This window comes from Vitis riparia, chromosome 5, assembly GCF_004353265.1.
Source record: "Vitis riparia cultivar Riparia Gloire de Montpellier isolate 1030 chromosome 5, EGFV_Vit.rip_1.0, whole genome shotgun sequence".
Taxonomy (NCBI): Eukaryota; Viridiplantae; Streptophyta; class Magnoliopsida; order Vitales; family Vitaceae; genus Vitis; species Vitis riparia.
Genome location: NC_048435.1, coordinates 19,709,869 through 19,781,957, shown reverse-complemented (window position 1 = coordinate 19,781,957; position 72,089 = coordinate 19,709,869). Strand labels below are relative to the sequence as shown.

The following is a 72,089-nucleotide window of genomic DNA, read 5'->3' as shown; positions in this document are numbered from 1 at the left end:
TAAATAATGAATTCCAATTTTATTACATCATGTCATGTTTTTAAGGACTCTATCCTAACAACAATATAATGTGGTAGTTTAGTGAAGTCATGACTACCTAATAACCTTATGTCATTACTCACCATAGGTCACATCCAATGTGTAATCAGATACACTAGTGTACTCACCATGGGAACCCCATCTTGGTAGCCAAGACCAACCACCCTTCTGTTAGGATAGAGCCCTTAAAAACATGACATGATGTAATAGATTTGGAATTCGTTATTTATTTAATGATGTTACAATTTCACTTTTATCTATTCTTATTCCATGTATTGTACTCTATGAGCATTCTTGTCTAACATATTTTGTATTGTACTTGATTTGGGTGCATTAGGAGTTGTATAGAAAATCCAAGTCATAGGTTCCTTGCAAATAGATTTCTTGTTCATAGTTGATTTGTGGGTTTAAGCAACTCATTAGATAATATAGTGTGCCACCACATAATTGGAACGATATCTGGTCTTTGCTATCGGGATGAGTTTCTTATGGTGAGTGCACTAGTGTGATGGTTATAATTGGATATGACCTATGGTAAGTCATGACTTAAGGTTATCAAGTAGTCATGACCTCACTAAGCTGCTTCGTTATGTTGTCTCTCAACCTTGAAAAAATATTGAGCTTATACTAAAGTTATCAGTGACTTTAACCTACAGTGGGATCGTAAGCTAATCATATATTCCTTATAAATTGGGTCATTGTTGATAGAAATTGATAGCAATAAGTATTCTTAATAGAGACACCATGATATCTCATGGGATTGAGACAAAGTATTCCCTTAGGTGATCTTAAGGAGGTATGTTCATGGAAACTATGGTCATAGTAATTCCTTTAGTGGAACTTGACATAGGCTCTTTGAGAGCTAAGACATGTCAGTTAGAACACACAACACTATATCCATATGTAACTAATACTATGTCTATATTATAACTAAGTTTAACTCAACAAATACAAAAAGTTCCATGCATTAATAAAGTAAACTGAGCATTCAAGGCATGTTGGTAATTAATTTAGCAAAAAATGTAGTGCACTCAAACTATATGTCATTTTGTAAGGTATTCTAGTATCATAAAGATTAAGCCTACTTTAGGTAGGTCATGATTCTTATTACTAGGGTAAAGACCCTCTCTAATTAATCAACTTGCTTTAAACCTTAAAAAGTTATCCTAAGACGATGATTAACACACCTTTTAATTTAGTCCTTAGCCAATGCAAGTGGGACTACTTTAGGTGATTCTACCATTTCATGTTGAAGTTAAGTGTATAACCAAGATCCTTGACATCAATGTTACCAAGTGAAGAGTTCTATATTCAAAATTGACCACCCCTACTACAAGCATATATAGTCTTGTTCATAGTCCATATCCCTTTATTCATTGGGCCACCTTATATTTAGAATAGTGATGTGTCCAAAATCAAGATGAGTTCGATCTTGGAGGCTATTTTAGACCCGTGTTTTTCACGTGCATTCCCACTCAAACAGTGAGACTCGCTTTTTATTTGTGAAAAAAATGATTTTGTAAAAATTGAAGTTGTCACTTACTTTTATTTTTATTTAAAAGAGGAAATTAAGTAGGAACTAAACCCTTGAAATGACTCCTGACTTTTGGAAAAGTTGTCTAGGAAAAACTCGAGTCTAGGTTTGGAGATCAGAAAGGTATTTCAAAGAGGTAGCACCCCTCTAAGTCCTAAAATGGTCTCTACTAGCTAAGTTGAGGGACATATGGTAATTAATAAATTGATTATGGATACCTAGATAAGTTAAGGTGATTTCAAAACTCTACTAACTTTATCATTGTTGAACAAAGATTCAAACCACAATCATAAAGAAAGGATAATATGTGTACCTGAACCACAACTTAAATGCTTTACAAGACATCAAAGTTAATTCAAACAATAATATATATATTTACAGAACTAAAAGGATAACAAAAGGGGGGAGAGGTGTACTTAGATAGTGAGCCAAGCACTCTCATGAAAAAATTGGGTCAATTCACAAATAATAAATAATAAACTTAAAATCAAGGGCTAACTCGACAATATATAAAGCACATATCAAGAAACAAAGAATGATAAAAAATAAATACAAAGAAATAAGGTAAAAAAACTCATAAGGTATATAATATATCAAAATAAGAATTTTTATCTAAAGGATGTTCAAATAAAGTGTATAATATATCTACAACATGAATAATCTCCAGAAAAACTCACAAGTATGCACTAAGGTGATTGAATTATTAAATTGACTGGAAAAGTAGTTTGACTTCCACAATATGACACATTATCGAAAGATTTCACAAGTGTTTATTTATGTAAAAAAAGTCGATTTCCAATTCAATAGTTTTAATGAATTTTATTTATAAAAGAAAGTTTCAATTAATTTAAATAAAAAATGATTTAATTTCATTTACAAAAAATGCTTTAAAAAAGTTTATTTACAAGAAAATAATTTGTTACTTTTATTAGAAAACAAATGATTCAATACAATTCTATTCAAGGAAATGTTCCACTTTGACTTTATTAACAAGTGAATAATTTTTATAATTATAATTATAATAATTATTATTATTATTATTATTATTATTATTATTGAAATTGGTTTTTCATTCTTTAGTTTCAAAAAACTTGGTTTCATAATTATCCACTACACAAACTCCTCATGGCTGCCACATTTCCACACACTCATTTCACAAAAAGGTTTCCTCATAGTCAAAACTAGGTTTCTAACTATAACCTTTAACTATAAACTTAGCCTTATATGTCTCAATCTTTCCATCTACTCTTCTCTTTCTCTTATAGATCTACTTACACTATATGAGTTTTATTCCTTTAAGTGCCTCTACAAGATCTTAGACTTTGTTAGAATATATAGATTCTAATCTTGTCTCTACTATAGATGAACTTCAACATTACTCATAACTTTATCGTAATTTGTGGGATTCGTCTGATGTTCCTCTAGAATTGCCTCAAAAGACTCTCCTAAATGCATGAACCTACTTGATTATATAATAACCCTCCCACTATCACAAGGCTCTTATAACTAGAAGCATTGGGAATGAATGATGTTTGGACCTTTAGATCCATGTTTTTCATGTTGTTGTATTATTACTTATCATTTAGTCTTCTTCTAGAAATCTAATATTTGTGCTAACAAATACCTTTTGGTTTACTTGATCCAAGGCTTATAGTGTAGTATTATCCCTAGGATTATAGTAGTATGCTCCCCAACAATCTAAGACTTGGAATGGAGTAATCCAAATATTCCAAAAATTGGTATTAGAGTCCTAGCTTAGGGAAAAAAAAATCTTAGATGCTTTCAAGGATGTGCTAAAGTTAAATCATTCACTAATCTATTTACATGAGATACTTGAAACCTATTAAAGAGATTATTGTAAGATTTACTATGCTCGTGTCTGACCTATTTCAAAGAGTGTAGAAGAAAGTAGCACTTGAGGATGCCTCCATAGATAGAGCAACCTCCTTGGCATTTACAAAGGTTGTTTTCCTACTAATGGGAGTCTTAACCTTACTTATATAGCTAAGTCCACACTTATTATTGTCTAATTTCCCTTTGCTAATAATTTCTTTAAAGATCTTTAACCCCAAATGAAGTCTTTTGCTAGTTCTAGCCATATCCTTTCTCGTCTCGTCCATTTCAAGTGATAAAGACTTATTTTTATCAAGAATGATATTATGTTCAATCTATGAACTATCACTTTACCAAGCAAGTAGTTTTTATTAGATTCTAGAGTGTCAATTTTATTAAGTAGGGCAACATTTTCAAAATTTAAAATATCATAAAGTTCTTTAGTTTTTAATGATTTCCTACTCATTTTGACACTTTTAGTGTTAATTTTCAATCTTTCTTCATAAAAGGCATCGTAGACAACATGTGTATCATCAAAATCAATTTTGATTGATTTTCACTTAGAGGATCATATTCTTAATCAGTTAGGGAAGTAAAACTGCAACTGAGTTAAGAGTCATCTTGATTTTCATTTTAGTCATCTGACTTACAATCTTCAGATTTGGTGTCACTCCAAATCATTTGTATCGTTTTTTAATACATTTTTTAGGACTTAATTGGGTAATCAAATGCCATATGCTCTATTCCAATACAGTTAAATATTCAATTTTTTGATTCTTAGATGGACGTTTTTCTTTTTCTTTGCTTACTTTTAATCATTTTCCCTTCTTTGAGGCTAATTTTTCAAGATATTCTTGTGAGCTTTTATTATTTGCTTAAATTTCTTAGTAAATAAGGAAAGATGATTAAAAAAAAAAGTCAAAACATTATTTATTTGGTTATTTAGACTCATTACTATCATTTGTAGAAACTTTTAGAGTTGCTTCCTTAGGCTTCTTTGAATTAGGTTCTCATAGGTTTGAAGAGACCTACGAAGTTCTTCAACTCTCAGAGTTAATGTCTTTGGTTAATATGATAGTCACCTTAAGTCTAAATCTCTAAGGAATGGATTTATGGATTTTTCTACCCACCTTAAATTCAGGGATCTTCTTGCCTAGAGGTGCACTTTCCTCACTTAGCTAGGTTCTTCATGCTTTGTGAATTGTTGGAACTACATTAAAAATACCTTACACATCAAAATAATTTTCGTAAGACACTAGCATCAAAGAGTAACACTGGGATTATTGAGTACCTCAAACACACTAAAATAGACTTTTTAAAGTACCGAGTTTGAGTTCTCATCAACCATATTGAAATTTGATTTGACTATATTACTTAATTTAACATATAAATGAGAAAAGTTAATTCTCATCTACTTACATTCTTATAAACTTAGTAGTTAGTATTTGGATACAATTGAAGTACTCTCGTGCATAACAAATTGAATATTCTAAGTCTCTTTGGCACATTTAAATGTTGCTATCATGTGAAATTCATGGGGACTCACACCATTAAAAATGTTAAAAAGAGTTCTAACATTTGCTTCACTATATTTCTTATCAAGTTTGTCCCATTCATATTTGGAATTAAATTCACCAATTGATGTCTCAACAACATCCATCTTTAATGGAATTAAATTCACCAAGAAAGGCAAAAAATCCATATAGGCTTCCTAATGAGGATAATTGTTTCCATCAAAGGAGGGAATATTATTAATAGATGATCTCATTTGTTGTAGTTTCATGAATGAAGAAAATAAATAAGAATAAAAGAGAATTATTTTTGAATTTAACATACTCTAATACCAATGAAAGTTTGTTGTTCTTGACTTCTAAGAGTAGGATGCGGGGGGTGGGGGGTAATTATTGATATTCTTAACAATTTAAGTTTTTCAAGAATAAGAATTATTAATTAATCACACCAAGAGATGCATAATGTATGTGAAAAACCACTTATAGAGTCTCACAAAAACCCTACAATATTTGTAAAAATCATGGGTTTAGTCAATCATAGATCAAGTCTATTAATTATAAAAAACAAATATATAGTTTTGCCTAGACCCAAATGCTACATTCTCCCTATAGACTTGCTTTAGTTAGCAACTACACTCAGCTTTCACACTCACCTCATTCTCCTTATTAGACACCTCAACTCTTTAATGGAAATGTAGTCAACTATAAGCTCTTCTTGATTAAGAAATTGACTTTAATAGTTTGGGAATGTTTTGATAGGATAATGATCATGTGAAATTATAAATGTGTGAGAATTTTGAACACAAATAGGCATATTTATAGAGTAAAAAGCTTAGTAGCTTGGTCTAAGTAATGCATACACAAAATAGATTTCTATAATTTTCAAAATTACCAAAAAAACAAAAAACAAATTTTCACAGTGAATGCTTGAGCCCTCTTATTATTGTGTAGTTTTTTTTCTTTTCTTTTTTTTTTTTGCTTAATTTACTACTCATCTTTCAAAAATTAATGTTTGCATGCCTATGTACTTTTTATATTGCTAAGCTAAGTTGTCTTAACCTGAATCTTCAAAGCCCAAAAGTCCAATGGAAGCACATAGCTAGTTCTGGACCATTAATGTTTAGAACAAGATTGCCAACCTATATCCAGCTAATCTAACTTACTGGCAAATTATTTCTCTAAAATCCACCACAATATAATTATTCAAGTTGAAGAAAATAATTATATTGAAAATGGTTAATGAAATTGAGGACAATGAGGAAGAAGAATATGTTAGCAATAATATAATCTCATGAGATGTTAAGGATGATATCAATATATATATAGATCTTGATTATTGAGGATGATTAATAAGAATATCATGTCTTTGTCGCTAACTAGTTTTGAAAATAGTTTCATGTTCTCTTGAAACAAAAAACCCAAAAAACATATTTGACAATTAGAAAACATAAGAAATGGTATTTTTTTGAGAATATATTGAGTTGCTTTCATTTTTTTTAAGGTTGTTTTAAAAAATAATTATATAAAGATGAAGAATGGTAGAAAATAAAAATTATTTTTTAAAAAATATTTAAAATAAATAAAACAAGTTAAGAACATTTTAAATTTGCAAATAGGCTTTTGTTTTATAAAACATTAGAAAATAATTTTAAAAAACAACTCTAATAATTTTTAAAATTGTTTTCGAAAACACTTCCTAAGAGAGCCTTTAACTTTTTCAATTTTATTTTATTTTTGTTTTGTTTTGTTTTGTTTATCTATGATCTACGTTGATACAAATATGTAATTATGGTTGCACATGCAAATTGATCTAATAGTTTTTTTTGTTCATTTTATTGGTTAGATACTTAGAAATTTGGAACTTGGTTTGTTAATTAACTTTGGTAGAAGTAAAAACTAGGAATTTTGGTATATTGAATGTATAGATAAATAATATTAGACACTTTGATAGTTTATTAATGTCCCATGTATAGTTTAACCCTAGCTGAACTGCACCATCTTTCTCATCCCTTTCACTTCACCTGGTGCCGCCACCGCCACCATGCACAACCACCGGTACCACTGCCACTGCTGCCACCCTTCCACCCTGCTTCCATCGGTACCGCCATGCATGCATATTCCAAGTGCGTGAGCAGTACGTTGGAAATAATATCTGACTGAGCAAAATGAATATTGTTTCTGTCCCTCCAATCAACCATGCATGCAGAGCAGGTCTCAATGATACCTGAAGTCATTTATCATTTTTCTTAACGAATTTAAACCTCTCTGGAGCATGAAATTAATAACTGTGAAGTTATAACACTCAGAATTTATTTACAAATTTAACACCCTCGCAATCAATACCAAATTCAAGAACCATGCAGGTAACGATTCAGAACAAACTTCAGGTCATCAAAGAAACTGAAACTGATCCACTGGCCATGGGCACTCAGAGAAAGCATTGATTTTTCAAGATATTAATTCAATTCAAAATCGATCTCTACTATATTTCACTTGTCATGTTTCTTTTAATCAATGGACAGTTTCTTTGGTTTCTTTTTTTTTTTTTTTCGTTTATCTAATTTGTTTGTTTGTTTCCTGAGATCCAAACATATCCTAATGGATATCAAGTCTTAGAAAGGCAAAGAAGAGGATATAATATGTTAACTAATATGTCGAATGACTCCAAAGCAAAAAGGGAAAAGATTTCAAATTCCCTTTTTTTCCTACAAAAAAAAATCCAGAGAATCTCCTTTTTTCCTTATTAAAAGAGAAAATCTAAGAAAACAAATTACTCTTCTTTATAGTAATAAAGTGATCTTCTTCTTTCTCTGCAGACCATATTGAATGCAGGGTAATCACCATGTAAGAAAATTTCTTTAGTTTCTCTTTCTTCTTTTCTCTGTCGTCTTTATTTAGATTTTCTATAATTCTATTGTTTTTTCTTTTTCTTTTCATCAGACCCATCTGCTATATTAACGAGGCTCATCTGCCATTGCAAGAGTCAATTCAAAGCCAAACACAAAGGTTAGTTTTATGTTTTCCATATAGCCCAAAGATCCTATTGATATAACATTGTTTTTCTATGTGGCATGATCACTTATTCTCAACCTTATATGGGTTTCTAAGGTCATGATGTATCTTCAGTTTTTGCAATTGAAGGTTTCTCAGAAACAACATTGACTCTTCTTCCTCTCTCTCTCTCTCTCTCTCTCTCTCTCTCTCTCTCTTTTCTTTGCTAGTTTGTTGAGAAAAAAAGATGACATTAACTTTGGGGAGATCAAATCTCTCTCTCTCTCTCTCTCTCTGCTAGTTTGTTGAGAAAAAAAGATGACAATAACTTTGGGGAGATCTGCATATGCTTGGTTATTCTAAGAATTTATAGCAAAATCTTGGAAATACTAATAAGTTGCTCCTTTTGGAAATTACTTGAGATATCCTTCTTTTTTGTCTCAAATTTTTATCACCCTCTCTCTAGAATTTTTCTGTACTTGATTTTGTCGTTTCAATTATTTTTCCAACTTCTCCCTCATATTTTTGAAATAATTTAATTTGTCTCTTCACCAGCTTCTTTAATAGATGTTGTAGCATGACATATAATTCACATAATGCAATAGTTGAAATCTGCCTTTTCCACTTAATTCAATTTCAAGGAAAGAATTTTTTTGTACAAACCTTTTTACTATTAGAAATTTTTTATTTTTCAAATATTAAAAAAATTAAAAATATTTTTTAAAATTATTATCAAATAGACTGTTAATAACATATTTTTATAATTTATTAATGGAAGTTGATATGTACAATTCTATTCCTCTTAACCAAGTTTGATATTTATACCATCTGTTTGGTTATATCATGGTGTGATGATTTTATTGCAGGGATTAATGGATTCTCTTACAACCTGGCATTCAAATCTTGAATGCTTTCTTAATGGAGTAACTCCAATTGTTCCTTCACAATCCCTTTCTCAGGTAACCTAAAATATTAAGGTCTACAATCATGATCATAAGAAATGAGAGTTTGATAGTGTTTTTACTCAAAGTATAATAAAAGTGTTTTCTCTAAAAATATTCTTAGAAAAATTACTTATCAAATATTTATGTAAAAAAACACTATAAATAATTTTTATTTTTATTTTTAAAAGTGTTTTTTAAATTTTATCAAATACTTAACTTTTTTTTTTTCAAAAGCATTTTTTAAACTAAAAGTGCTTTATAGAATCACCGTCCAACGGACTCAAAATGTAATTAATCTATGTACATGAAAAAGAAAAAATATATATAAGCTATGTTTGGTTCTTAGAAAAGTTAAGGAAGGAAAGAAAACAAAAAGGAACGTAGAAGGAAAGAAATAAGAAAAATAAAAGATGGATTGAAAATCAGTAAATTATTTTACATGCTAATTTAAACTCATTTCACATGTTTCTTTTCTTATACATAAAAATTAAATAATTTGAAAATATATAAATTTTAAATTAGTTTTAATTATATTTAATTTTTTTTAATTTTTTTTTAGAGAAATCAAATATGAGGAAATTATTTTTCTTAATATTTTTTTTTTCTTTTCTTAGTACGAACAAATATATCCATAGTATTTTTTGTGTATTCCTTCTTGCATTTGTAATACTTGTACCTTGTTCCAATGTTTAACAGTCTTAAGTCCAATTACTTTTCTTTCTTGCTTTGCTCAAGGGAAAAAGAAATATCCATTTATGCAGGAATGTGTTCAAGATTTAAACAACAGATGGAGACTACCTGGCCAGGATAAAATTGAATACTTCACTTTGGCAGATCTTTGGGATTGCTATGATGAATGGAGTGCATATGGGATTGGAATCCCACTCAAGTTGGATGGTGGAGAAAACATTATGCAATACTATGTTCCTTATCTATCTGCTATTCATATTTACACCAGCAAATCTCTGGCCACTCCCAGGTCTATAAGATATTAATCATGTTCTTGATCTCCATGTTCCATTACCCTTTTTGATGAATCCGTGGTAAAAATGGCAATTTTTTTTTTGTTTTTTGACTGTTTTGATGTAGGACTCCAAAGGAGGACAGTGACACTGCAGATCCTGAGAGTGATTGTTGGAGTGATGATAGTGAGAATGATAAATTGTCAAGATCTCTAAGCAACAACTCAAGCAAAACTTGGGACACCATTTCTGATGATTTGAGTTCTGACCCTGAGGGTTCCTTGTCTATGAAAAATCACCTTGGCTACCTTTACTTGCAGCATAATGAGATGTCCTCTCCTTACTGGAGGATCCCACTCATGGACAAGGTGGTTATTATGTGTTTAAGTTCCTTAATTCATTCTATTTTTAAGTAAATAAAAATGTAGGTCTGGATATGGTATTTATTTTTGAGTTGTGAGAAGAATGTGATGTTGACCCAATGTGTTTGGTTTCAGATAGTTGAACTAAGTAAGAATTATCCTGCATTGATGACATTGAAGAGTGTGGATCTCTCTCCAGCTAGTTGGATGGCTGTTGCTTGGTAAGGATACACATAGTAGAAGCGTTCTTAGTAAAAATATTTTCTTTAAGAATATTTTTGGGAGAAATATCTATCAAATGCTTATTTAGGAACATTATAAATGATTTTTTTTCAAATTTTTAAAAGTGATTTTTCAATTTTGTCAAATGTCTAGTTGTTCTTCAAAAGTACTTTTACTAGAAGTGTTCTCTTAAAATATTGTCAAACACACTTATAATCATGTTATTAATATAATCAAATTTTTAGAAAATTAGTAGAATTTTGTGATGATATCGGTGTTTTTGTTTGGTGAAGAGAAACCTTGAAATAAAGAGTTAAAATCAAGGGTTAATACCCATGTAAAGCGATTTAATCAAATAAGAGAATTTAAAAATTATTTATATTATGTTTGGTTCTGGAAAGTTCGAGGAAAAGAAAATGAAAAAAAAAAAAATAGAAGAAAAAAATAAAGAAAATAAAAAATAGATTTAAAGTCAATAAATTATTTTTATATTTTACTTCAAATTCATTTTACTTATGTAACTCTGATATATATATATAGTAAATAATGTAAAAGTCTATAAATTTCTTGTTTATTTTAATTATATTTGACTTTCTTTTGTATTTTTCACAATAAAACCAAACATAAGAATTTTTATTTATTTATTTATTTTTTTGTATTTTTTTCTCTATCAATAGTACTTTCACCCAAGCAAGCATGGCCCTATGAAAATTTGTGAGTGACCTACTATATGAGATGTCAAAGGCATGTCTTTAGTTGAGTGAATTTATTCTTTTACTTATAACTGGTATTGTTGAAACGTTTATCTTTGAAGTTATTAACAACATGAAGGCATTATCTTTCTGGGTTGAATATTCATTAGGTATCCTATTTATCATATTCCACTGGGGAGAAATGTGAAGGACTTGTCCACATGCTTCCTCACATACCATACATTGTCTTCATCTTTCCAAGGTATTTGCATAATCAATTCAAGGATAATTAATACTAATTGTCTATTCAGGAAAGATTAAGGTGGTGTTTGTTTTTTTGGTTTTTTGTTGAAAACAATTTGTTTTCAGAATTTAGGTTGTTTGTTTTTCTACTTTTTCATGACTTATTATAAACTTTTTACTAAATAAAAAAAACCAAAATATATAATTTTTTTTTAAATAGAAAAAATAACATATTGGTTTTTCTATACTTTTTAATATTTAATAGAAATAAAATACTACAAAAACAAACAATCTAATATTTAACACTATTAAGCATTAAGACTCTATTTAGAATTAAGTAAAAAAATAAACACCATCTAAGAATATGAATTGGGTAAGTATATGACACATGTTATAAACTATAACTATAATTATTTGATCCCATAGATGTAGTGGATGTGGATGATGATGGCGACAAAAGGAAAAGCAGTTTTTGCAAAGAAGGGGAATCTAAGGGAGAGAGGAGTAGCAGGGTTTCCCTTCATCCCTTTGGCTTGGCTACTTACAAGATGCAAGGCAACCTTTGGATAAAGCCACAGACTTCTGATCATGAGAAGATGGTTTACCTTCATTGTGCTGCAGATTCCTGGCTGAAGCAACTCAGAGCTGATCACCATGACTATTACTTCTTCACTTCCCATTCTACCATGTGAATGGACTTGTAATTTTTCTTCTCTCTTCTTCTCTGTGCTTGCAGATAATGGAGCAAGATGTAAAGACATCACCATTAATTCATCGAATTAATACTTTAACACTTGTAATAATGTGCTCGCCAACATGCATTTCTCTTGGTCATTAATCTTCCTTTCCTTCTTTCATGGCAGGTGTTTCTTTAGTGATAGTTATATCAAAGTGTGTTTGATAGTGTTTCTTCATAAAATATTTGTAGTGTAAGTGTTTTATCATAAAGTGGTTTTTGGAAAATCATCCATCAAGTGTTTACAAATATATATATATATACATCAAAGCGATTTTTCAAAATTTTAAAAGTGTTTCCTAAATTTCACCAAACATCTATTATTTTTTATAAATATTTTTTAAACTAAAAACACTTCCTAAAATTATTCCCAACGAACTCTTAAGAGTGTGTTTGAGAACGTTTCTATTCGAAGTGTTTTCTCAAGAAATGTTTTAAAGTGAATCATTTATGAAGTGTTTCTTTAGAAAACACTATAAGTGATTTTTCAACATTACAACTGATTTTTCAAAATCACTTTTGAAGTTCAAAGCACTTCCTAGAATCACTATCAAGTGGAGTGTTAGGAAGTGATTTTGGGATGGGTAGAATGCATCGCTCCTAATACTTTGAAACAGTTTCCTTACTAAAGTTTGGTAAACATTTTATAGTTTTCATTTTTTTTATAAACAATTTTTATTTCTTTTAAATTCGTCTGTCTTAAAAAAGCAAAAAAATGCTTTTAGAAAGTGAAATTTGTAAAATCTTGTTTGGTTGAGTTTTCATTAACATAAAAAAAAATGGTGGAAAGAAATTTGAGTAAAATTTTATATAACTACAACTGCAACTTAAGGTGCTCAATCGGAATTCAATCCAATCTCTCTCTTTCGAGTTGGTTGGATTATATTTTTTTTCTATATATTCATATCAATATTTAAATAATAAATGAAATAAAATTTTAAAATAATTGAAAAAGAGTAAAATTAAATTATATATCTTTTAAGAAAAAAGAAAAAGTATATGATATAGTTATAATATGATATTTTCTTAAAATTATAAAAAACATAAATAAATTGAAAATGATTATATAGGTGAATATAAATTACAAATATCACAACATACTAAAGAAGGTTTGGGTTATGTTTGGGTTCTCCTAACCTTGGTCCAAGTTTAATCTAAATTGAGTTAGGGTTGTAAAAACCTAATCAAACCCAATCCAACTATTAATAATAATTGCCCAATATCTTTTATTTTAAAATGGTTTATTAACCTATTCTAATATATTTAATAATTATCAAATAAATTATTCTAATATAACAATGTATCCCCTTATAATCCATAGTTTAATAAAGAAACACAATATCTATAAGATATTTGAAGATAATATTTGATTATATATATTAGATAATATGAGGTAAATATTACCAACATATTAAATCCGATTTGGGTTATGTTCAATTGTCCAAACTAGGTCTAAGTCTAATACAAATTAAGTTGGAGTTGGAAAAAACTTAATACAAATTCAATTAAGATATTAAAAATGATTACCCAACCTTGTCTAATAGTCAAGTTTGATTTGGGTTAGTTCCCACCCAAGTTGCACCCCTGTATTTAACACGGATTTAATTAACCAACTCCAATAAATACTTAAGCCATATTTGGTTAGTTCGATATAATATGAGATAGGATAAGAGAGAGGATATTAAATTCTATTTCATGCTTAGTTGGTGATGGGATAAGATAAATTATGTAATCATTTATCTTATCCAATGTTTAACCAATTATGAGATAGAATAAGTGGTGGGATATGTTATCTACCTTTTTTATATATTATCTACATTTTATTTTATCCCTTTCAACATAAGATATGTTAATCTCATGGTAAGATATGTGATATACATATCCCATATGTCACAAATTTATTTATTTTTATCATTTTTTTATGTACTCATTTTGTAAAATAATTTATTTTATTTTAAATTAAATTTATGGTTAAAAAAGAAAATTTAAAAATATTTATAAAATAATATTAATAGATGATATATAAATTATTTTTATATATTGAATAATACAATATAAAAAATTTTATTTATAAAGTTTAAATATGTTAATCATAAATATTGTTAAATATAAGAGAAATTTCATTGTTTTAAATAAAAAATATTAGAAAGTGATATAATTTTATTTTAAACATTAAAAAGAATACATATTTTATATTATTTTTTTTTTCATTTCATAAATTAAATATAAACGTAATTTAACATAACATATCTCATTGGATATATTACCTTATAATATTATGTTCATAGGATACATATATCAAATGATATATAATATAATTAGAAATCATATCCTAAAATATATATTTCATATCCAATGAGATATAATATCTTAAAATATACATATCCTATCATATTTTATCATGTTAACCAAACATAGCCTTATAATTTTTCTCTATAGATGTCTCACTCTTGAAGTTCCCAAGTGATACCTTATACTTGACAAATCATAAGTGATAACTTACATAAATTTTTTCCTTTTAAGTGATACCCCACATTTAAAATTTTTAAAGTAATATCTTAGTGATACACCACACTTGAGCTCACCTTCATATGGTTTATAATTTTGATTTTACAAAGATAAACTCTTAGTTTACAAATTTGGCACAAATGAATGCATAGAAACTAGGATTAAAAGATGTACCAAAATGAAATGCAAGTTTTAAACTCAATGCACTCGGAATATTTTCCTAAGGCTTAAGAGATGATTGAATAGTACTTTGAAAATATTATATCTTTTATAAATTAAGTATAGGGTCTTATTGTGGACCCGCATTTTCACGTGCGCCCCCACTCAATTGCGAGACTCGCTTTTATTTGGTAAAAAAAATTAGTTTTTGAAAAGTTGGAATCGCCACTTATTTTATTTTTTTAAAGGGAAAATAAAACAAGAAAGAAAACCTTAAAGAAGTGACTCCATGATTTTTGGAAAAACGTGTCTTTGAAAAACCTGAGTCTAGATCCGGAGATCAGGTTACCTATTGGGAAGGTACTTCTAAAAGGTAGCACTTTTCTAAGCCCTACAAAGCTCTCTACTAACTAAGTTGAAGGAAATAGGGTAATTAATTGGTTAATTATAGATACCTAGGTTGACTAGGTGATTTCAAAAAATAACATGTCAAACAAGAAAATCAATCACAAATTATAAAGAAGATTTAAGGTGTGTACCTGGACTGCTTCTTAAGTGTTATCACAAAAACATCAAAGTTAGTTCAAATAGTATATCATTCAACAAGCACTTTATAAAAAATAATCAAACAATGAAACAAATATCAAGACATCTAAGTGCTATCAAACATAGATGTAGTTCACAGTGGCAAACATATTCACAAAATTTAGAAAGTGGGTGATAGAAGGCGTACCTGGTTAGCAAGTTAAGCGCTAAAATGAGGAACAAGGTTGGCTCAATGACAGGTGTAAAATCATCTCATGTACCACAAAGAGGAAGCACAATCAAAGATATCAAACAAATAATATTGAAGAGAATATCATGAATGTCGAGCTCCCTCCAAAGCCCTAATTAATTTTGCATGAGTTGATTCTATGAATTCCATTGTTTGGAAACATGAAGTTTGTTCATGCTAGTTAAAAATCAACAAAATCATGAAAAAAGAAAGGAAAAAAAAAATGCATGTGGGAAAGAAATTTGACAGCAAAAAATTTATTGAAAATGAGGATTCTTATTGCTTAGAAGAAATCTAGAGATGGATTTTTAAAGTTAGAATTATTCAATTGAAAAGGATTTGAAAATTCAATTCAAAACCGTAAATTCTCAATCAAAGAAACAAATAGAGGAAGAGGTATGCACCAATGTGGCCAAAGGAGTGGAGCCGGCTACGTCTATATGCAATGCCATGGTGCGGCTGCACCTTTTTGGAATCAAATCTGCAGCCCCACTTTCCCCAATGCGTGGCTTATTTCTTAAGGATACATCCCATTTTTTCATGGGATTGACAGTGGGCTGCCCGATCCTGTATTAAGCAGAATTCAATTTGAATCAACATTTCTTCAGCGGCTGCATCTGCCATTCTGTCCTTTTCTACACACTGGAAAGCTGGAGTTCTGATCTTCTTTTCACTTTCTTATGGACTGGTTTCCAATGATGAAGATGGAGTCATGGAGAGCCAAAACTCTGCAGTCTTTTCTAATCTAAAGACGTGCTCCATGCATCTCAGTTTCAATGAGTCACCAAATGGTCGATGATCCGCCGGATTGCTTTCCTCTTGTTCTTATATTACCAGACTAAATCCTATACAAACCTTAACCACATGTTTTGAAACTCCTGAATGTAAGCTCCAGATCATCCATATCAGATTCTGTATCGTTCAAAATCTTCTGTTGGAAAACAGCTTCCAAACCAGATTCAATGTCTACTGAAAGGATTGTGTCCAAGTGTTGCTCAATAATTGTCAGGAACTCAAGGATGGAAGACGCTTTTCTCTGCAAATTGGGGGATGGGGTCTTTAAAATTTCAATAAGACGAGCAATGACAGCAGAGTCCATGACATCTTTCCCTGTAGTTGATTCTGATACAGCTGTCTCGTCCATGTTTCCAACAAATCAAATAGTGGCATCAGGGCTTCCCATTGCATTCAATCCCTTCTTTATTAACTGGTCCATCATAAAACTTTGATTTCATTTCTTTACCAGGGTCTAAAATCCGTGCCAAAATATCCAAAGTCTTTTCCATCAAAGTTTCAGATGTCCCTGAGTGCTTCAGAGCATTAAGTAAAGGATAACACCTTCAGATTCAATTAGCTGGCAGATGCTGTTGTTGACCTTGCCAAAGCACAAGTTACAGCAAATCTGACCGAATCATTATTATGGTCTAAAAGTCGAACTAGATGCTTCACGGCTCCAGCTTCCTTGAATGAGATCGCATATGCTCATTAATAGATGCATCAGAAATTGATTCTGCAGCTCTTGAAATGGCCAACTCATCTTCAAGCCTAAGAATCAGAACTAACCAAGCAACACTATCCATCCATGGCAAAAGTGTAAACCGCTGACTTGTGGATACAGATTGGGATTTTCTTTCATCTTCCACTTCTATAGCCCCAATACGAGCAAGAAACTGTTGCTGTGTACGCCCAACTACTGCATTTATCTTGCTTTTATCTATTTCAGCATTCTTGTCATCAATATTCAATCTAAGGAGTAATTAAGAGGAGCCATACTTTGAGGGAGCTTTGGAACTCTGTTCGATCTTCGTACCATCAGGTAAAGAAGGCCACGAGTACAAACCTGGTGTCAAGGCCTTGTAGGCAGCCGCACCAATCATTGGCACTATGACAAGACCCTCCTCAATGATGAGAATTCTATTTTATTCATCCTTAGCAAGTTCCAGCAATGCGTTTCTACATCAATTCTTAAAAGCTTTGCCAATTTTGGAATAACAACTGCTTCAACCATGATGCTGTGAAGAGATTTGCTTAATGCCAAATTTACCAAAACCCCTCCAGCTGCCTCCTTCACTTTAATATCCTCATCCTCCAGGGACTTGATTGCTAGCGGCAGAAGATCAGTGTTAGCAATTTTCATTCTGAGCTTTTCATCTACAGACAGATTCCATAAAGTACAAATACTTTGCTCCTTCACCTCAGATGTCAAGGAAGAATGCCTCAACAAACCAGTTATCTCTTCTATTGCCCCACTTTCTGCTACTGACTCTCTGTATAGATTAATTGAAGATATTTCTCGTAGAAGGCCTGCAGCTGCTTCACAAGTAGAACTGGAGCCTGATTTAAGGAGATTTACTGTGAGATTTAAGCAGTCTCGGAATTGCATTATGGCATCAATATACTACTTTCCTCCAAGTGAATATTTTCCACAATGCTACTATTGCCTGTTCCCTATCAAGAGGATCATTATCTAGCCCAAACGTCCGAACAAACAATGCCATATAACCATCACCAAGACTAGGAGAGCTGCTATTTATTGTATTTCTGTCCTGAACAGTAAACTGAGCGCAGAAGCCGTAAGCAGTGAATGAAGAACGAGGTGATGATGACGATGATGATCGGAAGTGAGGATGGAGATGGCGACATCCCAAGCAAGGTCTGTCTGCTGGAACTGGACGAGCCACTGATTAGCAGCCACGCGGTTGCGGGACTGAGAGTCATGATTGAGGGCGTGGACAGCCTGGGCGACCTTGATTTGCAACTCCATCTACGCCTCTCTTCTAAATAAGCAACAGACGAATTGGAGAACCATTGAAAACGAACGAGGAGAGACCGACGCCTATAATTCCCCTTATTTCCTACAGGCTCCCTAGATCAGACGGCTGCTGTCTCACATTTGTTGCACTGAGTCTTAGATATGTGCATGGATTTCAAATGTCTTATGGAGTGCATGAAGCGAGGGGTGTGAGTAGTGGAGTAGTGCAATTCTTGGAGAAGAAATCAATCTGACACTGTCAATATAGAAGCCACCCATTCTTGATCAATGATGGAGCGAATCAGATTGATCCACGCAAACCCCAAGGCAAACTAAACTGCAGTCAACCCAAACACGAAAGAAACCACACTCTTGAAAACCGGAACAGTTCCAATTCGCAATAGAAATTCAAGTATTCATAAGATGATGCTGAAAAATTCCCAGATTGGCTTCAAATCCCATATCTATCGATGGGTTTGCAGTTGCCAATCCTATGGACGCTTATCTTTATGAATTTTCCCTTCCCAGATTCTTCAGGGGCGACTCGTGCTCTGGTTATGGGTCCAGAAACTGCAAGCAATCCATGAAGAACCCAAAATCAACATCATCTTGTGGTCTTTGATGGCCACTCCAATCATCCAAGCAAATATCAATAATTGCAAATGGAATAAAAGTAGAAAGGAACATGGATTTAAAATGAAGAACTTATCTTAGGAAGACGCAGGCTGACGAATATCCTCTCAAGAATCCCAGGACCAGTGAGGTCCTCCCCTGCTTCCAACTAGGTTCTGCACTCTTCTTCTGTTCTCTCTTCTTTTCTCCCTCCACAGTCCAGAAAAGTGTCTTCTCCCTTTCTCCGTTCTTTCTTTTCTCCTTCTCGTTCCTTTTTTTTTTTTGCAGCCTGGAATCTCCTCTCTTTCCTAGTAGTGTATGGACTGTATCTCTCCTCCCCGTGCTCCCTATCACCCTTCCAAAAGGAATAAATCAATAAACGCCCTCTTCTCCTATGGAGAAAATCCCCCTTCTTCTATATCTCCTAGCCTCCTTTCTCTTCACGCTCATCATTTTTCATTTTACTTGCCAAAACCAGCTTTGGTCATTTTCCTTTCGGAAAGAAAAATGACCCTCATGCTCACCGGACTGATTCCCCCCTGAACAAAGCTCTCATTCCATCCATATACATGCTGCCTTGTTTCCTTTTTCTCTGCCAAACCCCTTTGGTAAGTTTCCAGACTGATTCCCTCTCTGAATAAAACTCTCATTCCATCCATATGCATGCTGCCCTGAACAAAGCTCTCATTCCATCCATGTACATGCTGCCTTGTTTCCTTTTTCTATGCCAAACCCCTTAGGTAAGTTTCCAGACTGATTCCCTCTCTGTGAACAAAGCTCTCATTCCATCCATATACATGCTGCCTTTTTTCCTTTTTCTATGCCAAACCCCTTTGGTAAGTTTCCTACATAAACCTAAAATTATTAGATTTAATAAATGAATAAAAGGTATTCTAGAAAATTATAAAATAAAAATCATTAAAAAAATAAAAAATAAATATCAAGAAAGAAATGCAATCCAATATCATGTAAATCATGCAAGAATGCCATGCAACCATGCAAACCACACAAAAATGCAATCCATACCAACTATGCAAACATGCAAAAATTACCTGAAAGGCGACTTAAGTGGGATAGAGTGTGTCTAGATGAGCCTAAGTAGGCTAAGGGCATCTAAATGAGGCTAAGGTGCCTAAGTGGGCCTAAGGTGCCTAAATGGGTCTAAGGTGGTGCCTAATGGACCTAGAGTGCCTAAGTGGGCCTAGAGTGCCTAAGTGAGCTTAAGGTGGTGTCTAATAGGTCAAGTGTATCTAAATGGGCTTAGGGTGCCTAAGCTGGCCTAAGAGGGTGCCTAATGGGCCAAGTGCATCTAAATGGGCTTAGAGTGCCTAAGTAGGCTTAAGGTGGTGCTTAATGAGCCAAGTGTATCTAAATGTTATCCTAACAAAGAAGGAAAAAAAAACCTAAATCTAAATTAAGGTTGCCCAGAATCACAATGGGGTCAAATGAGTCCTTCAACCAAAGTCTTCAAGGTGGTGTCTAATGGGCCACCGTGGAATTATTGTAAAGTACCAAGCAAACACATAATAGGACATGTGCTAATATGACAAAATGGATGATCTACACTTATATAAGAGATAAAACATCAAACTAGCCATTAGGAATAAGTCTCCCTAAACAGGATGTTTATATGGTTGTCCACATAATGGCTGTTGAAGCATTTAATGAGGTGCAAAGAGTTGATGGAGGTCAAAAAACATATATGGATGTCTACATGAGCGTCCACATGACTTCTAGTAGCTAAAACAACCGCAATAGATTAAGTGGATGACTATGTGATTGTCCACATGACAACTGGATGATTGCTCAGTCATCCACATGTGCTTTAACTTAATATTTTTAAAAGTTCATACATGTTTTATGACTAAGACATTCTTTAACTGACTCATATGAATATAAATCATCTTCTAACAAAGTTTTAATAGATATTCAATTCTAATGCACTCTGATTAAGTCAACAATGTTTTTAAAAAACCTTGAGAGTTTTTTATAAAAAAACTTAAGGTTCAAGGTAGTCTCCTAGGCTAAGTAGGTCTCCTTAAAAATATTTTCATCCAAAAATAAAAGTGTAAAATTAATTAAAAACTCATGGATGAATGTTTTGGTGTTTTAACAAAAATATGTAATCCTAACTTAATGCATCCATTATCTTATATAAAATATCATAATAATAAACTTGATAAAACTTTTCTTGACTATTCTTAATTTCCTCTTTTGCTCTATGTATTTTCTTCCTTGATGACTTTAAGATGATCTTCTTGCCTATCACAATTAAATATAACCATTAGATCTAAATCTTGTTTTGTTGTGTCTAGCAGTATTAACATTTATATTTGTAATCTTTTAACATCATGGTCCCATAACTTTTTTTTTTTATATATATACCATTTTATTCATTTTTCTGTATGGTTTTTAACATTTTAGAAAATCGTTTCCAATTTTCTTAAGAAGATTTTTATAAAACACCAAATCATTATTTTCACTTTTTCCCTTTTTGAGCTCAATTTTCTAGAAAACGAAAAAAAATACCATCTTAGTACTGGCTTTGATTTCTATTTTCTTTAAAAATGAAAACAAAAAACAATCAAAACAAACATGACTTAAGTGGTTGACAAAGTTCTAAAGTCATTTTTAAAAGTTCAGAGAAATATAATTAGTGGACAAATACTTAGTAAATGGTTTTTTGTTTCTTAAAAATTATGTTTTTGTTGTGTAACAATTTACCAAAAGCACGATGATGATTACTTTTTTTTTTTTCATCTATGTCCTGACACTAATTGATTCTTATAATTTAGTATTTTTATAACTTGTTCTTATTTATGTAGATGTTATTTACTCTGAATCTAATATTTCTCACAAGTTAAAAATGAGTTTTCTTTGTTGCGATTATATCTATATAGTCATATAACTTCATTTGGTCACACCTACAATCTATATCTACATGAGACTTTTCATGGTTAATTTTTTATGTGATAATATGTTTAATATAAATATCGTTCATAGTATTTTTAACAAGAAATAATTATTCACAATATCACTTCAAAATAATAATAATAATACTAATATTTTATTATTATTAAAGAAGAAATAATATTAAAGAAAAGGAGATAATTAAAAGGAGGAAATGACAAAATATAGGAGTTTTCACTTTTGATGGAAGCCGGCAATGGGGGCTACCCACCATTTAGTTTAATAAAACGCTTCTTTTTAAGATTTGTTAGTTCCAACACACCTCCGACACCCTTCCTCGGAACCTCAGGAACCCGACTAGAATCAACCCTCAAAAGCCAAACGAAGAGATCGAGGTGGCAGGAGGAGAAAGAAAATCAAAGAAAGAGAATGATTAGTCTAGCTGGGTGGTTTTGGAGATTTAAGGTAATCCATCTTTCTGGTTTCCTTTTCTCATTTGGAAAATCAAATTAACCACCTGGTTTCAAAAGACTTTAACATGATGTTTACACTGTTCAGGTGGAACAAGATCCTGCAGAAATGAGTAGGTAAGTTTTTGGCCTAATTTATTTGGAAACTTGTAGGATCTATTGTCTGGAGGATTAGTATATGTTCTGTTTTGCTATTAGTTCTGCTGCTCTTTTGTTCTCAGCTAACCGGTTAGCTTTTTCTTTTTCCTTTCGATCAGGATGTGATGTGATGTGAAATGATCATAATCATGCTGTTGTTCTTTACGTGCATCAAAGCAGGGACAGGAATGAACAAGGATTAAGTGCCACCCATTAGCCTAAAAACCTCTTAAGCATGGGCTTCCACATAGATAAACTGGCTGGCTATACTAATAGCATGCATATAAAATAATTGGTTTAAACCCTCCTCTTGTGTGACCCTTAATTACTAGTTGCCTTTTACATCCGGTCTTGATGGCATTATTCATTTAGTCGGATCAACAGAAGCTGATAAGAGAGAAAGAGGAGGATCAATGGCTGGCCTTACCCAGGATATCATTGTGGAAATTCTCTTAAGACTACCTGTCAAGAGTCTAATACGATTCAGATGTGTTTGCAAGCAATGGCTGTCTTTGATCACTGACCCCAAGTTCACAAAATTGCACTTGACTCGAGCCATTGATAAAGGGAATTACTTGGACAATAGAAGACTCTTGGTCTCTATTTACGTTAATATTGATAGAGCTGTTGATGCTGTTTCTCCTTCTGTGCGTGGCCAAATAGTGGGTTATTGTAAGGGTATGGTATGTATGGATTTTGAATTAAATACCTCTATTTACACTGTGGTGAATGATAATGCATGTGTTGGTATTGGTTTTTATTCGATCGGTCGCCAACTCGTGGGTTCATGCAATGGCATAATATGTTCGGTTTATGGATTCAATACCTTTTATTTATTGAATCCATCTATCAGAGAACACAAGACATTACCATATCCTGGGGAGATCCACTTTGGACGGGCTTTTTATGGATATCTTCTCCATGGATTTGGTTATGACTCCTCTACTGATGACTACAAGTTGTTTCGAGGTAGTTATAGTCCTGTCAAATCCACGATAGAAATCTTTTCTCTGAAAACCAATTCTTGGAGAAGAATTCAAGAATTTCCTACTTATCATCCTTCTCAGCATTCAGGTGTTTTTGTCAATACAGCTCTACATTGGGCAACAGATAAGGTTTCTGATGGTGATGGTATGCATCTTGGTAATAGAGTTGTCTCTTTTGATTTGAAGGAGGAGAAATTCATGGAAGTGCCACTTCCAGATGAAACATGTATTGGATCCTGTCCAACTCTTGGGGTCTTGGGAGGAGACCTATCCATGATCCAACATCATGTTGATGATAGTCACCAGATATGGAGAATGAAAGAATATGGAGTAAAGCATTCTTGGACTAAATTGATCAGACTTCCACCTTCCCCCATAACTAAAGTGGTTCCATTTGATTATACAAAGGATGGTGACATTGTAGTGCTGGTTAATAAACTGGAATTAGCTATTTACAATTCCAAAACAGAAGCTTTAGAGAATATTGCTCTTGTGGTTCCTCAAAGTGATTATTGGTACCGGGTGGCCTTGTATGTGGAAACTCTAATTTCACCCAATAGCCATAGTTGAAATGAAGAAACAACCCCATTTGGACATGGCATACAAGCTGAGGTAAATAAGAAAACCTTATTCCATCCTTTCTATGGGTTGATGTGGGAATCTTTCCAATATTGGTATTGTTGTCTTTAACTTTACATACCATGTATATCTTTGTTGATGAACAATTGAGGCTTTAGATAATGGAACATGCATTGTAACCTAGTAGCTTATTGTGGGCCTCAATCAAGGAAGTGTACTATATGGCATCTTGTTATAGATTTCATAATGATTTTAATTTACACTACAATAATGAAAGTGTTGTCACATAAAATAAAACTTAAAAATTGAGAGGATATATCCAAACTGTATTAGGAACAATTAAAATTAATATATATGGTTCATATGTGGTTAAAATATAATGAAATTGGATTAATTTTTCTATGGGTTTTTTAGGCCCGTTTGACCATGTTTTTTTAAACTTGTTTTTAAAAATTGTTTTTTATTTTTTTAAAATAGTTTTTTAAAAAAACTTTTAGAATGTATGATCAAACAAAGCTCATATTTTTCTTTTGTTTTTAAAAATTGATAAAAACAGTTCTTATTTGTTCGCTAAAAATTGTTTTTTATTTCACTTTAATTTTTAAAATTATTTTTAGAAATAGTGACCAAACAGTGTCAGAGATTTTTAAAAACAGTTTTCTATTTTTATTTTTAGATCACTGGCTCTTAATGTCTTATAATTCTCCCTATTACATGTCAATTGGTGTTTTCTTCTTGTCCCATTTTCAATGATTTTCCTGCTGTTGTTTCCTTTAGGTCTGGACAAGCTGCAACGCAAATCATGTCTCTTGGAATTAATACTGAAAGCCTCCTACAGTAAGCATGCAGTTTCTGCCTCAACTGTACAATACCCCACAGATGATTCTATGATTCTATTTCATATTTCTATTTTCTTGTTCATTCCTCACGCGAAGTTGTGAAAGAAACTAAGATTTGAAGTAGAGCACAAGAAATATCAAAATGATCATAAGAGAGAGTATAACCTGAATGTATATGTGCATGATGATGAGCTTACATCTATGCCTCAAAGCATATATTAACAACACGAGCAACTTAAACAGACAAGAATTGGGGAAAAATTTCACTAGCGTTCCAACACATCTCCTTGAAAAAAGTAAAATTTCTTTGTTTGAGAGCAATTAGAGAACTTTAGACTAAAATTTTAAGGGTTCCTATAAAATTTGAGAGAAAATATAAGGGAAAAAAAATAGAAAGAAAGAAAAAGTGAAATAAAATTAAAAAAAAAAATAAAATTAATAAATTATTTTTATTTGCTAGTTCAAACTCAATTAACTTATTTTAACTCATTGATATAAAGATTAAATACTTTTCAAATATAGAAATTTTTAACTAGTTTTAATTATATTGGATTTTTTTTTAGATTTTTCATAAGACAACAAAATATGAGAAAATTATTTGATTTTCTTTTATATTTTCCATAAACCAATCTTATTTTCTTTAATATTTTTTTCTTTCCTTAATATTTTTTGGGAATTAAATATAACCTAAGTGAATTCGAGAAAAAAACACAATAACTTATAGTACTTCTCCTAGTAAGATAAAATATTTTTCCCAATTGGAGATTACTTAGATATGTACAAATCGTATTCCATAACTAATTATGGCCTTTAAATAGGAAAGAATACGTTTCACTTCCATGAAATTAACTTGTGTTGGGGCTTTGAAAATTCGAGCACCCTATATTTACAAGGCTTCTATGCTTGGTTCCATCAGCAAGTTGTTTGTAACCATATCAAGTTTTGAATAATGAATGTAAATTTTTTTGAGGATTCTAGTATCTTTGCTAGAGAAAAGAAGATCCTTTGTTTACCAACCTTAAAAAGTTAAAGAAGAGTGATGCTAATATTACCCTATTTTTTAAAAAAGAAATAATATTTTTTTTTTCAAATTGAAAAGATGGTAGATAATGATGAGAATAGAAAATAAAATGAAAAAATAATAAATTTCTACTTCTTTTACTATGTGAAAAATTATTAAATTTTAAAAATATTTGTATATGTTTTTTTAAATGTATATATATAGTTTTAAAATATAAAATGTAAATAGTAATTTTGTTACTTTCTCTCCTTAAAATAGAAGTCTAAAATTATCATGTTGTCACCTCCCCTTTGTAACAATGTGTAGAGAGAGGTATTTTTCAAGTTACAATTACATTTGGTTACAATTTACAATATTTTGGACAAACTAATCACACATTTAAAAAAAATTATAATTCTTAACTAAAAAATAAAAAAAACAAACAAAACAAAAAAAACCATAAAGCTGTTTGATCTTGTGATTTAAAAATAGTTTTCTATTTTTAAAAATAGAAAATTGTTTTTAAAATTTTTTTAACATTGTTTGACAGTTGGTTTTATGGAAATAGTTTTTAAAAATAAAATGAAATATATAACAATATTTAGAGAATAAATAGGTGTTATATTCACCGATTTTTAAAAATAAAAAGAAAACATGAGCTTGTTTAACTATGTTTTTTTAAACTTGTTTTTAAAAATTGTTTTTAAGTTAAAGAATAAAAAATAATTTTTAAAAACAAGTTTCAAAAAAGGAAAAATACTAGGAAAAGGTAGAATGTAAATAAATCTTTATTTGAAGAAAGGATTGAACATAGAAAGGAATTCTAAACCCCGGAGAGCTAAAAAAACATCCAATTGAGATGTAGGTGATGAAAGATTATAATGTTTCAAAAAATAAAATCATTTATGAATAGTAATTTAAAATAAATAATAATAGGTTAACTTTATAATTATTTTTATACTATGAAAATATTTTTCATTTTTACTTTGATAAATTATAGTTATTTAATTAAAATATCATAACCCAAGCAAGTGATAAATAATTTTGTAAAGTCAACGTATTATTATTAAAAAATTATAATACATTATAATTTTTAGTGGATTTTTAATTTTTAAAAAAGACATTTTGTTTGATGATTGGAATTTAATTCCAAGAAAAAGATAAGTAGTCGAAGTATTGGCCAAATTTTGATTAATAAGACATTAAATGGTGTAATTTAGGGTTTAAGACTTGTATTTTTCTCTTATAAATAAATTTTAATTTTTTTTATTGGTGATTGTATTCATTTTTCCTAAATTAAATTATATTGTAGTTAAAATGGTAGATAAAATGTTTAAAATTTTGAAAAAAATTAAAAACATTTTGTATTTTAATTTAATTTATTTAAAAAATAAAATTATATTATTTTTAAAAAATTAATTATATTTAATTTTAATTTTGAATTAATTTTAAATTTAAAAAGAGTTATTAATATAGAAAATTAAATTATATTTTACAATTAAATGATATAAATTAATCTTCAAGAAAAAAGATTAAAATTAAGAGAAATAATTTTTTAATCATTATGTAACGACGTAATATAAAATAGTAATTATTTGTAGACTAAATATTTTATTTATTAACTATAAATGATAAAAAAAAAAATACAATTTTGACATCTTCGAAGCCCACGAATATGATAATTAGTTATCACCATACTTTACGTAAATTTGTTCATGTAAAATCACGTGGCATAAGAGGATTAATTTGACCATGTTGTAAAATTTGACCATGATGTGTTAATAAAAGAGAGAGATTTGGCTATTTTTTAGCAAAAATAATTTGTGGAAATATTTTCAAAATTGAAATTATATTCGTTGTAATATTTGGAGGAAAGTAATTTTTTTCTTTCTTCTTTAGGTGGATTTCTAATCTTTAGAAAATAATATATTTTTGGACTAAAAAGGGAAAAGGGTCATTGTAGGTTTTAGGAAGATCAAAGAAGACAACAATGGCGGAGTTACCTCTTCACATCATGGTGAACATACTCTTGAGATCACCAGTCAAGTCTCTGATCCGTTTCAGGTGCGTTTGCAAAGCTTGGCGCGCATTAATTTCCCATCCCCATTTCGTTAGAAGTCACCTCCGACTACCACAAACCCAAGCTAGAACTCGGTTTTGCATCTTGGACTATAGTGAACGTGGCAACAATCATGGTAGTTCGTGCCGGGCTTTGTGGAGTCTAGTTTTATTTAATCCGGTTTGGCGACCCTACCCGAATAATATTGCATGACTTTTTAATGGGAGATTTACTAAGGCTTGTTGGGCCCGTTTAGCCCATTGTGGAACCACCTTTTGTAATTAGGGTTTTTTAGTGTGGTGTGATTGTCATGTTATATATAGAGAGAAAATATTGTAGCCGTTGTGGTTGTACTCTGTATTTTTCCTTGATAAAAGTGATATCCTTGCAACTCCGTGGATGTAGGCAATTTGCCGAACCACGTAAATACTGTCTTGTGCGTGTGATTATTTTTCTTTGGCGTGTGTTTTCTCTATTTTTGTTTCTCACAGGTTGAGAATTCGGTTTAATTCCCTACAACTGGTATCAGAGCCTAGGGTTAGGTTTGAGTGGGAGCAATGGTAGAGGAAGTAGGAAAGGCGTCTAGAATAGAAAAGTTTGATGGCACAGACTTTGTGTATTGGAGGATGCAGATTGAAGATTATCTCTATGGGAGGAAATTGCATCTGCCTCTTATGGGGACAAAACCTGAGAGTATGAAGGCTAAGGAATGAGCGCTTCTTGACAGACAGGTTCTAGGAATTATTAGGTTAACTCTATCTAGGTCTGTTGCAAACAATGTTGTAAAGGAGAAGACCACAAAAGATCTGATGAAGGCTTTGTCCGGTATGTATAAAAAGTCGTCCACAAACAATAAGGTACATCTGATGAAGAAATTATTCAATTTGAAGATGGAAGAAGAAAGGGACCATATGAGCAAGGTGCCCTATGCCTCAGCTATTGGCAGCTTGATGTATGCTATGGCGTGTACAAGGCCAGGCATTGCACATGCAGTGAGAGTTGTGAGCAGATTCATGAGTAAGCCTAGAAAGCAACATTGGGAGGCAGTCAAGTGGATTCTAAGATATCTAAAGGGTTCATTAGATACATGTCTTTACTTCATAGGTGTAAGTTTGAAACTGTAGAGTTATGTAGATGCTGATTTTGCTGGTGATATTGATAGTAGAAAGAGTACTACTAGGTTTATTTTTACTCTAGGTGGTATAGCTATATCATGGGCTTCAAATTTACAGAAGATTGTTACTTTGTCTACTATAGAAGCTGAGTATGTTGTAGCAATTGAAGCTAGAAAAGAGATGATTTGGCTATATGGTTTCTTAGATGAATTGGGTAAGAAGCACGAGATGGGCATTTTACACAGTGACAGTCATAGTGCAATTTTTCTTGCCAAAAATTCGGCTTTTCATTCAAAGTCGAAGCATATACAAACAAAATACCACTTTATCCGTTACCTTGTTGAAGATAAACTGGTAATACTTGAGAAGATTTGTGGATCTAAGAACCCGGCAGACATGTTGACTGAGGGTGTCACTATTGAGAAGTTGAAGCTGTGCGCAGCTTCAATTGGTCTTCTAGCTTGAGGATAGGAGGATGAGTTGCAGGGATGAGGGATTGTTTCTTGGAGGATAGCGGTTTGATGTTGGTGATTGAACTAGTCTCCAAGTGGGAGATTTGTCGGGCTTTGTGGAGTCTAGTTTTGTTTAATCCGATTTGGCGACCCTACTCGAATAATGTTGCATGGCTTTTTAATGGGAGATTTACTGAGGCTTGTTGGGCCCGTTTAGCCCATTGTGGAACCACCTTTTGTAATTAGGGTTTTTTAGTGTGGTGTGGTTGTTGTGTTATATATAGAGAGAAAATATTGTAGTTGCTGTGGTTGTACTCTATATTCTTCCTTGATAATAGTGATATCCCTGCAACTCCGTGGACGTAGGCAAATTGCCGAACCACATAAATACTATCTTGTGCGTGTGATTGTTTTTCTTTGGCGTGTGTTTTCTCTATTTTTGTTTCTCACAGGTTGGGAATTCGATTTAATTCCCTACAGTTCGAGCCTCTACCAAAGACTGTAAAGCATTTAGCGATGATGACGGCGGGGCATTGGCTTTTAATTATTTATTTGATATTGGAAAATGTAAATACGAAGTCGTTCTTCTAGATTCCTGTGATGGGTTATTGTGTATAGCTGATTTGGCGAATAAGATTGTCTTATGGAACCCATCTACTAGACAATGCAATCAATTACCACCAAATCCTAACGTTTTGGATTTTCTTGGTTGCTATGGATTTGGGTATGACTCCTTTGCCGATGACTACAAGATATTTGTTGTTTCTATGCTCAATCCCAACATTGAGATCGTGGTGGATGTTTTCTCATTGAAATCCAATAAATGGAAAAGAATTCAGGAAAAACATCACACTAGGGTTGCGTACATGTGTGCAACTGTTTTACATGGGGCACTCCATTGGGTAGCTTATGATCCAATTCATGACTTTGATACAACCATCGCTTTTGATTTTGAAAAGGAGCAGTTTTGAGAGCCAGCAATTTCGAGAGAAGAAGAAGATCTATATGTTAAGTTGAGGGTTGTAGGAGGATGCCTTTGCATACAGGGTTTTGAAGATCCAAGTAAGATGTGGGTTATGAAAGAGTATGGTGTTGACACATTTTGGAGTAAGATGGCTTCCCCATATAACAGTTGTAGGAATAACTTGAATGAAGAATTCAAGTGTTACTTGTTACACACTCTGAATAATGAACATTTGTTGTTGGACAACTAGGAAAAACTAGTGTTGTGCGATCTAAAAGAAAACACATATAAGAACATTATGCCTTACGGAGGGTGATTCCAAGATGATGCCAACTTATACGTGGAGACTCTAGTTTCACCTCATCCATCACTTTAAAGTGATAAAGAAGAACAAAAATCCAATTATAAATAAGGCCAGTGGTGTTAGTGTTATTATAATATCAATTAGTGTCTTCTATTATTAATAGATTAAGAATGCGTCTGACAGTGATTCTGAAAAGTGTTCATAATATTTTTAATACTTACAAATTTTTATTTTTCAAGTATTAGAAATGCTAGAAACACTTTTCAGAATCACTATCAAACATACTCTAAGAGTCCATATAACAGTGATTCTAAAAAGTGTTTTAAACATTTTTAGCATTCAAAATATTTTATCTTTCAAGTATTAGAAATGTTAGAAACTCTTCTTGAACTCACTCTCAAACACACTTTAAAACATATATATTGGCAATAGACCAACAATTCAATCACTTGCTTGGGTTTTGGCATCTTGATTAGTATTCTTGTTTTCTATATTAATTAATAGTTTCAGTATATGTGTTTAATATCTTGACTAGTATGCTTGGTTTTTACATTAATATCTTGACTAATTTCCTAGGTTGCAACATTTGGACTAGTATGCTTATTAATTGTTAATTTGTTTCTTTCTTGTTAATTGTTAATTGTATAATGACGATAGATGTTGGGTAGCTTAGTTTGATTGTTGGCAACTTGACAAAGAGGGGCGAACAACCAAGGTTAGAGTAGGCTATATATAGAATCATTACTATGGCAGCCTTCACTTTCCATGCTATGCAGTGGCTTGGGAACTTTTCATCTTCAAGTATCCTACTTTGCATCTATATCCATGTACACCAAAAATGATCCTTCTTTCCTTGATTATGAAAATTTAAGGTATGTTATGCTATATGATAAATAAAAAACTTCAATCATTCAAGGAAATTTGGCACATATGTTTGATTTTGTTTGGCGAAAATGGATATCAAATTGATCGATAATTGGCTGTCTATATTTAGTGTTGAGATAATTTTTTGTGTTGATGCTTAATATAATTGGCACTCCTCTTAGGAAAGTGATGGTGATATGTAACAACTTGCACCCAATCATGTTGTTTTAGGTTTAAGGGACCCTCACAATTTTAAAATACATTTATAGGGTTAAAAAAAGTTTATACTTATATAGTGTCAAAACTTTTTTCCCCTATTCAATGTGAGATATCACAAACCTCCTCATGCAAACACGACATCCTCATTTTGTTTATGGGATTACGAGACATAATAGACAAATACCCCTCATAGGGCTAAACAAACCCCCCACACCTAGGTTGGGGATTGACTCTAATACCATTTATAACAACCTGCACCCAATCGTGTAGATATTGTCAACTCTAATCCCAAAGGGGCCCTTACAGCTTAAAAACACATTTATATGATTATGAGAATCTCATACTTATATAGTATTATGAACTTTTTCCACTATCCGACGTGTGATATTACATGATATGTATGCTATCCAATCATTAGGGTTGTTTGGTATGATATACCATTACATAGAATCTAGTTAAGAAGAATATATGAAACTAGCATGTGAAAAGATAGAGATTATATCTATGTACGTATCTAAATTAGTAGGCAGTTCCAAACATAATTTATAGATATAAGAAAGTGATGACATGTCGCCCAATTATTAGGTTGGTTAGTTAGGTATGATCTTTCACCCTTGTTCTTCCTTTCCTTGAGTAGGATGCTAAATTACAAATTTGAGATGGATTCGAGGCTATACTTTTTGCAAATATTAGCATTCATGTAGAGCTAGGGATGGCAACGGGGCGGGTTTTTTCGGGTACTCGCCCCACGCCGATTACATATAAAATTAATTTTAAAATTAAATTTAATTTAAATTTTAAAATTAATTAATTTAAAATTTTATTTTACTATTTTTAATATATAGATAATAATAAAAAAATTAATAAAATAAGTTATAAAAAATATAATAATTTTATTATTTATAAAATATATTTATTTTAATATAATTAAAAATTTTAAAAGTAATTTTTAAAAAAAAAAAAAAATTTAAAAACTAAACGAGGCGGGGTTGGGATGGGGGCGACCCATCCTGAACCCGCCCCGTTGCCATTCCTATGTAGAGCTTCTACCTTATTACTTCATTTCCTTATATTTCAAATGTTTGAACTTCTTACTAGGCCTCAGGTAAGGGCATACTGAAGCACTATTGCTGGGTAAAGCAGCTGGAACCACCCTATCACAATGCAATGGTGCTTCATCGAAACAACTTTTTTTTAGTTCTTTTTTATGAAGGTATTATGTATTGTTGATCGACAGTGAAAAAATTTTCAAATATTCTTCATATTTTAGTTGTTTATTTTTAGAACAAATTCTTAAAAAACCATACAAAAATTTACCAAATCAGAAAATTATTTTCTATTTTAAATCATAGAAACCATTTTTAGAAATAATAACTAAACAAACCTAAATCTTTTTCTTTCTCTTCTTAGTTGGAGTTATGTGATTAATAGTGCTTTGATAGTGATTTTAGGAAGTGTTTCTAGTCTTTTTATATATGAAAAGTAAAAAATTTTAAGTGTTAAAAAGACTAGAAACACTTCATAAAATCATTATCAAACACACTCTAAATCAAAGAGTACATGTTCGAGACGTTAGAATAAGAAATTCATTCCATTTCAATTTTTTATTGGGTTTGACTTAATAAAATTATTTTATAATAATAAGAATTATATTCTTCACAATACTCGGGTTAGACTTGAGTTGGGTTTTTGTCAATCCGAGCTTAATTTGGGTTGGACTCGGGTTAGGGTTCAAACAATGCCAACCAAATCCGAACTTGATTTAATGTTTTTATAATATTTATAATACATATTATCCTATATAATTATTTTCATTTTTTTTTCTATTTATAAGAAAAAATATCAAATATATCACATATTTTTCAATTTTTTAGAATGATATAAATTTATGTTTATTCTGTTGTTGCTATCTTAAAATTTTGTTGTATTAACTATTTAAATTTTCATATAAATACATTAAAAATGTTTTTTTTTTAAACAAATATTATAAAATGGATTTTGGATTATGTAACCTAATCAACCCAAACTCAACCCAATCAACCTAAATTTAGCCCAATCAACTCAAATCTAACCCTAACTCAACCCGAGTTTAGAAAAATGAGGTTAGATTGGGCTTAGGTTGAGCACCTTGGGTTAGATTTCGGGTTGGGTTGGGCTCGATTACTCATCAACCCAACCAACTCATCGTGAGAAAATGAAAAAACAAAAAATGTCTTTTTAAAGCGATGAAGTCCATGCCTCCTTATTGGATAATACTAGAAAACAAAATTAATTTAAGTTAAATTAGAAGCTAAAAAATTTTCTTCTACTTAATGAAAGAAGCTTGAGTGACAAACAATCTACCCTTAAAAGGACTTGACTTCTATACCCATAAAATAGTACAAAGTTTTCAAATCTTTAAGAGCAAGTTCTTGACTTAATTTGTCGATTAGTACTTGCATGTAGTTAACATTAGTTTCCAAAATAATCACATCATCCACATATATCAAAAGTAATATCAATCTCTTAATTTAAACAAAGAGTGATGAATTTTCCTTGTTACAAAAAATCCCAAGGTTAACAAATATTGTGATAATTTATAAAATTAGACATATGGTGCTTGTTTCAATCTTAAAGAGATTTATTAAGTAAACAAACATAAGTTGGAAACTTTATAATATAAAAACTTGATGGATAGTGTATGGACCTTTTTCTCTTAATTTTCCATAAAGGATAGCATTTTTTTTTATGTCAACCAACTTTATTGGCCAATTTGAACTAATTGCAATTGAAACCATCAACTTTATAGTGGTAGGTTTAACAACTACATTAAAGATTTCATCATACTACAAACCAAGGACTTGGGTGAAGCCTTTAGCCACTAATTGAGCTTTAAACCTTTCTTCTATATATACCATGTTCTTTATGTTTTGTCTTGAAAGCCCTTGTCCATTATACTATGTTAACATCATTTGTAGTTCTACATACAAAAGTCTAACTATTGTCTTGCATAAGGCCTTGAGTTATTTTTTTTTTATTTCAACCACTAAGGCATATATGCCAACCCTTGGGTTTTCAAGGGCTGTTTGACAAATCTAGGCAGACCCCTTTGATGGCTAAATTAGCTTAAGAGGATTTTTTTGGTAGAATTTTCTCTACGATTAGATTGCATACCTTTCTTCTAGCTATGAGATTGCTTTTATAAGTAAATATCCATAACTTCCTCTTGCTTGCATGACTACCTTTGTCATGCCCCAAGACCCACTCTAAGGGCATGATGGTCATTTCACACTTCAAACCCGAAGGCTTACAGTGTGACCTGACCCAAACAATTATCTTGTAATCGGAAGTTACCAATTACCAAAAACCTGTTTAGAGTAGTAGAACAAAATCTAAAATCCTTAAAATTCGATTTCAAAACTAAAACATCCAATATCCAAAATCCATTGTCCAAATATTTGCAAACTTAAACAATTCAAGTACTAAAACAAATTTCAAAATCTCCAAAACTCAACTTTGAACTAACATGAAATCTAAAGGATCAATATCCAAATAACTTCCAAATACCAAAAGATCCAAATGAACATAACTAATAGTTAAACAAAATCCAACATAAAATCCTAAGTCAAATCCTAATGATGACCATTCCTCAGCCTAGCCATCACTTCTCACCTAAACTAAGGGTACCTGAAAAGTAGTCAACAAATAGGAATGAGCTCAGCCAAGGAACATTAATGCAGTCCATGGATCAAATATTTCAAATTCACTTGCAAAATAGGAGATATTGTAATCAATCATTTTCATAAACCTGTGAGTTAAATTTTTTTTTTTTTTTTTTTTTTTTTGCCAATACATTCAAAATTTCTAACTGTATGCATTTATTTCTAATTCAAACATTTTCATATCAAATTCAGTCAAAACATTCCAATAATTTATTTACTCTGGTCATCAAATATCAAAGGGTGCCCAGTTAGGTGGGACTTTTCAAATGGGTGGCTAGCCTCAAATTGTTCCTTTAAGATGGACAGAACCAAACACTACTAGTACTAGTAACCTCTAACCGAAACCCTTAGAGGCTGGGGTTCAAATCAATTACATTCCTCACCAAGAAATGTAAATGTCAACTATTATATTCCATTGACAAGGGCTAAAAGTCAAAAGTCAACTATTATATCCCGTTGACAAGGGCCAAACAAACCAGAGTCAAATATTTATTTCATTTATTCAAATTTACAACATATAATATCTCCACATTTATTTGTCAAAAACAAAATATAAAATTCTAACATACTTTTCATGCAAAACAGGTTTGATCCATGCATAAAACGAAATATAACTCAAACGTTTTCAAATAATGTGTATATATATATAAAATTGTTTCAAAAAAAAAAATTTAACAACTGCATTAATTTCCCTTACCTCAAATAAGCATTCCAAATCTTGAAAAGTTTGGCCCCAAAATTTACTTCTCACCTAACATAACAAAAAGGTACTATCAACACTATTGACTATTCATTTAAAATAGGTTTGGGAATCCTAGAATTTATTTATTTATTTATATTCTTTTTTTTAATCCTTAATTCTACGGGGCTTCACACTGCCACAACTATCACACGTCATCCACCACGAAATTAATTTTTTTTTTTTTTTTTAAGAAACACAAACTCTAATCTAGATTGGGGTTTCCTACCTAAGGTTAAAAATATAACGAATATATTAAAATAAGATCTAAGAATTAGAAAACAAAAATCTTACATAGAGAAATCTGTTCTTCAAACCCTAGATCCGTAAGTCTCATGTCCTCTGGTATTCTGCCAATAGGAATGAAAATTCAGAGAATAATAGAAAGGATTTTTCTTTTTTTCTTTTTTTTTTATACCTAGGGTATTTATTAGGAAAATTACCTTTTTACCCCTATTTCAGTTTATTAAAATAATTAATTCACTAATATTATTATTATTATTATAAATTTTCAATCTTATCCCTATATAAAAATTATGGGCATTACATCCTCCCCTCCTTAACAAAAGTTTAGTCTTCTAAACTTAACATACTTGAGTCTTGAAATAATTGAGGATGCTTTTCTCTCATCTCATCTTCTAACTCCCAAGTGGCCTCTCGGATACTATGATTGCTCCATTGGACCTTTACCAACTTGAAAAGAGCATGTTGTAGTACCTTGTCGATTACATCTACAATTTGAACGAACACCTCTTTATAAGTCAAGTCCTCAGAAATCTGAATAGGCTCCAACTCCACAACATGAGAAGGATCAAAAACATATTTCCTCAAAGTCGAAATATGAAACACATTATGAATCTTAAACAGACTTGGGGGCAAGGCTACTTTATACGCCAAGGCACCTACTTTTTCAAATATTTCAAACGGATCCACAAATCAAGGACTAAGTTTTCATTTTCTCCCAAATCTCATCACAGACTTCATAGGCGAAACTTTTAAGAAAACATGATCACCTACTTCAAACTCCAAATCTCTCCTACAATTATTGGCATAACTCTTCTGTCTACTTTGGGCTGCTTCCAATCTTTCTTTAATCAAAGTTATCTTTTCAACTGTCAACTGCACAAGTTCAGGCCCTAAAAGTTTCCTTTCTCCTACATCATCCCAACAAACAGGAGATCAACATCTCCTACCATATAACCCTTCAAAAGGTCTCATCCCAATGCTAGCTTGAAAGTTATTATTATAGGCAAACTCCACTAGAGGCAAATAATCATCCCAATTACCTTTTAGGTCCAAAGCACAAGCTCTCAACAAATCCTCCAGAACCTGAATTACTCTCTCTGATTGACCATCAGTCTGCGGATGAAAAGCAGTACTAAAACTCAACTTAGTACCGAATGCTTTTTGTAAGCTATGCCAAAATCTAGAAGTGAAACAAGGATCTTTGTCAGAAACTATAGAAACAGGAACCCCATGCATTCTCACAATCTCTTTAACATAAAGAAAAGTCAAACGGTTCATAGAAAAATTTACTTTCATAGGCAGAAAATGAGCAGACTTTGTCAATCCATCCTCAATCACCCAAATAGCATTATTACCTCCTAAGGTTCTTGGCAACCCTGACACAAAGTCCATGGTAATATGCTCCCATTTCCACTCAGGAATAGTAAGTGGTTGTAAAGATCCTACTGGTCGTTGATGTTCAGCTTTCACTTGTTGACATACCAAACACTGAGCCACATATTGTGCAATATCCCGCTTCATTCTTGGCCACCAATAGTTCTGCTTTAAATCTTTATACATCTTTGTCCCTCCTGGGTGGACTGTAAGTTTAGAACAATGATCTTCCTCCAACAACTTTCTCCTTAAATATTCATCATTTGGGACACAAAGTCTAGTCCCAAATCTCAAAATCCCATCATCTGATAAGACAAAGTCAGGCTTACTACCCCTTTTTACTTCCTCCATAAGTTACACTAATTTCACATCATTCTTTTGTAGGGTCTTAATTCTCCCAATCAAGTCTGGTTGCACTCTAAAGTTTGCCACAAGAGCTCCCGAGTCCAAAACTCTGATATGGACTTGTAAACTCCTCAAATCTTCCAATATTTGCCTCTGACAGCCTCTAATAGCTGTTAAGGAACCAACAATTTTCCTACTCAAGACGTCAGCCACAACATTCGCCTTCCTTGGGTGATACTGAATAATACAATCATTGTCCTTAAGTAGTTCAAACCATCTTCTCTGTCTCATGTTCAATTCCTTTTAGGAAAACAAATACTTCAAACTTTTATGATTTGTGAATATCTCACAAGTTTCACCAAAAAGAAAATGTCTCCAAATCTTAAGTGCAAAAACCACTGCAGCTAACTCCAAATCATGAGTAGGATAATTTCATTCATAAGGCTTTAACTGTCTAGAAGCATAAGCCACAACTTTCCCATGTTGCATAAGAACACAACCTAAACCCTGACGAGAGGCATCACTATACACCACAAACCCTCCTAAACCTGAAGGAATGGTCAAAATAGGAGTTGTCACCAATCTGTTCTTCAACTCTTGGAAACTACGTTCACAATCATCAAACCACTCAAACTTAACCCCTTTCTGAGTCAAACTGGTTAGAGGTAGGGCAATCTTAGAGAACCCCTCAATAAACCGCCTATAATAACCAGCTAGTCCCAAGAAACTTCGAATCTCGGTCACAATAGTAGGTCTCCTCCAATTTGACACAGCATCTACCTTTCCAGGATCAACTGATATGCCATCCTTGGTCACCACATGCCCAACTACGGGGTTTCACACTGCCACAACTATCACACGTCATCCACCACGAAATTATTTTTATTTTTTATTTTTAAGAAACACAAACTCTAATCTAGATTGGGGTTTTGTACCTAAGGTTAAAAATATAACGAATATATTAAAATAAGATCTAAGAATTAGAAAACAAAAATCTTACCTAGAAAAATTTGTTCTTCAAACCCTAGATCCGAAAATCTTATGTCCTCTGATATTCTGCCAATAGGAATGAAAATTCAAAGAAGAATAGAAAGGATTTTCCCTTTTTTTTTATACCTAGTGTATTTATTAGGAAAATTACCTTTTTACCCCTCTTTCATTTTATTAAAATAATTAATTCACTAATATTATTATTATTATTATTATAAATTTCCTATCTTATCCCTATATAAAAATTTCTGTGCGTTACAACCTTTTTATTGTGCATTTACTTAAACAACAATTCTCCCTCTAGGCAGTGTCTATCACTTTTGTGCTGGATAGACCTGCCAGAAAAAAGGTGTGTTTGGTAAATCCAAGTACACCCTCCGATGGCTTAGTTAGTTTAAGGGGATTTTTTTTATAGAGTTTTCTTAGGGATTAAATTGTGTACCTCTCTTCTAGCTATGAGGTTGCCTTTATAAGCGGACATCCATAACATTCCTCTTGTTTTCATGATTGGTCTTTTATTGTTCTTTTAATGCATGACACTCAATCCATGGTTGTTAATAATGGTCATTCATTCGTGACATGTAACAACTGCTAGGTTACCTTGTTGAATGCTTAACAGACTCATTCATGATCAACTGTACAGGTAGGCACTACTCGAGGAGGCATGCTTAGCTGGGTGTCAAACTACCCAAAGAGTTCATCCAGACAGTTCACACTCGAGTACCCACAAATAGACCTATAGCTAATTAATTTAAAAATAAATAAAAAATTAAGATTTTATACTTTTCTCAAATTAAAAATTCAAAAATAATATGGATGGATAACATGGAAAAATTTGATACTCAATTCGATTGCAATAGGTATATATCTAGGATTTGGATCTATAATGTATTTCAAATAGTATAATAGCTTTCCTTTAAGTAACCTCTTTTTGGGTTTGATGAATTGAATGAATAGGTGTGCAAATGAGACTCTATTATCATATTGAATAACTTTTCCTAAAAGCTTTAACTATATATATATATATATATATTAAGCATTATAATAATAATTAACCTAAAGTCCACACTGACAAGCAATACCGCTGATAAACCCCTTTCCCATGGAGCTGTTTGAGATCACATCCATATGTGCATGCTACTTTGAAAGCCTCAACACCACCCTAAACCTTTAAATTACCACCTTATACTAAATAAGACTAGATGCTAAGTTTAAGCATAGTAATATACGGAGGAAAGGACATTTTTAAGAATTTTTTGAGTAACAATGAGCAAATACGAGGAACTCATCTAGAGAACCAGGTGACTCCACTATCCAAACAATAGTTTGGAGAAGCATTCTTAGTGGGAAACATGACCCAAATCCCTAAGAGTCACAATGGTTGGGAGCCCCACCATGTCAAAACCGTGTTGGTACATATATTGGTACATATATATATATACATGAAAATATTATATAAAAAATAACCATCACATGGGATATAACTATTAATTATTTTATAATATATTCATTATAACAATTGTGGTGTCATTATAGCATGTGGCAGTTGACCATACTACATCAATTTTTTTTCCCTCCATACCTCCACCTTTTTAACTTTTTTCTAATGTGACAGTTTCATGACATCTTTTTAATTTCAATTTTTTTTTTCATAATTTATCTTTTCGTATTTATTAATTTTAATTATTTATAAATATTTTAAACATAAAATAATAATAATATATAATTAACAATTAATAAGAATAAATTTAATATGAAAATAAATACATGATGAAAAAATTTAAAGATTTATGATATAAGATTTTTTATATTCCTACTAAAAATATTTATTAATTTTATAAAATTTAAATTATTATATTATTTTATTATTTTTATTTTTAAAAAGTTTTAAATTTTCATATAAAAATCAAAGTGGGTGAGTGGACCTTACATTTCACACGATGCGTTTCCACTCGATGGTAAAACTCGTTTTTTATTTGAAAAATATTTATTTATTTTTAGAAAATGACTTAAAGTCGCAACTTATTTTTGTTTTATTTTTAAAGGGAAAATAAAATAAGAAAGAAAAACCCTAAGTATGACTCCTGAAGAAAAAACAGGTTTGTGAAAAACCAAAGTCGGATTCGGGGGTCAGGTTACCTATTGGGAAGGAACAGTGGTGAGCCGTAGCACACCTCTAAGCCCTATAATAAGGTCTCTACTAAATAAGGTGAAGTAAGTGTGACAATTGATAAGGAAATCGATGGATACCAATGAAATGATCAAGCAATATTCATTAAGCATAATAATTAACGATCAGAAAAGAAAATTCATATGTAGGGCCCCCACCAAAGCCCAATTGATTTTTGCATGAATTAATCTCACAAATTCCATTATTTTTTAATTATAAAAATAGCCTTCACGCTTATTTAAAATCAAGAGAAACAAAAGATTATTTGAAAATCAACGAAAATTTGTGAAAGTGCTTACTTGAAGGGAAATGTAGCAAGTTTATTAAAAACGACATTTTTAATAACTTAAAACCCTAATGAATGACGAAAAGTGGTAGAATTAAAAAATATTTGAAAACTGAAGTGAAATTAAAATTATTAAAAAAAAAAAAAACTAGAGTTTTGAAATTTATTTGAAAATTGAAATCTCGAAAATTAAATTTAAAAATTGGAATTTTGGAAATTAAATTTGGAAGAAATTGGAATTTTGAAAATTAAATTTGGAAGAAATTGGAATTTTGAAAATTATTTGAGAATTTGAGAATTTGAGTTTTGAAAATTAAATTTGAGAATTAGAGTTTTGGAAATTAGAGTTAAATTTGAAAGAAATTGAAAATTTGAAAATTATTTAAGAATTGGAGTTTTGAAAATTAAATTTAAGAATTGGAGTTTTTTGGAAACTAAATTTGAAAGAAATTGAAGTTTTGAACATTAATTGAGAATTGGAGTTTTGAAAATTAGTTTTAAGAATTGAAGTTTTGAAAATTAATTTTGAAAGAAATTGGAGTTTTGAAAATTGGAATTAAATTTGAAAGAAATTGGAATTTTGGAAATTAAATTTGAAAGAAGTTCGAATTTTAAAAATTATTTGAGAATTGGAGTTTTGGAAATTAAATTTGAAAGAAATTGGAATTTTGAAATTTATTTGAGAATTGAATTTTGAAAATTAAATTTAAGAATTGGAGTTTTGAAAACTAAATTTGAAAGAAATTAGAGTTTTGAAAATTAATTGAGAATTGAAATATTGAAAATATAATTTAAAAATAGGAATTTTGAAGAATTACTTGAGAACGGAAATTTTGAAAATTAAAGTTTGGAAAATTAAACTTAAAAAAAAAAAAAAGTTTTGAAAATTAAATTTAGAAATTGAAGTTTTGAAAATTATTTGAAAATTAAATTTGGAAATTGAAATTTTGAAAAATTATTTGAGAATAAATTTTTTAAAAATTAAATTTGAAAATTGGAATTTTGAAAATTTATTTGGGAATGGGATTTTAAAAATTGGAATTTTGAATAATTATTTGAGAATGGAATTTTTAAAATTAAATTTGAAAATTGAAAATTTTAAAATTGAAATTTTGGAAAGCTATTTTAGAATGGAATTTTTTAAAAATAAAATAAATTTTCAACATCAAAGATGAACAAATAAGAAGATGGCAACCTTGACAGATTGTAGCCATATATGCTGGTGGTTACATACTAAGCAGGTGGAGTCCCTTTTGCTCTTACAAATTCACCTTTGCTAGGCATGACCACAAGTAAACCATTTTCTGTAGCCCTCCAAACAGACAATTGCTACACATCCCTTCATGATATCATCAATGCAGGTAAAATCCCGGGCAACCGTCCCATGATTTGGAGCCTCAAATATTGGAATCGATTTCCCCTTCAAAATATCCTTTGCATTGAGTCCATACACTGAACTTGAAGAAGGTAGGTTGTGGATTCTCCGATTTACAGACTTCAAGAAGATTAACAAGACCAGCAATATTACTATGAACATACGAACTTGGATTTTCCATTGTTGTAGTATGCGGCTCATATTTGTTGTGGGGCGAACAATAGGTTGGGGGGGGGGGGGGGTTCAGGGGTATTTTTGGAATTTTCATTCCTAAGGGTTAATATAAATACCCTTTTATGTAGCCCTAATTTGAACATATTGAAAATCCTCTTTCCCTGTTCCTGTGGACGTAGGCAATTAGCCAAACCACGTCAAATCTTTATGTTCTTCTTTCTCGATTTTCTATTTTTCGCCATTAATTTTTGCACGGATTTCAATAATTGGTATCAGAGCACCAAGTTTGATGTCTGGGATTTCATCTACAAAGTTTGACGTGGTTAAGTTCGATGGATCTAGGAATTTCGGCCTATGGCAAAGGAGGATTAAGGATCTGTTAGTACAACAAGGTATGGTGAAGGCATTATACGGAAAGAAACTAGAAGGAATGAATGACATGGATTCGAAGGATTTGGAAACGAATGTTGCGACAACGATTAGGCTTTGTTTGGCTGATGACGTGATGTACCATGTCATGGATGAGGAATCGCCGGCGACAATCTGGTTGAAATTAGAAAGTTGGTATATGTCTAAGTTGTTGACGAACAAGTTGTATCTTAAGCAGAAACTGTATGGTCTTAAGATGGCAAAGGGCTCAGATCTAAGCCAGCATATCAACGTGTTCAATCAGATCATTAGTGATTTAAAACGAATTGATGTGAAGTTCGAAGACGAAGATAAGGCGTTGATGTTACTGAATTCCCTTCCTACTTCTTCTACGTATGAAAATCTGGTTACAACTCTGATGTCACTAGTAGAAAAAATGCAATTTATGGCGCTTGATTCCTTGGCGCCTCTAAAAAGTGTCAAGGAATTGGGTCAACCTTAGCGCTTCTAAACCATATATATTTGATTCAATGACGCTTTTTAAGTTGATACTTTTGGAAGTGTCATGGTTGGAAATGGAAGGTAACCTTGGCACTTTTATAAGTGTCATTGAAATGGAGTTCAGACATTGGCACTTATATTAAACGTCATTGAATTTACTAGTATATATTTCTTTCTTTTTCCTCATCCTAACACATTACACTCTCATCCCAACCCTTGGAGCCCTAAGCCAGGACAATCACCCACATCTTCAACCACCACCAACACTAATCGATGAGAAAATGTTACGAACATGTTGAAGGTACTCTCATTTCATTTCTTTTTGGTTTGTTTTCTTACCTAGAAAATGAGAGAAAAAACCATAAATTAGGTTTAAATTTTTTGAATCTAAAATCTTGAAATTTTTTGAATCCAAAATCTTGAATTGGTTGATTGGATTGTTTCAGTTATATATAACTTTTTTATTTTTATGTTTGATTGAGAAAAGCATGAGAGGGATTTGAAAAATGCAGAGACCCTATTTTCCTAAACCCTAACTCTTTAAACAATCCATTATTGAGGCTTTCTCCATTGTAAGGAACCTCGGGGTGCACTTGTTTTATCCATTACCAGCTTCTAGAATTGACTGCATTTTTTCTTAGTTTCTCGATCCACTTTACTTAACACCTCTGGTGCTGCTCCTGGAAAGGGCAATCAGTGTATAGAATGATGCCAGTTGTTTAAATATGTTTCACTTATCCAATAAATGGTTGAATTTTTGTTTAAGGTTTGGAGTAACACCATTGAGTCCATTATGCAGACAATTTTTATTTCAGAATTTCTTAATTTTCTGAAATGTTTTATGTGCAGTGTCTGGGTTGCACGCAGACCACCAGGCTATGCTTTTATCGACTTTGATGACCATATGTTTTAAAGATTTTCTTGTAATGGTGTTTATTGTTCTTGAATTTTCTCTATGCTTGAACCCCATGCCAACAACCATTTCATCTCCTTTCTCTAATTTCTGGACAAGTTTGTCTTCCTTTTCACCTTAATAATTATTATTAATTTTCATTGCTATTCAGGGTTGGAGACCTAATAATAAGAAAGAATATTCTATTCTATGTTGGGTTTTGGGGATTTTTGGGTTTCATGTTGTTGTGTTTTGATCGTGTTAATGGTTTTGTTTGTATGATGAGAGGGATGCTAGATAATGACCAGGTACACTAGGTCCAAAGTAATGGGTTGTATCCCATTGTTCATTGCCCTGTGTGAAGAGATATTTGAGTAGAAGAAATTTATCTCTTAATGACTTCATCAACTGAGTTCAAACATAATTTAGTTTTTCTATTGGCATTATTATGTCGTTAATTGAACTCACTTTATAGGACATCTCACCATCTCACACAAAAAGCCCCCCAAAATACAGAAGAAAAGAGATCAGTGCAAGGGGCACGTGATTCCTTAAAACTACAAGATGCATATCTAGATTGGTAGTTATTATTATTATTATTATTAATTTTTGATAAGCAAAAGAGCAATAGAATGGGTATAAATTTGAATTTGCGCTAGCTTTGATTGGGATAAGAGGTGTAAAGGATTTTGATCAATAGAATGGGTATGAATTGGAATTTGCACTAGTTTTGATTGCTTTTTTTATAGTGAAAAAGACTTGTAATTTTTTTTCCCTTTAAGATTATTGGCTACCAAATTAAAATTATTGAATTTGCATTTACCAAACTTGGTATTAGATAAGAATTGCAGAACAAAGTTTTCTCTTCTATTAAAATAATTGTTTTGCAAACTATGGAATTCCATATCTATGAGTAAACTGATTGTACTCTTAGAGTGATCAGTTGGAAACATGACGGTGTTCCTCATTACCTATTTCTTCCAACTGAGCTTAAATATATTCTTTTACTCTTTCTAGTGTGATTCTGTATTCTGATTGTCTTCTAAGCCTCTATACAACAACTTAGAATATTTTCCATATTTTGCAGTATCTTTTATTTGATAATTTAGCTCATGTTTATCCTTTTAGTTTCTTTCCCTTTGTCATCCTCTAATTTTTCTTTATTGTCTTCGGCCACTTGAATTCTTGATATAAATCTTTGGGAGTTTTTTTTTTTGCATAATGATAGTTAAAAAAAATATTAATTGAATTTTTTTTTAATTTTATTTTAAAGAATTAGATGATTTTAATATTAAAAAAATCAAATTTAAAAAAAATAATTTTATTGTTTAAAAAAAATTAGTGATTTTAATATTTAAAAGTTATTTATGAATATCTTATCAACTTGAAAAGGTAATTTGTAAACTGTTTGAAAATTAAGACAATATTTTTCTATTATGGAGATTAATTTGATTTAATTATAAAACTATCAAATTTTAAATTTGTAGTTTTAGCAATTATTGATTTTAATATTTAAAGGTCATTTATGACTATCTTATCAAACTTGGAAATGTAATTTGGAGAGCGTTTGAAAACTGAGATAATATTTTTCCATTTATGAAGATTAATTTGATTTGATATTTAAAATTTTAAAATAAAATTTTAAAAATATAATTTTATCCGAAAAGGTAATTTGGAAAGTGTTTAAAAAGTAAGACAATATTTTTTTATTTATGGAGATTTCTTTGATTTTATATTAAATAAATCAAAATTTTAAAATTTAATTTTATTGTTTGAAACTTTTAGTGATTTAATTTTAAATTTAAATGTCATTCATGACTACCTTATCAACTTGAAAAGGTAATTTGGAGATTGGTTGAAAAGTTAGATAATATTTTTCTATTCATGGAGATTAATTAATTTGATTTGACATTAATTTTAAACTTTCCTTTTAATATAAAATTTTAATAGCTTCTAAGTAAAAGGTCATATAAGTCTTTATACTTTATTTTTTAAAGAAGTTGCCCCTTTAGGAATTATATTAACTACAATATAGTAAATTAAAACTTGTCTAATACACTAACAGGCATATGAAAATTGAACCAAATTCTGATACTAATCTTGACCCGGTGGTTTTCATTTGTGTTCTTGTAGATCTTAGATTAGTTTAATTTCTTAAATTTGGCATATTGGATTAAGATATATACCATAAGTTTGGCATATATTTTTTTTATTCATTTTATATCTTTTTTTTCAATGAAATAATTTAGATAAAATGTGTAATTCCACCTATTTACCTAAAAACTAGATGTTGATGCATGTATACATTATCATTTATTTTTTAATAAATATAATTCACTTTATTTATTTTTCGTTGTCAGGATTGCAAGGTTTTGTCATATGTTGACAAGGTTTGTGGGTTTGTAAAATATAGTCTAGATTACGTGTTAAGAACAAGAAACCAATTATACCAATTTTATTATTTATTTCTCAAGTGGCACATAAGACATTGTTTTTAAAGGCAAGTATCTCCTCTATTTATAAAGGTAATCCACCACTATACTAGAAACTTCTCTCTTAAAGATAGAATAGCTCGAAAGGATGACTAAGTAGAGGATAAAATTTTATTTCTATTACTTTACAAATTAATTATTTACTTTTATAATTGCATAGGAGTTATATGTTATCCTAAACAAGACAATGATACATTTCATGGTTTTATTGAAATAAAATATAAAAAGAAGTTTATTTTCCTATCCTTGGATTCTTATCATACACTTACCTAATGATTTATATTTTCAAAAACTTTGAACAAGCACCTCTTATCAACTCAATAAAATTAAAAATCAAAGGAACTAAAATAAAAGTAAAAACTAATCAAGTAAATAAAAAAATAAAAATATAAGAAATTAAAAAAGAAATTAATATTAACATAGTGATAGTAAGATGGTTTTCATCTTATTTGGACCTTAGTATTATTTTTAACTGTGCGTAGTAGGTCTTATGTTATTCTTTTATTTGATAATGTTTTAAGAGTTCTTTATTAAAAGTCCATAAGGAGCTGCCCTAACTCCTATGCTTCATTAATTAGCTTTTGAGATTTGCATTTGTTAATGTTGAAAGAAACTATGTGTTTCTTTCTTATGAAGTAGGCAACTATTATCATTGTAATTCTTAAAATTGATGCTTTTCACGTTACTTGTTGGGAACATGCAAGTAAGTTTGCTAGTTGAATGATATTCATGTTGATCCACTAAGGGCATATTTGAGTGCATTTTTTTCTTCTATTATTTTTCTTCCATGAACTTTATATCAATAAAGCAACATCGGAATAAACGAGAGTTCAAGTTCATTGCATTGCTTTTCAAATATATAACTTAATTCATTCATATCATTTGCTTCAATTTTTGATTGATTGCTATTTTTATTTTTATTAATAAGTTTGAACTCGATAATGAATCAATTTTCAAATCTCATGTATGATTGTTCGAACATTCATAAGCCAGTATATGATTATGTAAATTTTGTTGAATTTTAAATTTCATCATCCGGTTAGATTTGGTTAAAACTCTTCATAATATACATTAGTTTTTCTTGTAAATTATTTTGAATTCCTTTTCTTATAATTTTCTCATTTTCTTGTAGTGGTTATATTGTGAAAAACTAAATCTGTCAATGTTTATTTATTTATTTATTTTAATTAACCTCTTTTGATTTATATTACTCTAATGTTATTGATAACATCTCTGAAGCAAAAGCCTAATGAAGAAGACTTTGACAAGGATGATGCCAATGATAAGGTAAATGAAGATTTATTTTTCTTCACTATCAACATAGTATAAATCATTTTAAAATGGATCTTTTCAATAATTAAGGGAACTAAGACATATTCATGTGGTTGTATACTTAATGATTGAGATAATTATCTTACTTAGTGGCAGTATTTTTTAACACTAATAATTTATTTACTCTAGTAAAACTTTTTACCTTTGACCCAATAAAAAAGAATATTAGCATGTTTGTTTTATTGCTTTACTTGAACAAAAGCTAATTAACGTGTTGGATTATTTTCTATTCTTATATCCTCTTTGTTTCAATTGTATTGGTTGTTATATGTATAAATTAAAAGTTTTATATTTTTTTTATTTACAACTTGCAAAGGAAATTGGCTTATAAGAAGAAGATAAATCATTACAATAAAGCGATGTTGAAAATCATGAAGATGATATCATTTAAATCTTTAAGAGGTTGAACTAGACTTTTGTTGATGATGGTTTCTTTTTGTAGTTATTGCACCGGTATTTGTTCTTATATTGGATTTAAAAATTCTCATTGAAATATTTTGATCTAATGAACAAATTTATAATTTGTATACAAGTAATTATACTAATTATTAAAACTAAGCCATTGTATATTAATATTTGGAGATATTTTAATTTGTACAATTTAATTTAATTTTATGATTTATAATGCTTTTGCTTTTATTTAATTATATAGGAAATTCATATTTTAAAAACATAATACCAATATTATTATCAAAATAAAATTCTTAAAGATGACGCTTCTATTAAGTGTCATTATTAACATAAACCAAAGATGACGCTTTTAAAATTGTCATTAAAAAATAATCCAAAGATGACGCCTTGTATAAGCGTCAACGATGACAATTCTATAAAAATTATTTTAGTAAAAAAATATTCAAAGATGACACTTCCTAAAAGCATCATTATTAACTAAAACATATAATGACAGGAGAGAAAAGGACGCTTTAGAGAAGCGTCATCTTATGCTTTTCTTGACGCTTAAAAAACGTCAATAATTCCCTTTTTTCTTATAGTGTGTGAAGGAAAGAAACTCTTGATTTGGAGGAGATCACGAGCGTTCTTTTAGGATTCAATCAGAGGAAGAAAGCCAATTATGAGAGTTCTTAAGGTGAAGGGCTTGTGGCAAAGAGTAATCAGGAACGTGGGAGAAACAAGTTTCGGAGTGAATCAAGCAACAATAAATCTCAATCTAAATCTAGGAAGAGAAAAGACATACAATGTTATAAGTGCGGGAAAAATGGGCACATGAAACTAGATTGTCCAGAGAAAAAGAAAAAGGGCTCGGCATCGGAAAATAAAAAAGGCTCATCAAAGTTTGCGAATGTAGTGGCAGAAGAAGACTTAAAGAGTGGTGATGGTGATATGTTGTTGGTTTCATCCAATTCAGATCATCTTACAGATTCTTGGATCCTAGACTCGGCATGCTCTTATCATATGACACCCAATAAAGATTTGTTTAACACATACAGGTCGGTAAATTTTGGTTCTGTTCTGATGGGTAATGATGTTTCATGTAAAGTTGCTGGAATAGGGAATATCATAATTAAAATGTTTGTTGTTAGAACGTTGTGTGATGTTACACATGTATCTGATTTAAAGAAGAATCTGATTTCTTTGGGGACTTTAGACTGTAACGAGTTTAGTTACAAGTCTACAAGTGGAGTAATGAAGGTGAGCAAATGTGCTATGACAATGATGAAAGGGTAAAAACTAGCAGGAAATATTTATAAACTGTTGGGTACCACAATTGTAGGTGGAGTTGCAACCGCTGAGTCTAAGTTAGATTGTACAGTTGTGTGCCAGATGCGGTTAGGGCATATGGGTGAGTGTGGGATGATGGAGCTTCACAAGAGAAATCTTTTGAAGGGTATTAAAACATGTAAACTTGATTTCTGCAAGTATTGTGTTTTTGGGAAACAAAATAAAGTGTAGTTCAAGACAACCACACACAAGACAAATGGGGTTCTTGACTATGTTCATATAGACGTTTGGGGACCAGTAAGGATAGCATCTTTGGGAGGAAGTATGTATTTTGTGAGTTTTATTGACGATTATTCACAAAAGGTTTGGGTATACTTCATGCAGCACAAGTCAGAAACGTTTGCCAAGTTCAAGTTGTGGAAAATTGAAGTAGAAAACTAGTCAGGGAAAAAGATAAAATGTCTTAGGTCAGATAATGGTACTGAGTATACAGATTCAAAGTTCATGGAATTGTGTGAGCAGCATGGGATTAAGAGACACTTCACAGTACGCAAGACACCACACCAGAATGGTATAGCAGAAAGGATGAATAGAACAATAGCTGGAAGAGCTCGATGTCTCATATTGAATGCAGACCTTGAATAGAATTTTGGGCAGAAATAGTGAACATGGCATGTTACTTGATCAACAAGTCACCCAGAGCAACATTAGATGGGCAAGTAGCAGAAAAGGTATGGACATGCAGTCCGGTAGATTACTCTGGTTTGAGAGTATTTGGGTGCCCAGCCTATGTGCACATTCCTAATGAGGAGATATCAAAGCTTGATACGAAGTCTAGACAGTGTATCTTTCTGGGGTATCAGAAAGGGGTGAAAGGCTTCAAGCTCTGGGATCCAAAGGCAAATAAGGTGGTGATCAGTAGAGATGTGGTTTTTTATGAGAAACCCATGTTACAGTGTACTCAGAAAAGAGAGAAACAAAAACCAGAAAGTTGTAGCAGTAATGAGCAGTTGATACAGGTGGAATTAGAGACCCATGATATAGAGGATCATGCTTGGAATGCAAGGAAGTCTAGTTTAGAAGATCAACAACATCACAATATAGCCATAAACAGACCCAGACACACTATTAAGCCACCTACTAGGTATGGTTTTGAAGATTTGGTTTCTTATGCATTGATTACTAGTAGCGAGGATTCTACTACCTTTTAAGAGGCAATACACAACCAAGAGAAAAGTAGATGGATGGGAGCTATGGTGGAGGAGATTCGGTTTTTGCATAAGAACCAGACATGGGATTTGGTGGAGCTTCTAGAGGGTAAGAGAGCAATATGATGCAAATGGGTGTACAAGAAAAAAGAAGCAGTTTCAGAAAAAGATGGTGAAAAGTTCAAAGCTCATTTAGTAGCAAAGGGTTACTCACAGAGGAAAGGGGTTGACTATGATGAGATCTTCTCCTCCGTGGTCAAACACTCTTCCATCAAGACAATGTTGGGTTTGGTAGCATATTTTGACATGCAGTTGGAACAAATGGATGTAAAGTCAACTTTTCTTCATGGTGATTTGGAGGAGTTGGTCTATATGGCACAACTAGAAGGGTTTATTCAATTTGGACAAGAATACTTGGTTTGTAAATTGAGGAAATCACTTTATGGGTTGAAGCAGTCTCCAAGGCAGTGGTACAAGTGTTTTGACTCCTACATGATCAGGATTGGCTACAAGAGATGTGAGTATGATTGCTGTGTTTATGTAAAGAGCCTAGATGATGATGATTCATTTATTTTTCTATTACTCTATGTGGATGACATGTTAATTGCTGCAAAGAGTATGGTTGAGGTCAATAAGTTAAAGTCTTTGTTAAGTAAGGAGTTTGACATGAAGGAATTAGGTGCAGCCAAGAAGAATCTTGGAATGGAAATTCACAAAGATAGAGCTTCAAGGAGATTATGGTTATCTCAATATAGCTATGTCAAGAGAGTGTTGGAGAGGTTCAACACGGATGATGCAAAACCAGTAAGTACACCTTTGGAAAATCTTTTTAGGTTGTCTACTAATCAATGTCCAAAGACAGTTGATGAAGTAAAAGACATGTCAAAGGTTCCATATGCAAGTGTAGTGGGATGCTTGATGTATGCTATGGTTTGTATAAGACCAGATTTGGCACATGATGTTAGTGTGGTGAGCAAGTTTCTATCAAATCCGGGAAGAATGCTTTGGGATGTAGTCAAGTGGATTTTTAGATACTTAAGGAGTATTACAGACTATGGCATCATGTTAGCAAACAACAAAGTGATCCTTCAGTTAGAAGATATGTTGATGCAGACTATGCAGGTGACTTGGACGATAGGAGGTCTACCACAGGTTATGTATTCACCCTTGGTGGGGAATCTATTTGTTGGAAGTCTATGGTACATTCTTTAGTTGCACTATCTACTACTGAGTCAGAATATATGGCAATAGCTAAGGCTGCAAATGAATCATTATAGCTTACAGGTTTGGTTAAGGAGTTGGGTATTCAGCAAGGTGGAGTTCAATTATATTGTGACAGTCAGAGTGCCATTTATTTGGCAAAGAACCAGGTGTATCATGCAAGGACCAAACACATAGATGTGAGATTTCATAAGATCGGGGAATTGGTCTCTTCTGGTGAACTGTTACTTGAGAAGGTTCACACCTCTGAGAACGCAACAGACATGTTGACAAAGCCTGTTACCACAGAAAATTTCAAGCATTGCTTGAACTTGATTAATGTCTCCAGTTGCTAGATGAGAGATACCCCAACCTATTGTCCCAGGTTGAGTTATAAGTTATGTTTCTTGTCTCCTAATAGGGAAGTGAATATTCGCCAAGGTGAAGATTGTTGTAGTATGTGGCTCATATTTGTTGTGGGGCGAACAATAGGTTAGGGGGGTGGTTTGGGGGTGTTTTTGGAATTTTCATTCCTAAGGGTTAATATAAATAGCCTTTTATGTACCCCTAATTTGAACATAGTGAAAATCCTCTTTCCCTGTTCCCGTGGCTGTAGGCAATTAGCCGAACCATGTTAAATCTTTGTGTTCTTCTTTCTCAATTTTCTATTTTTCGCCATTAATTGTTGCATGGATTTCAACATCCATAGCATATCGAACACTAGCCTGAGTGGCCAAATGCATTACATGGGAAAATGCAACTACCTCAAATAGCTTTCGGAGACACTTGTACACTCAAGAAGAGTTTTTCAGACACATTTCAAAGACAGATCATAGTAGTCCTTAAAACTATCAAGCCCGACAACGCCATCGTTGCAATGCTTGAGTGTGGTGGAGACGTGGGTTCCGATGAACCTGACAGCACCGATGGCGAGCACAGAGATTCCACCGCAAGCGCGCATTTTAGCCGATGATCGGACCTGCTATTCCCAGGCAGGACCACCCCAACTGTAGGCCCAAAGGGACTGGCGGGAGGGATCAGATGACAGATATGATGATGACGGGGATAGGAAGAAAAAGATGAAAATCAAGCCCAAGAAGACGAAGAATCAAAACGTTAGCTTGGCAAGAGAGCAATGCCACCTAAGTCGCCTCTCCATCTTGAATTTTCCTAAGGTAGAAGGGATGTTATCAAGATGGGACATTTGTTTGAGCTGAGACATTTTCTAAAGAAAATGATGGGCCCTAAGACAAACCCAAATTTTCTTTCTTTGGCTTACCTCCCAACCTCAGCCAAAGCCTCCCACCCCCACTAGAATTAACTTCAACTATCCTTTTCATCCCGTCTCCTCCCCGGTTTCCATGCTAAGCTCACCCATTTTTTCTCTGCTTTTTTTTTTTTTTCTCTTACAAGCTACCACACGTTTTTCTGTCTGTGGCCTCACTAGCTTTATTGTTCCTTGCTCAGCAAATATGTCACCATCTCAACCGCCACCATGGCGAAGTGGTGGTGTCCTTCACCATGCGTCCCATGCAGGCTTTGAGTATTTGAAGAAGATGGCCCCCCACTCCTACAATAAGTTGCCAACTATCCGGGTGTGAGAAGAAAAAAAGAAAAAAAACCAATGGCCACAACAGGGTAATTACGGTTTTAACTTTTTACTTATGAATTTAACTTGATCATAGTTTTAACTTTTTTCTTGATTAATATGTTTCATATTTTTAATTCTATGTTTGGTTCTCGGAAAATTTGAGGAAAAATGCAAAAGAAAGAAAATAGAGAAGAAAAGTAAAAGAAAAGAAAAAGTAAAGGAAAATAAAAAATAGAGTTAAAGATGATAAATTATTTTTATTTGCTACTTCAAACTCATTTTATTTATTTTAACTCATCAATATAAAGATTAAATAATTTTAAAATGTATAAGTTTCTAATTAATTTTAATTATATTTAATTTTCTTTAAAATATTTTATAGAACAATCAAACATGAGAAAATCATTTTCCTTAACAATTTTTTTCTTTCCTTTGTACTTTCTGATAACCAAACATAACCTTCAAGAAAATAAAAACTTAGTTATGATGTTAACATTTTTCTTCGTTAAAGTTTTAAATTTTTTATTTATATAAAATAAAAAATAAAATATATTTTTCATAAAAAAATATTTAATATCTTATATTAATTTTTTTTTTAATTTTATTAAAAATTAAAATTTTTATGTACTGAAGATTGACACAACTTTTAGAAGAAATGTATTACTCTTTTATGAAAAATGTAATAATATTGCAGTGTGTTGAAAATAACACCACGATGAGAAGAATGTGTCACTTTTTCATAGACACGTAAAACATATCAAAATCGACCAACAGCACATACAGGATGAAATCACAACCAATGCTCTTCTCATGTTGTATCTCCCTACCAAAAAAGAAGTGTTTGAGTTTGATAAATCAATACAACATTAAAAAAAATCAAAGCAAATTGATCTCATTCACTAAGAATTATTGTTTTCTTTTGACCGGAGCTCTCAATAACTTTTAGTTCAAATTAAAGACCACACACTACCTATAGCTAGCAACCCCATCTCTGCAAAAGATTTATTGCTCTCAGTAACTTTTAGATCAAATTAGAGACCACACACTACCTATAGCTAGCAACCCCCTCTCTACAAAAGATTTATTGACACTGAACTACTTTCCTTCTAGAGAAGTCCATTTCCAAGGGAAGGACTATCAACAATCTACTTGGTAGAAAAATACAGAGGAGTAGTATATTGATGATGTTTTTGGTATAAAAGTTAGGGATAATTAATTAAAATGGATGAAATCTTCCCCGTTTTGGAAAACTAATCCTTTACCTTTCTTCAACCTAAAAAATACCCATTTTTGACAAAAATGTCCTCATATTTTTCTTACAAAAGTAACAATTTATTTTAAAACACACATATAAATAATGAAAATATTGAAGGTTATTTATATCAAAAATAGGTTACTCTTCAAGTTCAAAAATGGGGAAGATTAGTTTTACAAATTTGAGATTTTTTCATCATTTTTAATCAATTAATCCTAAAAACTATTGATCAAGGGCTTTTTCGATGTAAAAATTATTGATCAGGGTATTTTTGGTATAAAAATAAATGAGGTTCGTTATCATACCACCGAACAAAAGTTAGTTGGAGTACTAGTGACCGTGAAGGCATTAATATCCAAAGCCACCCCCTAATCCCTGAGCCATCCCCACCATTCCAATCACGCCGAAAGGTTTCTTTCCATTACAAAGTACCAAGAAGAAGCGTGTTTCATGTCCAGACCTACTGTCTAACCTTATCTATGCTACCTAGCCATCACTGATTCACCACCACCCCCACAACAAAAGAATAGGTTTCCATGCTTCAAGCTCCAAAAGTTTTTTAGTATATGTCTCAGCATTTACCCGTTAGTCTCTATTGTATCACCGCCACCAGAAAAAGGGTTCTTTACCTATACAAAGCCCCATAGCCATAGAATATATACCAAGTCTGAGGACTCAGTCACATCCATAGGAGAAATCAGGAGATGGGTTCTCAACATGAGCATATAGTGATGCTCCCTTTCATGGCCCAAGGCCATATCATACCTTTCCTAGCTCTAGCTAAGCAAATTCAGCAAAGAACTGGCTTCACCATCACCATTGCCAACACCCCTCTCAATGTCCAACACCTCAGAACCACCCTCTCCACAACATCAAATGACTCATCCCAACCGAGTATCCGCCTCGCCGAACTTCCATTCTGCGGCTCTGATCATGGCCTCCCGCCCCACACTGAGAACACTGAATCCTTGTCTCTTCAACAGTTTGTGACCTTTTTCCACGCCTCCAATACTCTCCAAGCTCCTTTTCACAGCCTTGTTTCTGGGATCATTGAGAAAGAAGGCAGGCCTCCTCTTTGCATAATATCTGATGTGTTCTTTGGATGGGCCACGGAAGTTGCCAAGAGTTTAGGCACTGCCAATGTCACATTCACCACCGGTGGCGCCTATGGCACTGCAACCTACATGTCTTTGTGGCAGAACCTCCCACATCGCGCCACAGAATCTGAATACTTTGCGGTGCCAGGGTTTCCTGATTCCTGCCGCTTCCACATCACTCAGCTTCATCAGTACCTGAGAGTGGCTGACGGAACCGATGTTTGGTCTAGGTATTTCCAGCCTATGCTAGCAAATTCTTTAAAGTCTTCAGGGTGGTTGTGTAACACAGCTGAGGAGATTGAGCCTCAAGGCCTGGAGATATTTAGAAACTATGTAAAGCTTCCTGTGTGGACCATAGGACCTCTTCTCCCTCCAGCTCTGCTCAATCATTCACCTTCCTCGGGTAGCATCTTCGGGCAACGAGCCTGGAAAGTGCCTGGAGTGTCTCCTGAGAAATGCCTGGAATGGCTGGACAAACATCCACAAAGTTCAGTTCTTTACATCTCCTTCGGTTCACAGAACACTATTAGTCCGTCTCAGATGATGGAGCTAGCCATGGGCTTGGAGGACAGCGGGAAACCCTTCATCTGGGTGATTAGGCCTCCAGTTGGTTTCGACATAAAAGGTGAGTTTCGAGCAGAATGGTTACCAGAAAAGTTCGAACAGCGAATGGCTGATAGAAACCAAGGTCTGATTGTCCACAACTGGGCACCCCAATTGGAGATCCTATCACACAAATCAACTGGGGTCTTCCTCAGCCACTGCGGATGGAACTCAGTGATGGAAAGCTTCTGTGTGGGAGTTCCAATAATAGCGTGGCCGTTGGCTGCAGAGCAATGCTATAACTCCAAAATGCTGGTGGAGGACATGGGAGTGGCTGTGGAGTTGACAAGAGGACTGCAGGGTGCAGTGGTGAGGAAGGATGTGAAGAGAGTAATAGAGTTGGTTATGGACAGTGAAGGGAAAGGAGAGGAGATGAAGAAGAAAGCAGCAGAGATTGGAGAGAAGATAAGAGATGCAATGAGAGAGGAAGGGTCTTCTCTGAAAGCAATGGATGATTTTGTCTCTACAATGCTTTCCAAGAGACAAGGTTACTGACGATCTCCTTGGTTGAATAATCAATGGAACTATGAATAAACTTACTTATTTTAGAATAAGAGAAACAGAGTTTCTTTCTTTCTTTCTTTTTGGCTAAAATATTCCATAGAAAGATGGTCATCTTTCATTTTACAAACTAGAATCCTCTTTATCTTTTTATTTATGTTCATTTCTTCTTGGTTCGGTTGGGCGATATTTTAGAGATTATGAGAATATCTCGAAAGATGGGGCTCAAAGTGAATCCTTTGAGGGTCCAAAATGGTGACATATATTCCTCAAGCTCTAGTGTATTTAGAGCAATAGGCGTTTTTTACAATTCTCAATCATATATTAAATGTAAAGGTTTATTCCCTTGAGAGAGACCTTAACTTTGTTATCCAAATCACCGAAAAATATATGGATAATAAGTGTATACAATAAATATATAAATAACATAAAGCAAATAGAAAATTGAAACTGACAAATGCGATTCATCGAGGTTAGATTTTGACTCTATGTCCTAAAAACGAATTTGTCTCATTTAGGTGCTTATGGTTTATTAACAATCGTCTCCCATGATATAACACTAACTTTTTTTGTGATAGTAGCACTTTAAATCATAAGAAATAATGAATCACTTAGTAATTTGTACTCTCTTGAATATCAAATATTTGGTAGAAATAAGAAATTACTAAACTTGAAACAAAAGAGGACTTGAATGTTTTAAATGACAAAAGAGGAGAAAGAGTGGAGAGAATAGATAAATAATTGAATACAAAATGAATGAGAAATTTCATGGGACTCCCTCTTTATAGATTTGTTGGTGACTTGTTAGAAGAGATGTGCCTTTAAAATACTAAACACATCCTTTGAAATATGTAGTATGCATTAGGAAATATGTATCCTAATTTATCAGACACATCATTTGAAATAAGTAGTATCCATTAGGGAAAAATGTGTCCTAATTTTCATTCACCTATATAAAAATTCCAACAAACTTTATAAATTTTTTGAGGATATATTTAGCTTAATGATGAATGTAAAAGTTTGAGATTAAGTATCATGGAACTGCCTAGAGGCGGTGATAATCCTCAATTATATATTAGCATAAATTAAATAAATTTTTAATCTTTATAAGTTATTTGATTAGGATATTAACAATGAATTAATCCATAAACTTCTAATCATGGACCTTCATAAACCTTCTTAGAGACCCCACGAAGATATAAACCATAAACTTAAATCCATGAAATATATATATATATATATATATATATATATATATATATATATATATATATAGATATATATATATATATATAAAGATTGAGTACATAGATTTAACTATAAGTCATTATTATCCCTGAGAATTACATTGTCACAATCTACACTTGTTCTCACATTCATAACGCAACTCTTCCTTCTTAGTGAATGTCTAAACAACTTGAAGGGGCACAATCAACCATCATGAGCAAATTCAAATAATATTTGAGTTTGATCGTGTGGGAATGTGCAAGGATAATGACACTAAACTCTCGGGTGCAAGGTTTCTATGTAGCACAACCAATAGATATATTTATAAGATAATAGCTCAAATAGATTGAGCAAATTTTAGGAACAAATCTTTATAAAAATGATTTGAAAAATCGGTGAATTTTGAAAAGATTTTCAAATCTAGACAAAGTAAATAGAAAATTGAAACTCACAAATAAAATTGATCGAGGCTAGATTTTGACTCTATGTCCTTAAAACGAATTTGTTTCACTTAGGTGCTTATGGTTTATTAACCATCGTCTCCCGTGATACAATAATAACTTTTTTGTGATAGTAGTACTTTAAATCACAAGAAACAATGAATCACTTAGTAGTTTGTACTCTTTTTAATATCAAATATTCGGTAGAAATGAGAAATTACTAAACTTGAAGCAAAAGAGGACTTGAATGTTTTAAATGACAAAAGAGGAGAAAGAGTGGAGAGAATAGATAAATAATTGAATGAAAAATGAATGAGAAATTTCATAGGAGTCCCATTTATAGATTTGTCAGTGACTTATTAGAAGAGATGTGTTTTTAAAGTACTAGACACATCCTTTGAAATATGTAGTATCCATTAGGAAAATATGTATCCTAATTTTCATTCACTTATACTAGAGACATCATTTGAAATAAGTAGTATCCATTAGGGAAAGATGTGTCCTAATTTCCTTTCACCTATATAAAAATTCCAACAAACTTTATAAATTTTTTGAGGATATAATTAGCTTAGTGATGAATGTGAAAGTTTGACATTAAGTATCATGGAACTGCCAAGAGTCGGTGATAATCCTCAATTATATATTAGTCAAAAATAAATAAATTTTTTATTTTTATAAGTTATTTGATTAGGATATTAACAATGAATTAATCCATAAACTTCTAATCATGGACCTTCATTAAGCTTCTTAGAGACCCCATGAAGATATAAACCATAAACTTAAATCCATGAAATATATATAAAAAGATTGAGTACATAGATTTACCTGTAAGTCATTATTATCCTTGAGAATTACATTGTCACAATCTACACTTGTTCTCGCATGAATAACACAACTCTTCCTTCTTAGTGAATGTCTAAACAACTTGAAGGGGCACAATCAACCATCATGAGCAAATTCAAATAAGATTTGAGTTTGATTGTGTGAGAATGTGCAAGGATAATGACAATAAACTCTTGGGTGCAAGGTTGCTATATAGCACAACCAATAGATATATTTATAAGATAATAGCTCAAATAGATTGAGCAAATTTTAGGAACAAATCTTTATAAAAATGATTTCAAAACTTGCTGAATTTTGAAAAGATTTTCAAATCTATGCTAATTTGGAATTAAATCTTCACAAAAATGGATTTGCTAGCATAGAGAAGTTTAGAAAGATTGAGAAAGATTTTTTTTTTTTTTCAAATTCAATTTTCTTGCCCAACTTAAACATTACTCCACTATATGCCATAATTATGTCATTATCTTAGTAACTCAATAACACTTACCTAATCTATGTTGTTAATGAATATACTATGATTTCAAGTCTTCAAGGCCAATGTAAAACTTGAGATGTATATAGGTTAGAATCCAAGAATGTATGGAACAAAATTAATTGTCAACCTAAAATAGTTTGTTGATCTAGTACACTAATAATCTTCCCCTTCAATAATTTTGAGAGAAAATAATTTACATAAACCTCTCAATATTCTCAAATAAAGTTAAAATCTCACTCAATAATTTTCAAGTCTAAACCAAACATCCTAAACGATAATCTTCAATTATTACGCAATGAATTTTGAAAAGTCTTGAAAACTCACGACTTGCATGCACATTCTTAAACAAAAATGCCCACGAAGAACACTACGTGGAAAAACCTTATAAACCATATACTGTGTGATAAAGGTAATTGTTATAATCCAAATAATAAATAATCATATATCAACATCAAATGTCAATCATCAAAATAAATCAACATGATCATAATATCATCAAGAATATAAATAAATAATAAATATCCATCGTAATCATTTTTACACATCAATCATTTTCCCTATTTTGTCATAAAATGACAAAGATGAGTAAAGAAAGCAAGAAAGACCAATGTATGCAGAAAGAATGAAAATATGCATTTATAGATGAGGAAAGGCGTGGGTGTTTGATGCAACTTAAGTAGGGTTTGAAAGGCTTCCTTACTTTTAGTCCTTTTTCACACATTCTTCAAGCTTTTTAAATGCTTGAGATGTCCTTGGATAGCCCAAAATGTCCTCCTTGATATAAAATTCCGCAAATTTCATCTACAAGTCCAAAGAAAACATATAGACACAAAAGATGTTAATTCTTATGTCAATAACTCCCAAAATATTGTCGAAGATTAACATATTATAATTATCACAAATAACCCAAGTACAACTCACAAAATTGAATTTAGATTATCTAAATTCTTTGCAAAAACTATTTAGAAAAGCAAATTAATGACAAATTAGACTATAAAACTTTTCAACAACCAATAAGATATAACAAAAAATAATATCAACTAAAATAGTTAATATCAAGGTCGTTTGCCTAATGTTCGAATAAAGTAATTCAATTTATAAATTCAATTTGTTAATTAGCTAGATCATGTTTGTTTTTAAATCAATTAAAAACTCATTCAATTTGAAAATAGTTCGACTAGATTTCTGTTTAACATGATGATGTGTTGATATTGAAAGCATAAATTTAATTATTCCCCATTAATTGATTATTTTTATTTTTATTGATTTTGAAGGTAGAGAACTTTAATCATAAATATATAAAATTATCTTTGATGAATATTTAGCCATTCCACAAAGGGGTTTTCCCAAGTATCTTGATGGCTTTCACTCTTAGTTTATGGATATGTAATATTAATTTAACTAAGGTAACCTTTTTCACTTCAAATCTAAATTTTGAACTATATCAAATATGATATGGCAAGTTATATTGAAATAAGCATGATGTTATGAATCCTTGAATTTGAAATCTCTTTTTCATTAAGATTAATAGAAGATCTTATAGCATAACCAAATCAAATTCCCTATTTACTTCGTTTTTAGTTTTTTTTTTTTTTAAAAAAAAAATTAAAAGTGATCCCCAAGTATAATTGATATAAGGATGAACTTTTCAAAGAATAACAAAATAATAAAAAATAACTTAAACCATTTAAGAAAATAATAATTAATTAAGTAATCAACAATTTTCACCAAAATATAAGCATGAAATGTAATGAACCTAGAACCTAAAAGAATGATTCCCCTCAATCAATCATCTTGGATCAAGCATATGACATTGCTCCAAGAAATAACCAAGAACACTTCCCATAAATTCATGATCTAGACTCAATAAAGTTAAGAATAGCATACTAACAACAAAGTTCTATAAAGAAAACATAACTAGAAAAACTCTAAGGACTAAAATTGACATAACACTGGGAATAAAAATACAATACTAAGACAAGACCTTAGGCTATGAAACAAAATGTGCTATGAAGAAGAGAAAACTCCTAATTATTTCCTAAAAAACAAAGTCTTAAAAGAATCTAAGGGAATGACTTTTGACATGGCAAAGCCTTTACTCTAAAGCTTAACTAGATCATCTTTCCTAAATCAATTTTGCCTAGTTTAAGGACCCTAAAAGATGAATTTGATTACCAAGATGGAAATCATGAATATTCATACTATATTTAGCTTGGTGTGAGCTTTTGAAACCTATTGAACAGTTTTTCTTTTTTTCTATTAAATAGTCTCTCGATGCTTTAAACTCAACTACAAGCTTGCTAATTTTGCCCATGGAACTCTTCAAACTTTCTAATATGACACCTATCATTAGTATAACCAATCTTATGACACAACGAGCTTGTGTAAATGAACCTATTGGGTATTAGACAATAAGAATTCCCTATTTAGCCTTAACAAAGTTATGATTTGCATTAGTATGATTAGTTGACTGATCAAGACATCATAGACCTCTTTTATCATCAAAAGACATACATGAATTTATCAAATTGTTCAACAATTCAACATTTGGGTGTCTTTTTCTTTTTACAATATAAGTTCTTTTTTCATCTTTTCATCTTATATATATATATATATATATATATATATATATATATATATAAATGTTGTAATTTCTTTGAGAAGGTTGGAATTTTCCAATCTAAGGGATTCATTCAAATTATTTATTTCTGAAGCCCTATTTTTCTTTTTCATTTTTTTCTTTTGTTTTTCACATTTTCAACCTTGAACTTTAGACTTCATTCAAGTAGGGCTTCATAAGCATCATGTATACTATCAAATGAACATTTAGAATCATCATTAGACTTTATATCAATCATAGGATCAAAATCAAAATTAATTCATGCAACAAAAGCAATAAAGTCATCATTTTGATCATTCTTGCTTCTCGAGTTTGAAGATTCACTTTCACTCTACTCAGAATCACTCTAAGTCACTTGCATTGCTTTCTTAGCATTTTTTGGACTAGGGCAATCTGTAGCTATGTGTCCTAATCTTCCATAATGAAAACATTTAACCTTTTTATCTGTGAATGAATTGAACTGAATTGTTATTCTATATATAATGTGTATAGTTACCAATTCAATGATATTGTTGTTTGCTTGAAATATCAGTGAATGAATTGAACTGGACTGTAATACCTCTGATTCTGTTCTCCAAAGGACAAATCTAGGACATTTATCTTGAAAATTATTTTGAAGGAGCAGTTAGATTGATGCAGCATTTTTTGCTTTTGTCTGAAATACTGATTTTTTAAAACACTTGGCTATAACAATGAAAGAATATGCAGAGTTGTTTGAACTTGGAAGGAAAAACTGTATATTTTGGTGGGCCAAGGATGGTTTGTTGCATTGAATTATTTCAACAACAAAAATTAAGATTACCGAGAATTCGTTGTAGGTAGCCATTTGCTTTTTTCCTATCAATTGCCAATTATTTAGGTTTGTGAAGATGGCAAACCAATGATTAATTTAGTATTACAGGTGGTTTGGTTTTAGTGATCCAAATCCAACCAAACCCGATCAATTCGATCATCATCATATAAGAATTATGTTATGAAAGAACAAGAATAGGTAATAAAAAATAAAACATAATAACAACACACAATTTTACGTGGAAAACCTTAGACGGGAAAAACCACGAACAAAGAAGAAGAAAATTCAGTATGTCAAAAATTAATACAAGAGATGAGAGATGCGAGTAACTATTGCATAGGCATAAATATCATAACCCTAAATCCTATACATCATCGTATATATATAGGCATAAACATCATAATCCTAAATCCTATACATCATCGCATATATATATATTGGCCCAATCCTTCCGCTACCACTATAGACCCCCAAAAAATCTCATTATTTTTCTTCACTATATATGTCGCATTGTGAACTTTTTGGATCAGATCAAATAGAATTCAGGTCACAAAACTCTAATAATTTAATTACTATTGTATAATAGAATCGTTATGATGATAACATTGTTATTATGTTAGGAGTATAGTAATTAAATTATGATGATTAAAAGATCAAGAGTTTGAGCTTGAAATTTTTACGAATTTTGAATTCCCAAATAAAATAAGTAAAAAAATTAATTTCAATCTCCCTTTTTGAACTTTTTTTTTTTTTTGGTTCTTTAAATAGTTTATGAATGACCCTTTCTAGATTTGAGACTAATGAAATACACTCAAAATATTTGTGAAAAAGAAAATAATTTTGCCCCTCGAAGTTGAAATCATGGATTGAAATTTCAGTTTTTATCACTGATATATCGTATATCAAACGGTCTCAAAATGATTTTGAGCACAGATTATCGAACGGGAGGAATATCATAAAAATATAGGGAAAATCGCCAAAATATTGACGATATATCGGTGTGAAATCGATATATCTCTGTCTACCGGTGTTTTTCTTCTTGATCATATTTATGTCAATTACACCTACAAAATAACTTTAAAATATATATTCTTGCTTATTTTATTATTTTTTGGAGTTTTTCCAAGCATTCTTATAACCAATACTTCTCTAATATTTCCATAAAATCAAAGGATCGATATATCTGTAATTATCGATATTTTCATCCTTGGTTGAAATTGTCCTTAAAGAAAGTTGTTGGAGTTTTAGATTATTAGCTAGTCATTTACTTCAATCATGACCAAACTATAATATTAAAAGGACATCATAAATATATATAATATACTTTTAAAATTTAAATAACAAAAAAATTAATATCATTTTTAGAAGGGGAGATAATTTTGTAATTATTTTACAACTTTCAATTTTTAGATTTTTAAAAATAAGGACATTTTTGTTGTAATATAATCAAAACATAATGGGAGATTAGATTTTCAAAATTGGGTTTCTACCGCCCTTTTAATCAAACAACCCATCTTTAAATAAGCCAAAAACTTTAATCAAGATTGAAAAGGCTTCTATCAATGGTACGACCCACCAATGGAGTCCCATATTTGTAACCATTAAATTGATGGTTGTTGCATTTATGGCATGTATACTTTACCTTTTAGCTAAAAGTATTAATGGATGAAAAATTAAAATATATATATTGTTAAATTTGTGGAGAGGGTGGAGTAGGTTTAAATTACTTTTTCCCCAACGTTTCGAAATGATTCATTACCTTTGAACAAAAAATTAAAAATTAAAATAAAATCTACTCTCTAATTTGGGATAATGGCACCACATATCTTTTGATTCCAAAATAGGAAAGACATGATGAAATAGAATGAGATTAAAGTGGTGTTTGTTTTTTAACTAAATAAAAAAATTTGAAATATTTAATTTTTTTATTTAACTAAAAATAATTTAATGATATTAACTAATATAATTAAAATAAATTTATTATCGATATGTTGGATTAGTTATATAGGTAGATATTAATAGTTTACTTTTAACTGAATAAAAAATAAAATCATATATTCTTATTTTTTTCTAATCAATTAAAAAATTAAAAACTAATTAAGAAAATGAGTCCCTTTTTCCTTAATTCAAAGTAAGTAGTCAAAGTAAACACGCCATTGGTTGTATATGGACATAAGCGAAAGAATAGCTTTTAAGTGCGTGAAGGCATTAATGAGCTTCAGCAACACCACAACTGCAACCACACATTATTTTCTTTCAAGCATAAAGTCCCAAAAGTGTAGTATATCTTGAATCTCCCAACCCCCCATTCACATCCCTAACAAGGTTTGGTATTATATTTTCAAACATATTTTAATACAAAAAAATATTTTTAAACAAAAAAAATAGAAGTTAATAAAATTTTAAAAAAAATGATTTTAAAAAATTAAAAAATCATTTGTAATACTTCTTTAAGAAAAAATATTTGATAGATAATTATTTTTAGAAATACTTAATAAAAATACTATTTTACTATATAGGAATAAATAATGGAAATAAATATTTTGTTTTTATTTCTATTTTTTTATGAATGAAAATGAATTTAGTGATTTTATTTCTAGTGTTTGGATAAATCTAAAAATTTAATATTTGAATGATTATTTATTTACATTCTAATGTTTGGTAATAACAGGATGAAAATGAAAAAGAAAAAAAAATGATAATAATGTCCTTACACATAGTTTAAATTATTATTTTTTATTTTATTATTTAAAAAATAAATTTTGAAAGTTTTTTTGTTACTAAATAACAAAAAGACTAAAAAAATAGTCTTATTATGAGATGAAGAGACGAAGCTTGATGAATGAAATTTAAAGATAAAATAATAATTTTAAATTATTTTACATTTTCTTATGGGATAAATGAATCAGAATACTACTTAATTGTAATAAATTAAAATCTTACTTATAAATAGGATTTATAAATGAGATTTGAATTTTATTAAAATTATTTTTTATTTCATTCCTACCTAAATAAAATTTATCCCGAACGAGGGAAGGAAGAAATCGGACATCTACTCCCTGTCCTCATCTACTGTAAAACTGTGAAAAGTGTTTTTGAAATCTATTCTTTTAATGAAAACTTTTAAATATTAAAAAAAATTAGAAGGAATTCCTGAAATCACTATCAATGCACTCATGTCCAAACATACTCTCTGATATATGCCGGCTATCACCGATTCACCCCCCCGCCACCACACGACAAAAGAATAGGTTTCCATGCTTCAAGAAGGCCCCTTAAAATTCTAGTATTTTTATGTCTCGGCATTTATCCTTTAGTCTCTATTTCATCACCTCCCACCAGAGCCAGAAAAAGGTTCTTTACCCGTACAAAACTTCAGAGTCATAGAACACCAAGTCTCAGGACCGTCAGCTACACCCATAGGAGAAATCACAAGATGGGTTCTCAGCAGGAACATATAGTGATGCTCCCTTTCATGGCCCAGGGCCATATCATACCTTTCCTAGCTCTGGCTAAGCAAATTCAGCAAAGAACTGGCTTCACCATCACCATTGCCAACACCCCTCTCAATATTCAATACCTGAGGACCACCATCTCCACAACATCTGATGACTCATCCCGACCATGTATCCGCCTCGCCGAGCTCCCCTTCTGTAGCTCTGATCATGGCCTCCCGCCCAACACTGAGAACACTGAGGCCTTGTCGTTTCATCAGATAGTGGATTTCTTCCACGCCTCCAAGACTCTCCAGGCTCCTTTTCACAGCCTCGTTTCTGGGATCATTGAGAAAGAAGGCAGGCCCCCTCTTTGCATAATATCTGATGTGTTCTTTGGATGGGCTACCGAAGTTGCCAAGAGTTTAGGCACTTCTAACGTCACATTCACCACCGGCGGTGGCTATGGCACTGCCGCCTACATCTCTTTGTGGCAGAACCTCCCGCATCGCGCTACAGATTCCGATTACTTTGCTTTGCCAGGGTTTCCTGATTCCTGCCGCTTCCACATCACTCAGCTTCATCAGTACCTGAGGGCGGCCGATGGAACCGATGCTTGGTCTAGGTATTTCCAGCCTCAGATAGCGCTTTCGTTGGACTCTTCAGGGTGGTTGTGTAACACAGTTGAGGAGATTGAGCCTCATGGATTGGAGATACTTAAAAACCATGTAAAGCCTCCTGTATGGACTATAGGACCTCTTCTCCCTCCAGCTCTGCTCAATCATTCACTTTCTTCGGGTTCAAGCATCTTCGGGCAACGAGCCTGGAAAGTGCCTGGAGTGTCTCCCGAGAAATGCCTGGACTGGCTGGACAAGCATCCACAAAGTTCAGTTCTTTACATCTCCTTCGGTTCACAGAACACTATTAGTCCTTCTCAGATGATGGAGCTAGCTTTGGGCTTGGAAGACAGCGGGAAACCCTTCATTTGGGTGATTAGGCCTCCAGTGGGTTTCGACATAAAAGGTGAGTTTCGAGCAGAATGGTTACCAGAAAACTTCGAACAGAGAATGGCTGAGAGCAACCAAGGCCTGATAGTCCACAAATGGGCACCCCAATTGGAGATCCTGTCACACAAATCAACTGGGGTCTTCCTCAGCCACTGCGGATGGAACTCAGTGATGGAGAGCTTGTGCGTGGGAGTTCCAATCATAGGGTGGCCGTTGGCTGCAGAGCAATGCTATAACTCTAAAATGCTGACGGAGGATATGGGAGTGGCTGTGGAGTTGACAAGAGGAAGGCAGGGCGCACTGGAGAGGAAAGAGGTGAAGAGAGTTATAGAATTGGTTATGGACAGTAAAGGGAAAGGCGAGGAGATGAAGAAGAAGGCAACTGAGATTGGAGAGAAGATAAGAGATGCAATGAGAGAGGGAGGGTCTTCTTTGAAAGCCATGGATGATTTTGTATCCACAATGCTTTCCAAGAGACAAGGTTACTGAGGATCTCCTTGGTTGAATAATCAATTGAAACTATGAAGAAACTAGCCATACTAATCTTCGAATAAGAAAAACAGAGCTTTTTTTTTTTCTTTCCTTTTTTCGATGAATTATTTCATAGAAAGATTGTCATCTTCCAGTTTATAAACAAGAATCCTCTGTATCTTTTATTTATATTCATTTCTTTCTTCCTTCAGATGTTGCAATAATTTTAGAGATTTTGGATTTATGAGAGCATCTTGAAAGAAGGGGCCTCAGAGTGGATCATTTGAGGGTCCAAAATGGTGCAATGTTCAATCATAGATTAAACATAAAGATCCATTCCCTCGAGGGAGACCTTAACTTTATTTTTTTAGCATATAAGCTAGATGATGATGAAATGCTTATGTACTTATTCTCTTATGGTAAGGAGCACTCTTTGTAGTTTATAAATTTAATAATGAATTAATGAAAATTTGGGCAAGCCCACATATGGGTTCCGCCCATGAAAATGTTTTAGGCTCTTCCGACTGGTTTTAAGCTCAATATATGGCGGCATCTAGGGCTGTTTTTCACAGGCTGAGAAAACTAGATTTGAGAAGATTGTGAAGAATGAAAAAGAAAGGCAGAAGTAGAGAAATAGGGGTTGGTTTGTGGGCATTTTCTAGGACTGGAGGGGTGTGTGGTATCCCAAAAACTCTCAAGTCTCAACTACCCCCCATTCCCAACAATTCTTAGAATGAATTAGTGCATAGGGATATAATGAGAACAAGAAGTGTCACATGGAAGAGAGGAATAAAAATCCTAAGTTCAATCACTATTTCATATGAAGCTATTGTTTTGATATTGATTTTTAACTACTTGGACGGACTTGATTCTCCCGTTCCTTAAATGACTTCAAATTTGAATAGATTTGTAAGGTAAAGATGTAAATGGGGTGGACCAGCACATGCCAGGGAAAGGCTCCCCTCCTCATCCCTGCTTTAAGCCTCGTTATTATTCTCTGTACTCGCCCTGGACACATCCCAGTTTTTTTGCCATCTTTAGATGAGATGACTCCACACGCCATTCTCAAAAGTCTCTTCTAGAGCAGCGTGGGCCTCCAACCTGCACACATTACGAAAGTAGGCGGCCTTTGCTTGTCAAAAACTACGGCATCAACGGAGGAAGGCAATATGGTCCACAGCCTTTAGTGCTTTAGGTTGCTTTCTTCTCCTCAACATTCAAGCACAACCAAGACTTGGGCCTTGTTTTGGTGCTTTGGCTGTAGGACAATTGCACATGGTGATGTATACTTTCCATGGCCAATGGCCACATCTCATACCTTTTCTAGCTTTCCCCAGCTCATAAATTTGTCTCAACAGCTGCATCTTATCATTATTGTGATGTATTGGCCCGGAAGGAAATATTTGGAAAAGTAAAGAGGCATTGTTTGTTTGTTTGGTTTTTTTGTTTAAGTATTTTAGGGTATTAAAAAATAAATTAAATTTCTATTTTTAAAATCTTTAGCTTTATATTATCTTTATCTTAATTATTAAAAAAATAAAGAAATAATTATTTTTGTGAGGTTAAAGACCATTTTTAAAAAATAAATAAATTAATTAATGAAAATAAATCATTTAACTCTTAATAATATGAAAATTTTAATAAATACAAATAATTTAATATTTAATAAAATTAAATTCTTTTTAAACTTAAGTAAAAGTAAAATCTATTAAAACAAAAATTAGCTAAGTCATTGGAAGCCCAAGTCATGATCATGGGTACCAACCACCAACCTCTAGACCCAAAAGGAAATTGATATTTGCCTTCATAAGGGAATGAAGCATGTGGTTTTGAATGAAACAACAAGCTTACCTAACCAACCATTAACACATGTCCTTTGATTCTCTAACTTCTTGGGAACTTCAAATTTGATTCTCTAACTTCACCTATAAATTAAGGAGACAAGTGCTAAAATTAAGAAACCAAATTCTTTGAATTAAGCAATAAAATCTTGGGAACTTCAAATTTGATTCTCTAACTTCACCTATAAATAATGGGAAAAACAACTTCACATGAGAAAAAAGACTTCACAAAGAGAAAAAGGCTTTAGAAGGCATTCCAACAAGTCTAAGAAATCACAGAAATACCATATATATGTTCTTTACCATTCAATAAAGTCTTTCTAGAACAAACCACTCTAGGTCATCAAATGATCTTTAACTCTAAGAAAACAATGTCACTATCGTTCTTTGAATTGTGATCAAAGTGACCAAATAAAAAGAAAATACTCTTTTGTAAAGAATATTATCAAGGAAATTGTACCTCCTTTAATATTTCAATATAAATAATTTTTATACACTTAGTTTTACATATATTTTTTGTAGGACTCCCAAAATTTGTGCATATAAATTTCTAGCATACCTAATTGGACATCTTTGCCTCTCATTTCTTTCGCTATATATATATATATATATATATATATATATATAGCATCAAAAAAGACGCAAGTTGCATATGTCAACAAGGGCAATGCCAAAATTATCATTGTTCAATCAACACATGATACCTCTACATGCCCCATGATTTGTAGTATTTTTTTATCATTATGCATCTAGATAACCAAATGTTAAGGAGTTCAAAGTTTCTACTTAATTGTTTTTATTTCGATCTTTATTTGGGCACATTCTATGGTTTTTTCATCTTGATTGTTCTTTCTAGAGGTTGTATAGTTTTTCAACTTAGTTTAGTTGATTTTTGGCATAATTTGATCAATCAACTGTATTGACCACCTATTTTTCATGGAAAATTGAGTTGATTGATGTGATCAAAACAATGCTCAATCCACAATATCAATGAACTATTTTTCAAGTAAAATCACAAACTATTTTTTGTGGTGTATTCAATT

General features: G+C 31.8%; 6 protein-coding genes and 2 pseudogenes across 6 annotated transcripts; 5 read left to right on the top strand and 3 right to left on the bottom strand.

Annotated features, from left to right (window-relative positions):
• The first annotated feature begins 8,752 nt into the window (after window positions 1–8,752).
• LOC117915127 lies at window positions 8,753–12,186 on the top strand. Its single transcript, XM_034830706.1, has 6 exons — window positions 8,753–8,867; window positions 9,614–9,831; window positions 9,942–10,182; window positions 10,312–10,397; window positions 11,261–11,352; window positions 11,760–12,186. Exons 1-6 carry the CDS (start codon window positions 8,760–8,762, stop codon window positions 12,023–12,025), a joined length of 1,011 nt encoding a protein of 336 aa, XP_034686597.1. The 5' UTR covers window positions 8,753–8,759; the 3' UTR covers window positions 12,026–12,186.
• Window positions 12,187–15,942: 3,756 nt separating this feature from the next.
• LOC117915002 lies at window positions 15,943–18,675 on the bottom strand (annotated as a pseudogene).
• Window positions 18,676–22,806: 4,131 nt separating this feature from the next.
• Window positions 22,807–23,949, top strand: LOC117915256 (F-box/kelch-repeat protein At3g06240-like). Its single transcript, XM_034830812.1, has one exon. It carries the CDS (start codon window positions 22,807–22,809, stop codon window positions 23,947–23,949), a length of 1,143 nt encoding a protein of 380 aa, XP_034686703.1.
• A 3,838-nt stretch (window positions 23,950–27,787) lies between these two features.
• Window positions 27,788–30,637, top strand: LOC117915255 (F-box protein CPR1-like). The gene is made up of 4 exons (XM_034830811.1): window positions 27,788–27,861; window positions 29,876–29,924; window positions 30,059–30,325; window positions 30,398–30,637. Exons 1-4 carry the CDS (start codon window positions 27,788–27,790, stop codon window positions 30,635–30,637), a joined length of 630 nt encoding a protein of 209 aa, XP_034686702.1.
• A 5,910-nt stretch (window positions 30,638–36,547) lies between these two features.
• LOC117915253 lies at window positions 36,548–38,020 on the bottom strand. Its single transcript, XM_034830810.1, is given in 3 exon segments — window positions 36,548–36,564; window positions 36,808–37,368; window positions 37,816–38,020. Coding segments are annotated over 3 exon segments (783 nt in total).
• Window positions 38,021–42,901: 4,881 nt separating this feature from the next.
• On the bottom strand, window positions 42,902–54,052 carry LOC117915252 (annotated as a pseudogene).
• A 2,115-nt stretch (window positions 54,053–56,167) lies between these two features.
• Window positions 56,168–58,240, top strand: LOC117914091 (UDP-glycosyltransferase 92A1-like). The gene has a single exon (XM_034829280.1). The coding sequence runs from the start codon at window positions 56,399–56,401 to the stop codon at window positions 57,887–57,889; it is 1,491 nt and encodes a 496-aa protein (XP_034685171.1). The 5' UTR covers window positions 56,168–56,398; the 3' UTR covers window positions 57,890–58,240.
• A 9,346-nt stretch (window positions 58,241–67,586) lies between these two features.
• LOC117915415 (UDP-glycosyltransferase 92A1-like) lies at window positions 67,587–69,416 on the top strand. The gene has a single exon (XM_034831001.1). The coding sequence runs from the start codon at window positions 67,730–67,732 to the stop codon at window positions 69,221–69,223; it is 1,494 nt and encodes a 497-aa protein (XP_034686892.1). The 5' UTR covers window positions 67,587–67,729; the 3' UTR covers window positions 69,224–69,416.
• Window positions 69,417–72,089: the final 2,673 nt, after the last annotated feature.

Excerpts from the sequence above, each read along its gene's own strand:
- LOC117915127 (XM_034830706.1), top strand. The coding sequence starts at position 8,760 with ATGATTTTATTGCAGGGATTAATGGATTCTCTTACAACCTGGCATTCA. Across the intron at positions 9,832-9,941 it reads AAATCTCTGGCCACTCCCAG|GACTCCAAAGGAGGACAGTG; the intron begins GTCTATAAGATA and ends GTTTTGATGTAG. Across the intron at positions 10,183-10,311 it reads GGATCCCACTCATGGACAAG|ATAGTTGAACTAAGTAAGAA; the intron begins GTGGTTATTATG and ends GTTTGGTTTCAG.
- LOC117915256 (XM_034830812.1), top strand. The coding sequence starts at position 22,807 with ATGGCTGGCCTTACCCAGGATATCATTGTGGAAATTCTCTTAAGACTA.
- LOC117915255 (XM_034830811.1), top strand. The coding sequence starts at position 27,788 with ATGGCGGAGTTACCTCTTCACATCATGGTGAACATACTCTTGAGATCA. Across the intron at positions 27,862-29,875 it reads AAGTCTCTGATCCGTTTCAG|GTTGGGAATTCGATTTAATT; the intron begins GTGCGTTTGCAA and ends TGTTTCTCACAG. Across the intron at positions 29,925-30,058 it reads TCGAGCCTCTACCAAAGACT|ATTGTCTTATGGAACCCATC; the intron begins GTAAAGCATTTA and ends TTGGCGAATAAG.
- LOC117914091 (XM_034829280.1), top strand. The coding sequence starts at position 56,399 with ATGGGTTCTCAACATGAGCATATAGTGATGCTCCCTTTCATGGCCCAA.
- LOC117915415 (XM_034831001.1), top strand. The coding sequence starts at position 67,730 with ATGGGTTCTCAGCAGGAACATATAGTGATGCTCCCTTTCATGGCCCAG.